Raw genomic sequence first — 72,089 nt, forward strand, 5'->3', positions numbered from 1 at the left:
AACGGAAAGGGGCTGGGCGAGCCCAAGCCAACTGAAAAAGAGAAGATAACAAAAGTTTCACTACTCTGAAGTGGCGAGCCCAACTAAGTACGAGATATAAAAGAAAGGGGGCTAAAGAGCCCGGTTCGCTACACCAGACACGACCAAAAGCCGAATCGTGATGCGCATTTGAAACGCGCCTCGGTGTGATTCGAACCGACGCCGTCCTATACTAACCCGCGGTGACTTAACCGGATGCGCCACAGCGCCACTAACAAATACGGCGCTGGTGAGCAATATGAAGGGCAAACAAAGGATCGCTTCTTTTGTAAATAAAGAGATTAATTCTTTCTATCTCTGACTATTTAAAGGCGATATCAAACAAAGGGGTAATTATGAAAGGAGCAGGCTAAAATATAAACCCGTCTTAACCAAAAGTGGATTTAATGAGAGAATTCTAACGCGTTACGCCCACACCCGAGTGAGAGGCGATACGCTCGTGAACACCACCGATGAGTACGGAAAACCCCGAGCTCATGGGCGGGACGAACTGAGCTTGGTCTGTCTAGCGACCATGCAGAGAAAGCACAGCGAGGAACGTAAAGCGACACAACGAGCACAGGAAAAGAGAAGAGACTTAAAGGGCAAATTCCCAAGTTTAATTAGGGAAATGCATAGTAGTCACACCGGTCCTGACCTGTCCCTGAGTCACTTTGATTACCTCGACCGTAGGTCTACCGCGAACCCTCTATGAGGCCTCGCGTTACCAGTATCCCTAACGAACCGTGCAAGAGAGCACAAAAGAGGGTGTGACGGGGATGCCTGGCTAAGCGTTCCCTTAAGTACCTGCTCAGCCAGGTGTTCCCCGTTGCTGCTGATTGCGCGAGGGCGGCTTGGGCTTTGTAGTTCTGCTCCCCCTAGTAGAACTACCACGAACCCGCCCTCGGGTGGCAATGAGAGGAGTCTCACGCGCTTGGCTCCCCCTGGTGGGCGCAGAGGGAGTCAAACGGCTTCTGTCCGTGCAAGCACCGGAGTCAGCTGAGTGAGACGCGGATCGGCCCCCCCTGGTGTCCACCAAGGGGACGGACCGACTCCTAACACTTTGCTGGTCTTACATCTCTGATAATTGCTCCTAAATCTTGAACCATTTTTAGACATGTCTTAGCTCTGCTGATATTTTCTTAGATTATTACATGTTTAATTAGCTAAGCTGCCTCACCAATGGAATCTGATGTATTGGCTGATCAAGCAACAGTAAGGCAATTACGTTTGTACCCAGATGAAATGGGTGTCGGGTAATTTAGTCTGTAACATAAAGGTAAACATGTTTTACCAATTTAGGTTACTCAGGTTTTATGGAACATCATGTTTTATATAATGATTTAAATTATACTGCTTGTGTGACAAATATACAAGAACAAACAATTCTAAAAAGAATACTTACTTTTGTTACAGCAGTTTCATGTTGAATTTTTTCCTTTCTTCGGGTTTACCTATTGTTGTGTGTAAAAACAACATATGCTTGTTTCACTTTGTATTCTGTTTTCAGTCTGAGAGCTGATGATAGCTCCAGCTTTTTACATAATTTGCCATAGAATTTGCAGGTCGACAAGAAACATCTGCAATAACAAGCGCAGTTGGAGCAGCAGCATGTCATTTTCCTTTATTTTGCTTGCACTCCAATAAACAGACAACACATAATATCATGCATGTTTGAGATCACAGCCAGGTAGCAGCTGAATTGCACATTTGCGGCTCACAAGGACAATGTTGCCAGTCACAGTGGATATAGTCAAATTTAATATACCATATTCAATTGAAATGATTATTTTTTTGTTCTTTTTTTGTTAATTACAGCTTTGATCAATCCGCATGTATGTTACTTTTACTTGGTGCAGATGTGAAAGAAATAAAGCATTTGAGTTTTGAGCAGATTTCTTTAGCAGATTTTTATAACATATATTACAAGTATTGGAGTTTAGTTATTTAATTTAGATGTTTTTTAATTAGGTGAATGAAACAATAAAGAATAAAACATACTTAAATTAATAAATAAATGCATGTCCTCTAAAATAAATAATAATGAAATACTAATCTTATAGACAGTTGAGGATAATTCCAGAAAAAAAATAGCCCAGATGCAATTTAGGGACAGCAAAAACACATATGTAATATGAAATAGAAGCTGCATAAACATGAATAACACTGTACTCAGTCAAGCCAACTTGACATCCCTGTGGACTTAAGGGCTACTGTGGAAAAGAAGCTTTTCCTTCTCCCCTGTTATGACCCCAACTCTCCTTGAAAGAAAATAAAGGGCAATGCTATTTACAGTATTTACAGGAGAAAACTATTTACAAACCACCAATACATATATTCAAGCTTCAGGGTGACCCCGGGCACATGGAAACAAAAGAAAATCCCCTCTACTGACACCTAGGGGCTTACAGCCAGCACATCCCCCGACCCCACTGTTATTACCAACTAAATTCAGTCAGGCTTTGAGGTGACAATTGTGTAACAAATACTTCTTTCTTGCACTACACTAAACCCACAGCAACATCAAATGTGACTGGACTGGGGACAGTGTCTGCCCAAAAGTGTTTTCCACTTTATCATCATGCCTTACAAATGAAAGCATGGGACACTCTGTTCTCAAATAGCTAGCATTCTAAAGTACTGTGGTTATGGGAAAATCTGCTGCTATAGTTGTTTTCTAGTGTATGCTGCTTTATTAGTTTCTGTGTATTTGTACTGTAGTCAGATTGTCTTTTACTTAATACCCAAAGTACTATAAGAAAACAAATGTCAAACACCTCACAGACAGAGACTGAAGGTGAGATTTTAAACCAGGTCCCCAGAACCCTTATGTTATTACAATTCAGTCAGGCTTTAAGTTGCCAATTTTAGAACAAATACTTGTTTCCTGCTCGTTTCTTTAAACCCATAGCAACATAAAACGTAGCTGAACTTGGGAAAGTGTCACCCGCGGATTCCTGTTTTTTTAGTGTCTTTTAGAGTACATCTGGCCATCTGGACACATTCCCTCCCAACCATGGCGAGAGGTTACTGTTCCATGTATTTTGCTGCGGGTGCAGTCAGACTAGGGATATTTTATATGGGCAGAGAGGTCAGCAGCTATAGTAAATCATACTTGCCAACAAGGATATAAAAAATGCCACATCAAGAAGACATCAAAAATAAAGTCTGAAAAGAACTTTTGTTCTGTTTTTCTATATTTCTTTGTGTGTAGAAGTGTATTCGGTGGTAGAAAAGTGGAATTTTATTGTCATTTTAACGATATATTATTATAGCTGTTTATAATTCAAGGCCCCCTTGTTTCCTTCCACTTCATGGTGATTTGCTCGCACCTTACCTTATTATTATCATGTGTATAACTTACCCATGTTTTCCCTGTTTAGTTTAAGGGGTTTTCGTTGTTGATTAAAGTTGATTAAAGATTTCTGGATAGATCCATGTTCCCTGCTCTAGCTTGACTTTAAGATCTATGTTCTTTGTTATAGTTAACCTACGTCCATGTGACTTGTTATAACCTGACCTATATATCCATGTCCCTTGTTGCAGTTTAACCTTAGCCTTAGTCTTATTTTGGACCTAGTTCTGTCCTTATTCTAGTCCTTGTCCTTGTATTCCCCGTCGTGTCTTGCCCTCATGTTCACATTAGTGCTTAGTTTTAGCTTGGGAATCAGCATTTCTTGTTTAATTTAGTTTAGGGTTGATATGAGGGTTCTTCAAAAAGTTCCTGCACTTCTGACATCACTTGTCTATATAGTCACCTTCTGGTGCATTTCTCCCTCAAATGGGAATACCAACTTTTTAATGCCATCAGCAAAAATTGTTTTTGGTTGAGTGAGTAGCCAATGATGCAGTGCTGCTTTCACATCATCATCACATGAAAATTGTCTTCCCCTTAAAGCTTCTTTCAGCGGTTTAAAAAGGTGGAAATCAGAAGGTGCTAAATCTGGAATATGAGCGTCTCTCAGTCACAACAAATTACTACTCCTCTCACCCTCACCATTTCCAACAAAAATATAAAAGTGTGGAAACTACTAGTTTGACTCTAAAAGTTTCCATGTATTAGTTTGCATTAGGGTTAGTATAGCAGTTAGCTTAGCATAAGTCTTTAGCCTAGTCATCCATGTTGATAGTCTAGCTCCCCCTTGTGTTCACAGTGTGTGTTGTCGCGTGTGTTCACCTAATCCTTTGTCGTTGCCTTGTTTTCTATCTTTGTATTTAATTAATTTGCATAGAGTCCTGTTAAATAATCTGTCTTAGATGGGCAGACATAACATATAGGGTACAGTACGTAGTGAAATTAAACATACAGGGGTTACATGCAACAAGAGACAACAGAACTAACTAATACACATGAAGTACACGCATGCAAATGTGTGCAAGATGGAACAGAACAGTGTGATTATTGTGCTTTAGTGACAATGACCAGTACACTGTACTGGTTGTGTTTATGAATGGAGTTTAAGAATATAATACTGTATGTTAATACACTGTGTATTACAGTAATTAAAAAAAAAATGTGAGCATAACCCGATTAGCAGCAATTACAGCAATAATTACAGAAATCAGCAAAAAGAGTCTGCTGTGAAATTTAAAGCCTCCAGATTCAAGAACAGTTTCTTCATCTGGTCTGTAGGGACCTTACAAAACAAATATCCACAAATGGACTTTTGTTACCTGTATGTACCTATGGTTTTTTTTTAATCTATGTTAACTAAATATTGGTCTTATATCTGTTTGCAATGCACCCGGGTTTTAGCTTCTGCAATTTCATTACATGAATCATATTTCTGATTTTACTTTAACTATTAAATACACAAATGGTACAGTTCCTGGTAGAACCGTTTTACTGTAGAACAGTTCATATACTAAGTTCTTGGTAGTGGACTCCCTTTTTTGCACTCCTTACTGCCTCAGTCACCTGGGTGTATTCTGCTACATTATACATACAGAGCCGGTAGTTTCTATACGCCTGAGCCAGAAGCTACTTTCCTGGTTGGAAGTCTACAATTGCACTCTGCATCTGCCATTAGCAAGGTAATTGTTTAGCACTCAAGCCAGACCTATATAGCATTCACAGGCACTGGGGACTTTAATGTGCTGTTTTGCTGCTTTCCATTCAGCATGAAGCAGTAAAACAGTCTGAAGAAACAGGAATCTACAATCCTTCTCAAAGAGAAAGCAGTGGCAGCAGGAAACAAAAATGGCACCAACTCGAATCTGTCTATCATTAATAGTTTATATACTAATATAACAGTTTAAAATGACACAATGTAAATATATAACATAAACATATACCAAAAAGATGTCTACACCCATACCAAATAGAGCTCAGGTGTTGTAACCAAACTTGCTTTTTATTGCTTTTTTTGATAAATTTTTTATCTAATCACCTGATTTATATTTCTGTCTCTTCTGCTGCAACCACAACCATCATACCCTCCCTTCGACACGTGCATACTTCTTTTTACCTACGTAAGGCAGGTTCATATCAGAATCTGTATTGAGTCACACACCGATCCCTGTTATCCCCTGCCTCATTGTGCAGACACCCTTGAACAACTAGCAGAGGTCATGATTCCAGCCGTTATGAGGAATCTCCTCTGAGAATCTACAGACGAGCCAATCATTGTCCATTTAGGCGCATGTCCTCAAGATGTTAGCTCTGGTGTCCTAGCGTGTTTCGCTGCTAATAGTCACACCAACTTTAACCAACTTTAACTGTTATCTGTTAGTCTTCTTCTTATTATTATTACACCCGTTTTTTTGTCCAGCTTTCTTTGTCCGCAGTTTTGTAGATATTGGCGCCGTTCCAGCTCTAAATCGCCAGGCCCGTTGATAACACTGCGACTTGTGTTTAGGTTTTGGATAAATTAAAAGCTGCTGGACACTGTCCACAGTCGAGTGAGCTTTAAATTGCTAGGGCTTGAAGACTGCAGTGCAAGAAAGAAGCCTATATCTAAAATCAGCATCCTACAGCTAAGTAAACAAGTAAAGTTTGTTCCTGATTATTTAAGCCAGCTTAATCAGACAAAAAATCTTTTAGTATTTTTATATGAAACTGAGCAATAGATTTTGAACCCAGTGTCACATTATATGATCAGACTCAGTGGATACACTGTGACATCATGTTATTAATCCCAAAATTCCATTGGCATAATGGTGGCAATGTTATGCCTAAAAAAGCACAATTTAAAGGGCAAAGATGAAAGATTTGGAGACGTTCGTGACTGGTAAAAATAGAACAATATCCATTCAAGGAGAACATTAGAAGGATAATTTCCCATCCATTACCACCCATTCCAGCTGCTACGCCATTGTTAAAAGGGTCAAACGACCCTGAGAATAATAATTCAAATTAATGTGAGTAATAAAGTTGGTATATTAAATCATCACTCATTAAATAGCTCAATTAAACAAAATAACAAATTTACAGTGTTCCATACATGACCCTCCTTTTGCTGTCCTGCTGCCGGTGGTATTATTATTAGATGAGCCTGTAGTTGTGCTCATATTGTGGGAATTTGATCTAAAATTTCTAACACTGCTAGTATTTTTTATTAGCTGTCTGGCTGACGCAGCTCCAAGATCACCAATCCCTACAACCACAGAAAATCTATTTTGCGATGAGCAATTTTGTCTGTGACAGCAAAATTGGGCCACTGATGACACACTTTAGAAAAGCAGGGACTTCATCTTGAATGACATGTTTCAGTGGTACTTTGATTCTGCCTGAACATCTGTATGAATTTCATTTCAGCATAGATTATTATCTTTCTAGTCTTGGCAAAAAGGCTACTGTTCTATGTACTTTGTAATAGTACTTACTCTTCTTATATGGGCAAAAAGAAGTCACAAGCTTTTGTCAGTCATAATCAATGATTCCATTCAGTTGCCCTGACATACAGACTGCTATAGCATGTATATTTTTTATACTTATGGCAAGTTTTTAACATTTAAAAGCCTTGTGTATTTCTGCTTGTGTACATTTGTGTTAAGTGTTACTGGTTTTCTTGTATTTTTGTGTACTTGTGCAAGTGTCTGTGTGCTCCAGTGACGGTGTGATTTGTCTCACCTTGTGGTGTGAGTTCTGCGCTGTAAACAATACCATGCGCCGTGAACTGTGTGCACTCACCCGTAAGCCTCCTATAACCAGGCAACGCAGTCACCTGCAATCCCATGTGGAACATACCCCATCAGCCCAGAGGACTGTGTATTCTGTGGACCAATCACACCTCGTGCTCACACCTCTGCTCACCTCTGAGCATTCATCATAATATAGGTTAGAGGAGCAAGCATTCTTCTTGCCAACGGGGGACTGAAGCTGGATCGCTTAGCTTTAGTCATGTACCATTTCTGCTGGCCATTCGAACGCTTGAAAATAACTTCAAATGGCAAAACGCGGGCATCTATCTTCATCAGGCTGCACTGGGACCTATGTGGGTGTAAGCATCAGGTACGAGGAGAGCAAAATCTAATATTGGAAATATATGACGTTACTGACCTCTGTGAGTGTGTGTATACATACAGGAAGGGGTCAAATAAAAATATCCTATTAAAAAAATACAATTAATAATTCATAGCTACAAACCCAACTGTACTTCTTACTTTAATTGGGTTGATTATAAATTAATAACATGCATAAGCTATTATACATACAAAAAGAGAAGAGACACAGTGGTTGCAAGCTAACTGACCTGGATAAATTAGAATTTATTTTAACCCACAGTGAGCAGAGCTAACATATATGACAACATATATTTCATGATGATGATTTTCCCATACACATTAACAGATTAATAGCATTTTATGATCAATGATCCTACACTAACCATTCAGAACTTCTATGATAGTGTTAAAAAAAGATTTTTAAAAAGAAGAGATAATATTATCCCTGGTGGCAGTATCTGTTTCTACTTCTTTTTATCTTCTTTAAACAATTATAATGTAGCATTTTTCTTATATATCTGATATTAAATGGTTAGTAAAAAAATTCATAAATATGGGCGCCCAGGTGGCGCAGCGGGATATTCCGCTAGAACACCAGTGCCGAGATTATGAACTCCTTGGTTTGAAACTCAGCGTTGCCACCGGTCGGCTGGGCGCCTGCAGCAGACACGTTTCTACTAGGGCGGGATGACCGGACCATGTGGGTGGGGTCCTTAAACACTGTGTAGGGACCCTGATTGGCAGATAGAGAGGCACCTGTGCAAAATGCATGGGTGAAAAAGGGAAAAAGGCTAAAGGGCTGCACGGGGGTCGGAGGAGGTGTGAGCAGCAATATACCCCCTCGACTGCAAACAGGGATCCCCCAGCAGCGGAAGACAAATTGACTACACTAAATTGGGAGAAAATGGGAAAAAAATGCATAAATAAAATAGGATCAAATATAAATTATAATATTATAAATTATATAATCAAATATAATTTCAATAAAAATAAATAAATTACTTTTAAATAACAATGTTAACAATAATTTTATATTATTATTATTAATAATAATAACAACACAATTTGAGTTATTATGCTAACCACAGCTGAGATCTAGGTCCTGATGTCAGCTGTGCTACTGGCCAGCCGGGCGTCTGCACAGACATGATTGGCTATGACATATAAGAATGGCTGAAGGAACGATATTCCTGCCTTGCACCTAGTGCGTCCCAGTTATGACATGCTTTATCCTGCCAGTCCAGTTCCACTGGGAAACACTGGGCAGAAGGCAGGAATCCCCTGGACACCACCCCTTACCCTATAAACAATCATGTCTGTGTAGATATCTTGACGGCCAATAGCACAGCTGACATCAGAACCCAGATCTCAGCAGTGGTGAGCTAGCATAGCAGACCACTGCAGATTTATTATTATTATTTAATTTTTGTCAGAATTTTGTTAAAATTTGTGTTGATGTGATCATTTTGTCTTTTTGTGTTATGTAATTTTGAGTTGTTTTGGGTTTCATTACTTATGCATTGTGGTAATTTTCTACTGTTGTGCAGCCTTCAACCAATTTTGTATCTCCATTACTATAAAAACATAGAGATTGACTGCAAAACAAGGCTAAAGAAACTATTATGATGTGGCTTTAAACTCTCTCAACCTCTCCCAGTGGCCTATTGTTTACCGTTATATCTTTTAGATTTACACTCATGAAGGGTCTTAGGAGAGAAGGTAATAGCTGGGAAGGGTCAGCGTCAGCGTTTTCTGCCTGGCCACCATGCTGTGATGCATGAAGAAACCAGCCTGCACCCTGGGACATGTTTCAACTCCTGGCCTCTGTTACTGTTTGAGCTTTTATTTCATATCTCCTTCTTTTATAAAATACTGCATCATCATATTGCCTTCTCTGGGGAGGACTTATTTTAAATGATCGCGAGTCATTGTTTTAGAGTGAGGTGGAGTACGCAGAACCCTTGAGTGTAATATCACAATCCTTCTATTGACAAGAAAAGCCAGAGTACAGAAGCGGGTCTGCAGTGAGCTATCATAACATAGCAAAGCTCTGTTCAGGAGACTGAGATCGAAGTCATGTTTTATTGTTATTTTATGATGTTTTGTCTAAAAATTTATATCCACCCTGATTGAGGAGAGCCGGGACCAACACACACCCCCTCCGACATGTGTGCAGTAGCTGACTGCATCTTCTCACCTGCACGAGGCAAGTTCATATGCAGCTCAGCTTTGTGTACGGAGAGCCACATTATCCCTCGTCTCTGTGCATGCGTCATCAATCAGCCAGCAGAGGTCGTAATTGCATCAGTTATAAGGTCCTCTCCGGCACCTGTCAGGAATGAACAACAAGCCAATTGAGATGGCAGAGCTGGGTTTCGAACTGATGAGTTCAAAATGTAAGCTCTGGTATGCTAGCGTGTTTTATTAAATTAAAAATAAATAAAAAAGTAAATAACGTGTATATATATATATATATATATATATATATATATATATATATATATACACACACAGACAGTAAAAAAATAATTAATTAAATATATTCACCTTTAATAAATGTTACTTTTTTAAAACAGCTCCCAGTTATTACTGTATAAACCTAAGTAAATGTACACACTGAATCCATACTGAACAATGAGAGATATACAGTATGTTATTAACTACACATTAAACTTTAGCCCTGACTGTGGTTTCAGATCATTTTTAAGATTTTTGGACCCTAAGCCAACAAATCAGCCCTCCACAATTCCCTAGAGATAAGATAAGGTTTTGGTGTCTCTAACCCCAACCCACCCACTCTCCAGTTTCTATGGAGATGAGAAGTAAGTAAGTACTCTTTTCTTTCTTTTTTTGTAGAAATGTTTATTAATTCTTCATTAATACATATTTAATTAATGTTTAGATAATATGTCTATTATTAATATTCTAGAAGCAGATTCTTTTTAGCTGGATTAAAGTTTAATGAAAGCACAATTGTGGATTCTTACAAGCATACCGTAGTAAGAACAACTAAGTAAATTTCTATAGGTCTTTTATACCTCTATTGCCCTCTTCATCGCCAGCCCCTCCTCCTTGGAGTAGGACACTAGAGAATCATCCGGAAGATGATTCTTACATACATGTGTGTTATTAGTCAAAATAAGAAAATACATATTGGCACCATAGAGTCTACTACGTTCTAAATAATCCTTTTCTTGTGATGTGATAGTTTTCCTTTTGTTTTTTCATCCTTGTTATGTTTTCACGTTTAATCTGATTGTTTTGTTATTTTCTGTGACCTTGGTCACAATGTTCTTCTTGCTGGATATGTGAAAACCATCTTACACTTAAAATGTGTGAAATACTTTTATATGATGTATAAGAAGCCCCTTACTCATATAAATTTCTATCACAAACCCCAGATAATGCTTTAGATTACCTTAAAAATGATGTAGGTGTATTGCATTGCACTGTAGGTGTACCACCCACGCAGTATCTGATGTTAATGCAGACTCTGACCAGTAAAACACACGGCCATTTGCTGAACAGCTGAATATGGGAAGGAGGTTCACCTTTCAGTATAACAAAAAGCTGAACACACTTCCAAAATCAATCAATCAATCAATCAATCAACCAACCAACAAATAAATAAAGAAAGAAAGAAAACAAATAAATAAGCTCTGGCTTAAGCATATGAAGGTGATTGTCCATGATAAGGGCCATGTCAAAATTCTGTGAATGTGCTCGAGAAATTTGACTAAACAATAACAATTCTCATTTCCTTATTTCTTGAATGTTGTAAGGCAAAATGTGTAAATAAAGCTAAAGAAAGATTTTTGGGGGGGATTTTGTTTTCAGGCTGTGAGACAAACAAGTGACAATTGGAATTTCCCATAGGCACTGTAGGGTTTAGTTTGATCAAAGCTGGTATTTGGCCCAACAGATCAGGTTGCGTTTTTTGACTAACAAATGCAGACATCTGGGTGATTTCAAAAAGTTTACAAAAATTTTAATGTAATCGTATATGTGTAAGAATTTAACTAAACCATCATTTACCTCCCAGCATGATTCTTGTGATTCTTGAAAAAAAAATATTAGCCACGAGTGTTGACGAGCTTTATCTGTGCTCAGGTTTCACATTCAAAAATTAAAATTGCTCTCTGTTTTGTTAGCACAGACTCGTCTAATCAAAGTCATTGGATTGTCACTGTGACAAATTTAATTAATTTCCTTTTGTTCTCTCTGACTGACACCATTACATTGTTCCCCTCTAGCGAGCTATCTGCAAATTATTGTGTGACCTGGCGTCCTTATTTCTATCTGCGAAGCTACTCTAAATGTTTGGCCATGATATCACTTCTGTTATTCAAGAGAGTAATTGTGAGAGTCACCTCTAAAGCGTTCATGCATTCAAAAAGCCTCCAGTGAAACTATCAAGGGCATGTCTTTAAAGATCAACATTATTTTGTAATGGTATCTCTTTTTAACACCTGCCACTTCAGACATTAAAGCCTTTGTTCTATGTTACAGCAGTAGTGAGCTGTCTCTGACTTTTAAACTTTAGCCTTCTGACTCTTCCTTTTCTTTGTCTTTAAAACCCAGCTTAGTTTACTGTTTTCTATCCTAAACTACTGCAAAAGTTAAGAAACTAGTTCAACCCTAGAAGTGCAGCCAGCAAACAGCACAGATAGCGCTTTTCCACCAAAAGAGCTCTGGTTCTTGTTCAGGTTTCTTTGAACCGACCTGCGTTTCCACCAGTTTTTGGGAACCAAGCCTGTGTCATTAACGGCAGGCGTTACACAATGAAAGTAAAGAGTAGTGATGTGATGGTGGAGTGTGTAGATTATGTGCGAGCATTTGTGCTGTTGTTACAGATGTTTGTTTTTATGCAAAAAACATCTCTCAACTATTGGTAATAAAAAGACGTAGACCTGTTTGTCACAGTTGTTGTTTTCTTTAATAATTTCTTCAAATAGCCGATTTGCTCAGCATTAAAACATAACTAAAGTTCCACGACACGAACATCCATTTGTGTGAAATAACCATCAAATCCATTCTAGAAGCTACCCATGTATCTGTGTTTATCCATATTAACTTCACGTGTGGTGGTCTGTGAACCGGAACAGAGCCGGATCCGCGGTGGTGGAAAAGGGGTAAGAGAGTTATCACCTAAACAAAATAGCTCATTTCTTAAGCTAACTGAAATTTAAATCCTCCTTACAGATAATTGCATCATTACACAAGCTCTGTGTGCACTTCAGAGGAATATGTGTAAAACAGACCCGGGTTTAAAACACATAACAGTCACGCCCTCCTTCTTTCCACACAAAACCACAAATTTTCATAAACAAAACAACAAAATTTCATAATAAACCTTCACATCACGACAGCGCACACACGGCCAAGCAGCCATTAGCAACAGACACATTATTGTCAGAAAAATGACCCCTAATTCTGCATAATGGCTGTTTTTCCAAATAAACCTTCACACTACACAAACAGTGTCAGCGGCGGCCAGAATAAAATCACTGTCACAGCTGGAACTTGTTATAAAGTTAGTGATAACAAAGCTCAAGTGTTTAAGGGGGAAAATAGGATTGGTCAGTTTTACTGTCATTTAAAATCTGTCTCTTATTGAATTATTATTGCTTGGTAAATTTATAGCTTGACAGCCAATCACCAACATTCTTTCTAGCGACAACAAGAGGCGGCAAAATTCTAACAGTTTTTAATTTAACCCTTTGCTTTTTAATACAAATTGAATAGACAGGTATGCAGGATTTATTTGCTAAGATTTGTAATCGTTTAACAGTTAATTGTAAAATAAAAAATAAATAAAAAAATAGAACTGCTCATTTTTAAATAATATTTTTAATAAAGTAAAGGAACTTGTCATTGCATTTTTTTCTTTTTCTCCAACTTTTCCCCCCAATTTTCTCCCCTAATCTAGTCGTATCCAATTACCCTGATTGCGTTACACTTTACCTCAACCGATACAACCCTCTACTGCTTACTGAGGAGCTTCGCAACTGACACACGCCCCCTCCGACACATGTGCAGTCCTGACTTCATCTTTTCACCTGCACGAGGTGAGTTCATAGGGATCAGCCTTGTGCACAGAGAGCCACACCCTGATCAGCATTATTCCTCGACTCTGCGCAGTCGCCATCAATCAGCCAGCAGTGGTCATAATTGCACCAGTTATGAGAAACCCTGGTCCGGCTCATCCTACCCTGTGAACAACAGTCAATCGTTGTTCATCTAGCTGCCTAGCCGGATGGCAGAGCTGAGATTTGATATGATGTATTCAAAATCCCAGCTCTGGTGTGCTAGCGTATTTTACCTCTGTGCCGCATTTGCACAAAATAAATGAGCTATTTCATAAATGTGCTATCTTGTATTTCAGTAGTGTTAAATAAATAAAAATTTTGAAATGTGTGTGCATATCAAATTAATCGCATCAATTAATATGCACATCATGAGTTGCATTTTAAAATGCATTTGGGACTAATGCAGTACAGTAGCTTGTTCACTAGTGGTCTCTGGGTGTATATTTTTAAACCAAAATGATTTTAGCTTATTTTTAGAATACCTACAATAAACTTGTAACAAGATTTCTAAATCTTTGGACAAAATAGTGTTATAGACATATAACATATAATAGATCATTGAAGTTTTCGGACAGCAGTGGCAAGTTCCCTATAAGTGTTAAACTGATCTGTACAAATGAAGCAATACTAGCATTTGGACACAATCTGTAAGACAGTGGTTCTTTATTTTAGGCTTAGTAAAATACTCATTTGTATTTGCCAGCATTGTTGGTGTATTATGGCATATAGTCAGGCAGTTAATTTCTAAACAGTTTTAATTTGGCTCAATGTGGCTACCAGAAAAGGAATCTTCCCTGTAGGACACTGCCCATGTTTCAGGTCAAAAAAAATTGAACTGAATGTATTTGACAATGGCTCTTTACAATATGGTATGCAGGTATATATATTTTTTCTACTAAACTATAAATTGAATATGTCACTCAGCTGGGTAAAACAATTCATGTGTTCAGCTGACAGATAAAGTGACCTTTCTGGCAGAGTCGGGTAGTGAGCAGAGTCTCTGGGACGTCCCAGAAGCACTTTAATCTACTTCATCACTTTCTACATCCCTCTAGAAAAAAACAAAAAACAAAAACAATAATTAAATAAATAAACAAAATATAGAAAAAAAACAATAACTAAGTTTTTTCCCTTCCCTTCTTTGGTAGGAATAAAATTCACATTACAGAACATGACCTGTTATTAATACAAAATAAAAATAAATAAATAAATCTTAAATTTCCACAGACACTTGTGAAAAGCCTTTACAAAAGGAAATAAGTTTTTTGGACCTTAACAAAGGTTGCAGTTAATTATAATAATAATAATAATAATAATAATAATAATTATTATTATTATTATTATTATTATTATTATTATTATTATTATTATTATTATTATTATTATTATTATTATTATTATTATTATTATTATTATTATTTAAGGACGCTGTGATTTCCGTTCTGTCCTTATTGCCTCGTCTCAACATTGTTGTTTGTCTTTGGTTATAATGTCATAATTTCTCTTCGGTTACCTTGTCCCAGAGAGGTGGAGTTGGGGTCAAGCCTGCTACACTGTGACCCTTTTTGTGGATAGGGATTGTCCTGGAGGTTTTTGTTCACATCTATTTCTGTCACATTGGGAATCAGGGGTCCAAAGGAGATAGGACACCAGATGTGTTCAGGCACCCAGAGCAGGGTGTCACACTGAATGAGTATGACATGACCTTGCTTTAGGACCAGACACCAGCGTACCCATACAGTAGCTACACAAAAATAAAACAATCGCTGTGTCTATTTAATGTTTATCCAAAGTGCATAGATTGAAAGCTATTTGTTGATTTATTTGCATCATCATAGTGATTTATTTTCTTTTTTATGGTCTCCTAAGTCTCCCTGAGCATTAATGATTAATTAATTTCAGTACTTGTTCATTTCAGGACTCAGGTAGAACATGTTATACCCTAAATTATTTTACATGTCTGTTTAAAATAATATAGGTTTCCATGTCATTAAAACTTAGATAACTGGACAAGTGTTGCAATTTTACACACACGCACGCACGCACGCACGCACGGCACATCCTAAAATTGCAGAGTGAGATGTGGCCCTGGGTCAACAGGGGAGGTGCTTAAATTGAAATTGTTCAACCAATCACAAACTAGCTTCTATGACATCACCACATTTGCCTGGCGGGCCTTTCAAACTAGCTGCTATGACATCACCACATTTGCCGGGCGGGCCTTTCAAACTAGCTGCTATGACATCACCACATTTGCCGGGCGGGCCTTTCAAACTAGCTGCTATGACATCACCACATTTGCCGGGCCTTTCTATTTTTTTATTTTTAACCTGAACCAGAGAAGCTCCGTGCCACTGAATCCCCTGCAGAAGGTAAGATATTTCTTTTAGAAGTTCCTTGTTATACATGCTTTTATCATGTAGTAGTACTGGTTTTGCTTACACAGAATAATATTTTAGACATTGTAGCCTTGGCTTGGCTAATCTCTCATAGCTTTTGCTATGCTAGCTAGTTAAGCTAGCTGGCTAACCAAATGGTAAATCTGAGAAATTTATTTAATGCTTTCACACTGTTAAAATTTTGCTTGGAACAATGATTTCCAACAGTCTTTCAAATACTGAAAGTAACACAGTTGCTGGATCTTTTAGCTTGCATACCCATTACCTAGCTAGATAGCTAGCATAGATAGCCGACCTATGCAGTTTTAGGAAAATCATGCCTAAAATTTACTTAAAGACATCATATAGGATTGCTGTGTTGACCCAGAAGCAGTCCATTTTATATTAACTTAGCAGCAAAGTTCTGGAACTGACAGTTTAGCTTTAATGACACAGTAAGCTATATTAGCATATTATGCAGTCCCAGGAACATCATCTATGTGGTCCAAGCAACATCATCTATGTGATCCCAGCAACATCATCTATGTGGTCCCAGGAACATCATATCATCATACTGATATAAAATATCAGTTCCAGAACTGGTCCTGGTCCACATACATGATGTTCCTGGGACTACATACATGATGTTCCTGGGACCACATAGATGAGACCACATAGATGATGTTCCTGGGACCACATAGATGATGATCCTGGGACCACATGGATGATGTTCCTGGGACCACATAGATGATGTTCCTGGGACCACATGGATGATGATCCTGGGACCACATGGATGATGATCCTGGGACCACATAGATGATGATCCTGGGACCACATGGATGATGTTCCTGGGACCACATAGATGATGTTCCTGGGACCACATAGATGATGTTCCTGGGACCACATGGATGATGATCCTGGGACCACATGGATGATGATCCTGGGACCACATGGATGATGATCCTGGGACCACATGGATGATGTTCCTGGGACCACATAGATGATGTTCCTGGGACCACATGGATGATGATCCTGGGACCACATGGATGATGTTCCTGGGACCACATGGATGATGTTCCTGGGACGTGCCGCACGCACGCACGCACGCACGCACGCACGCACGCACGCACGCACGCACACACACACACACACACACACACACACACACTTTATTAAAAATACCTGTCTTCAACATTCATTGGCCCTTCAATGGTCTACACCTACCATATACGTAGGTGCACTATGTGGGTATACAATTACTGATTGCAGTCCTACCCTGTCCATCAGTGCAAAAGGACCACCCAGAACTCCCAATTGCCAGATTTTATTTGGGTGAAGAAACACTTTATGTATTGGATAAATGGGTAATAACATGTTAATATGTGTTGTGCTGGTATAATTGAATCAGGTGCTACAGTTTGTTGAGCTGTTTATAACACCTTTATGCTTTTTTTTAAAATTGTGTTTATTAATTCCCTGTCTGTTTTACCACCACTTTATCCTATGAGGGTCGCAATGGTTCTGACTCACTGGGCGAAAGGCAGAAAACACCCCAGACAGGTTGCCAGTCCATCACAGGGCAAACACATACCTGACTGCGTCCAGATAATAAAATGTAGTTATCTGCACCCCATTGAAGACATAAGAGGACTGAGCTGTCTGTAATGCTTGTTGGCAACAGAAATACAAAAACACCTCTTTTTGAAATCACAAGGGGCCAAGGTCGCTTGCTCTCTCTTTATTTATTTTTTACAGGACTGGTTTCTGTATTCCTGGACTCATCAAGGCTGTAGGATCCAATAGTGACTCCCCAATATTAGCTTTCTAAGTGACAGTGTCTAAATATTGTTATTGTACTGTTTAGGTGCTACGTTAGCTGTTGCAGTCCTGAGTTGTTATTTAGAAGGTGGCAAGTTCAAGCCCCACCACCTTTGAATTGCCACTGTTGTAACTGCATTTTCCCATTTCTGTATTTCACTTTTGAATAAAACATCTGCTAGATGAGACTCTTTCCAAAATTGTTGTCAGAAAATCAAAAACAATGTATTTGACATCATTTTGACATAATATGACACCTGAACTTAAGAGGGGTTAAGAGAGGTGTCCAAATAATTTTGACAATTTAGCATACTTTATATTTTACTATAAAATTGTGCAAAGTCTTGATACAATAATTAAAAAGCACTTTATTATGTGACCACTCAGCTTTAAATGATTTTCCTTAAAATAGCACTTTCTTCAGCACTTTGCAACAATATCTGCAAATCAATGCTAATTACAAACTACCCATCCAACAGGGATTTAGCCAAGTTTTGAATTACCTTCATAGTTTATAGTTATGGTTTCAATGGTACAGCTGCTGTTCTAACCAGAGGAGATTTACAATTGGCAAACAAATAAAATGGATTTTTCAGCCCAATGGATATTAAAGTCATAATTTTTACACAGAAATAGATGTGCCTGTTTAACAATTTTTAACCATGTTAAACCATAGAATCATCTAGGGGGTTTTCCTTTACATTTTTACTAACCATCCTGACCCTGGAGCTCAAGTACTTGCTCTGTCAATCCCTGAAGTCCCTCTAGTGCTCTCATTAGTAGCCGTTTGCCCCATCATTGCACCTTTAAACCAGGATAGATGAACCACTCTGTGAAGAGGAGTTGATGCAGCCTGACCCAGCCTAATTGAACCTGGAAGATGTATCTGCTGCATTTTCATTGTGACAGATTTAAAAAATCAAACAATCAGCGGCACCCTATAGGGAGTCCAGAGATAGATAGAGAGAGAACAGGAGGGAGCAAAGAAAAGATGAGGGTGAGATGTGTCCTTTTCATCACCTGGTAGCTGGAGGATGCCTTTGAGGCACTTCATGGGGAATATAAGTCGATCCTTTGCATTAAAATCTCAGTTTAGAATCTTAAATTAGATATATAATATGTCAAATGTAAAACAGTCTTACATATTAAACATTCCAGTATCACACTACACTATTTCATTTGCCAACACATTGTCAGCTCTATAAAATCTGTCCTTTAAAAATAAATGTGCAATTTGCACCATTTCTCATTTACTTTTACTGCATATTTGTCACAGTAAATGACCTCAGATTGTAAATTAAAACATGATTTTACATAATTCTATGGGACATTAAGTACAAACATTTTGTAATAAAAAAAATTTATTATATAAGCCCTACAGGGTTGGCTAAAATCAAGCCTGGCTGTGTTCAAAAAGGTTAATCAGGTTACCATTAATTCAGTAACCAGGAGAGCAATTACTAGTCACAAATGTAAAAAATGTTGAATACCTGTGGTGCTCAAATAAACAAATATACAGTAATTATTATTTTTAATTATGTTGTGTTTAAATGTCATACTGTAATATAGTTTGTTTATTAATCCAAAATAATTCAGGATGACAAATATTCAATACAGATGGCTTTCATTCATTCATTGTCTGCTTTATGCTTTATCCTGGTCAGGGTCGCAAGGGGTCTGACCTGGGATCTATTGCCAGTCCATCAAAGGGGAAAAACACACACACACACACACACACACACACACACACACACACACACAAATACACACAAATTCTAGTAACTTTAATGGGATATATATATATATATATATACACACACACACACACACATACACACCGATGAGGCATAACATTATGACCACCTTCCTATCGGACTGGTCTGCGGCTATGCAGTCCCATACCAACAAACTGCGCTGCACTGTGTATTCTGACACCTTTCTATCAGAACCAGCATTAACTTCTTCAGAAATTTGAGCTACAGTAGCTCGTCTGTTGGATCAGACCACACGGGCCAGCCTTCGCTCCCCACGTCCATCAATGAGCCTTGGCCGCCCATGACCCTGTCGCCGGTTTACCACTGTTCCTTCCTTGAACCCCTTTTGATAGATACTGACCAGTGCAGACCGGGACACCCCTCAGGAGCTGCAGTTTTGGAGATGCTCTGACTCAGTCGTCTAGCCATCACAATTTGGCACTTGTCAAACTTTCTCAAATCCTTACTCCCATTTTTCCTGCTTCTAACACATCAACTCTGAGGATAAAATCTTTACTTGCTTCCTAATATATCCCACCCACTAACAGGTGCTGTGATGAAGAATAATAAGTGTTATTCACTTATTTACTAAATTGTATTCCGTCAAAGGAGAGGTTATTGTTAAGCTGCTTGCTGTGAGAAAACACAGACTTCTATGGAATGCTGTGTTTCTGTGTGACACTGTTGATTTTAGCTCCATGTTTGCATAGGCCAGACATGACATCACAAAGTGTTTTTTTCTTGCCACGTGCCCCTGATCCTTCTCAACAGGAGCAATAGCACAGTTTACAGCTGCTGCCCTGTCTTTGACCTCACCAAGCTTTTTCAGTCACTTAGATGTGGTGGTACATCTCTCTCTCTCTCTCTCTCTCTCTCTCTCTCTCTCTCTCTCTCTCTCTCTCTCTCTCTCTCTCTCTATCTCTCTCTCTCTCATGGCTTTCTTTTTCTACCTTATTCACAAATACATCCCCTGTCTAGCCATCTTTTTTTACAGAGGTAAAAAATTTACGGAATATATTTAATGCATTTTATTATTGAGAATGCAAATTCACAGACGAGCCAAAGAAACCTTGACTGTAAGTGCTTTTAATCCATTCAGTAATATATTTTCTTAATATGGATATGGATAGTGTTTCTTTAGAACATCCTGTCTTCTGTTTGGGTCTTTAGGCTTTGTAATAGCTCTTTCACTGCATTTGTTTAGCGTATGTATATATTACAAAGCCTGAAGACTTTGTAACTTTGTAAACAGAAGACAGGGTATTCTGTTTGGGTCTCCAAATGCAATATATATAGAGAAGTCGACGCTGCTTCTGGACATGGTTAACATAAGGCTTCTTTTTTACACAGTAAAGTTTTAAGTGGCATTTGTGCACGTAACTCTGTATTGTAGTGCTTGACAAAGGTTTGTCAAAGTAATCCCTCACCCATGTGGTTGTATCAGCTATTGTTGAGTGATGGCTCTTGATGCAGTGCCGTCTGAGGGATTAAAGATCACGGGCGTTCAGCTTAAGCTTGCTCCCTTGGCCTTTATGCACTAAAATTCCTCCTGATTCCTTGAATCATTTAATGATATTATGCACTGTAGAAAGAGAAATATGCAAATCACTTCCAATCTTTCTTTGAGGTTTATTGTTTTTAAACATTACAATAATTTTCTCATGCATTTGTTGACAAACTGGAGATCCTCTGATCATCTTTGCTCATCAAAGACTCAGCCTTTCCTAGATGATGCTTTTATACCAAACCATGATTACAATCACCTGTTGACATCACCTGTTTGGAATCACATCATTATTTAGTTTTTTCACCTCATTGCTAGTTTAAATTGCCCCTGTCCCAACTTTTTTGGAATGTGTTGCAGGCCTGAAATCTAGGAATGGAATTAAGTTGATCAGACAAAACATGAAATATCTTGGGTTCAAACTGTTAAAAAAAAATTCAAAGTAAATGTAAGGAACACTGCATTTTATTTTATTTGCATTTTCCATGCTGTCCCAACTCTTTCTGAATTGGGGTTGTATATTTTTTTTCTCTCCAAGGAATCGATTCTTCTCATAATGTGTCCAAAATAAATAAATAAATAAAAAGCTTTAGTTTGGTTATCTTGGCTTTAGGTGAGGATAGGTTCGATTTAAATAGATCGGTCGTTCAAGGCACCAAAATTCAAAGGCATCAATATTCTTTCTGTCCCACTTTTTCATTGTCTAGCTTTTATTTCCATATAGATCCACAGAAAAGATCTGTTTGGTGTTTCTTTGGAGAGATAAATCTTTACATCTAAAGATCTTTTCCAGTTCTTTTATTGTTGTTCTACTGAGTGTCAGTCTGTGTTGTATTCCCTGACTGCTGCATCATTTCTTGTTAATAATTCATCCAAGTAAGCAAACTTGTCCATCACGTCGAAACCCTTCCATCAAATGGTAAAGTTAAAATGGTAAAGTTTTTATTTTCCTTAAAAGGATTCCTGATTTTCTGCTATGAGTGTTGTCATGTGCATATGAAGAGTTACTAACGTTTCTTCTCTTGATCATCTTGTACAGATGTAATCATGTTTTTCCAGTTATGTGTTTAGCTAAAAGGTTGAGCAGGAATGAACTGTGATAGAGTGCAGCCTTGAGTAACTCATTTACCAATCTGGTACCAGTCTGTTTGTCCATTTTCTATCATTACAGTTGATCAGTGTAGAGATTCCACATTAGAACAACGAGATGCTCAACATTCCAACTTTGCTGTAATACATTTTTTACTTCCTTACTTTTTTTCTTCTTCATCAAATCGAATCAGAAATCAAATCAGCTAATATCTGTGATGATATCTCTTGATCCTCTGACTTTTCTGAATCCTGCTTGCATATCTGGCACCTCTCTTTGCGTCAGATATTATTCAGCATAATTTTGCTTGTGTGTGATATGAGGAAGATCATACTGTAGTTTTACAATTACTGACTGTAGTCCATCTGTTTCTCTGCATACATTTTTAGCCTGCGTTCACTCTGTTCTTCAATGGTCAGGACCACCACAGGACCACTACAGAGCAGGTATTATTTAGGTGGTGGATCATTCTCAGCACTGCAGTGACAATGACGTGGTGGTGGTGTTTTAGTGTGTGTTGTGCTGGTATGAGTGGATCAGACACATCAGCGCTGCTGGAGTTTTTAAATACAGTGTCCACTCACTGTCCCCTGTATTAGACACTACTACCGAGTTAGTCCACCTTGTAGATGTAAAGTCAGAGACGATCGCTCATTGCTGCTGTTTGAGTTGGTCATCTTGCAGACCTTCATCATATGTCACAGGACGCTGCCCATGGGGCGCTGTTGGCTGGATATTTTTGATTGGTGGACTATTCTCAGTCCAGCAGTGACAGTGAGGTGTTTAAAAACTCCAGCAGCGCTGCTGTGTCTTATCCACTTATCCACCATGTCAGTGTCACTGCAGTGCTGAGAATGATTCACCACCCAAATAATACCTGCTCTGTAGTGGTCCTGTGAGAGTTCTGACCATTGATGAACAGCATGAAGAGGGGGCTAACAAAGCATGCAGAGGAACAGATGGACTACAGTCAGTAATTGTAAACTACAAAGTGCTTCTATATGGTAAGTGGAGCTGATAAAATGGACAGTGCGTGTAGAAACAAGGAGGTGGTTTTAATGTTATTTTTATTTTTGGTGGGTTTCTAGATTTGTTGGCATATTTTGGTCATCATTTTAAGTTTTCTGCAGAATCTTGAAATATGTCCATGGATTCCTGTGGCTTTTTTGTTAGTAGTAATTTCAGGGCCTAACTTAGTCTTTTGTGTACTTGGTGCAAAGAATGTAGTCAATTTAGTTCCTGTGAACTCCAGCTTGTCCTGGTGTAAAGATGTCCTTTTGGTTACTGGTAATGGAAAAATTTGTCATTCTCCGGCTTCAATCCTGTTTCCAAGGCCATGTTTTCAAGCTTTTTTATTTGATTTATTCTTTGCTGGCATCTGTTGTTGGGTCAAAACATTTTTTTTTCCTCTGCTGTTCATAACCTGAGTAGACAACCAGTGTTTTTCCTGAACCCTGTCCATTGTAGATGATCCCAAGGATGTTGTTGTGCAGTCAATCCATTCCATCTTCCCGACTTGCCAAGATTGCCAAGATTCATACTTCAAAAGATTTTAAATTCAGATTTTTTTCCCAGCACCTAGGCATCCAGAAGATTTTGACCTAGCCATGTCGTACATGCATTATATCCTCAGAAGAATCCTAAGCTCTCTCCAGTAAAAAGTTGATTACCTTCTAATCTGAGGGTCCCATCCTCTGGCACCATAGGAACAGTAATTTTGTTGTTTCTTTTCATGTGGTTTTCTTAATAGAGGACAGAAGTGGTTTACCATTGCATTCCTCTGCACAGTTGAATTGGTGTCACTGCTATAACCACCTTTGTGATCATCTGTCTCTGACATTGTCCTATATAGCTGCTGCACAATATAGGTGGTGAGTTTAGTCTGGCATTTCTGCTTACACCATACTGACACTGGAGACCCTGACAAAAAAATTCCAGGCAGCATAGCTCTTTGCTTCCATGATGCACGAAAGCCTTCTTGAATCAAAGGCACCATACCTTGAAAAGGCTTCAGTCATTTTATATCGTTAAACTGTCACCAATAAGCAAGATACTCTTTATTGCCAGTGTATTATGAATTATTGACCATATTTATCCCCCTCCTTGAGCTTCAGGAGCCACTTAAACCAAAACTGCTCAAAACAAAAACAGGACCCTAAAGCCTAAATAAAATTTAATGGTGATTTGATGACAGTTCTATTCCATTAATATGATCACATGACCTAATCTAAATGAAGATTAAGTCATTCATGTGACAAGAATGAAGTACAGGAAGGGCAGGCAAACTAAAATCTATTTTCCCTCTGCAAACCATTAATCTGAGACTGAAATATCATAAAAGGTTAAAGCCTTAACAAATATATATATATACTGTATATACTGTATATATATATATATATTCTGTTTCAATACAGTTGAGAATCTTTCTTAATCAGTAATTATATTTAGTTATCATAGACAGTACACAGAAAAGCTGGTAGTTTACGAGCATCTATGGTTGTGTCCCAATCCACATCATTCTGTACTAAACACATGACAAATAGGTAGACAACTGTTTTTGTTTTATTTATTTATCTATTTTTTTTACTTACAGTGGTACCTTGAAACTTGACATCAGTTGATTCTGGGAGTGGCGTCGAGTTTTAAAGGCGTTGAGTTTCAAGGTATTTTTTCCTATAAGGATGTATGAGAAATCCGTTAATGTGTTCCATGGTTCTGTGGAACTGCATATATTTTAGGCTAATGTAAAATAATGGGGTTGTTTTTGACACTTAAACACTGAAAATATAATATAATGTAAAAAACACTGAAATACATTTGAAAAACAGTTAAAAATTGACAAAAATACAATAAAACCTGCACTTTACTTCTTTATTGTTTCCTTATGCTTCTTAATTGTGGAGGTGCTTGATCTTGGAATACTGTATTCCGTTCAGTAAAAGCGGATTTACATGAGGAGCCGCAAAATAGTTTTTGCACTGACTGTGGTGTTATTTCCTATGGAGTGTAGCGGTGCACAAAGCTTAACATGACTTATTGAGCGAGGAATTTCATTAGTGAAGAGATTTAGTGTTCCTGTGTCGTTCTTTTAATACATTAAGCTTTTTTTTTTTTAAAAACAATAAGTCTCTGAAAAGCAGATTCTCAATTTCTCAGCACCTCGAGCTATAACACAAGTTTAAAAGTAAAACAGGAGGAAAATCCAGCTAAACACAGATACATGTGGACACTTTCAGACTGGATTTGACGGTTATTCCACACAAATGCAGATTCGTCCCATATTTAAACTTTGATGACGGTTTACCGCACTGCTCAAGCCAAACGCTAAACAAAGCGGCAGTCGCACACACGTTGACTTTGTTTCAAAGATTTTGAGTTTAGGGGACGTTGAGTAACAAGGTACCACTGTATTTTTAGTACATTATGTGGTTGAAGATGCAAGTTTGCTAATGAAAAATAACCACCACTGACAAAACACCAGAAATTCTAATATATGTCTAAAACAAATCACACTTTTTAAAATTCATATGTAGATTTCTGATTCATTATGAGTAAGAATTTCAGCAGGATAATAATTGAGGGATTTTTTTCTGGTTCATATACCCTTCATGCTTCTCAATGACTGCTGATATTGTGTATGACACATCTGTTGTGCTGCCTGAGGCTGCAAAAGAAACATATCTATTCACAAAGGACTTGAGAAGTAAATCCTCCTTCATGCTGTGGAGGATGTGTTATGTTTGTATTGTGTTATGCTGTGTGTATATGAATATGTGCATTGTGCTATATTATGCTTTGCATCTGTTGTGTCAAATTCTGCATAATGTGATTGCGAAGCACCAACGTGGGAACTTGACATTTTTAAAAATAAGTAAACCTAATGTATTTAATTTGTGATGTCGCGTTAGGCTTATATTTAATGTGTGATGGTGCTTTAGGCCTGCTGTGGGTGGATGTAATGCCTATAAATAAATCTCATATATTTATATTTATTTATTTATTTTTTTTCCCACTGCATTCTAAGTGTGAAAATTACATGTCAGCATTGGAAACACCAGCATTTTGTTAATGAGTATTGACAAATTATTTCGGAACGTCATTGATGGATGAAACTAAGTAATTAGATATGTGTTAAATGAAGCGCAACTCTATGGGATGCTGGCACTTGGAAAGAACCATTCTTTTTTTTTTTTTCTTTAGCGATTACAAATCCAGTATGCTGCCAGTTTGATTTATGCAGCAGCAGAGCTGTGTATCCCTCCATATCATGTGCTGAAGACGCCCTTCTTATCTTCTGCAATCATTTCCGTTCCGTGGCGCGGCCCCTAAACGTTCCATCATGCAAAATAAATTTCCTACACCCCAAATGCCCCTGACAGCTGTTGGAATCACTTTGTGTCTCTTGCAGATGGCAAAATGAGATTGTTAAGTGAGGATTAGACTTGAATTTACCTGAAACATGCTGCAAAGTTTTGATAGAATTCTACTATAGAAACAAAAGTATGTGGACACCCCTTGTATCTACATGTCTGGGCTTGATGGACTTTTCAATCCAAAGTCATGGGCATGTTTTATTTAATTTTTGGAACATGGTTGCGGAGATGAATTGAGGTTGGGGTCAAGTCTCTTTTCAAGTCACTTTAGGTTTTTACACACCAAATTCTGCAAATCTTTTCATTGTTCATATATTGTTCAGAGGTCATCCTCATGCTGACATAGGAAAGGGTTTTCACTTAAAAAATGTGTTTTACAGCCCAAGAGTCTAGTAAGAATGTGCTTTAAACAATTTAGGCAGCATTGCACATGCCCCTCAGCCTTTAACTAACAAACTCATGACAATCCTGACATACAGTTCTTGTGCTAAAAGTGCCTCCCGAGGTGATTTGGAAACTAACATTGAATAACAAAACCAGTGAAAGGTGATTTTAATACATTGATTTTGCAGTTCCAGTCTTTAGGCATGTTTGGCCTATTGGTTGGTTGAGGTGTTGTAGCTCCTAAATGTTTCCACTATGTTTGGCCTAGTGCTTTAGTGTTGAGCTGTTGTTGCTCCTAAATGTTTCCACTATGTTTGGCCTAGTGCTTTAGTGTTGAGGTGTTGTAGCTCCTAAATGTTTCCACTATGTTTGGCCTAGTGCTTTAGTGTTGAGCTGTTGTTGCTCCTAAATGTTTCCACTATGTTTGGCCTAGTGCTTTAGTGTTGAGCTGTTGTCACTCCTAAATGTTTCCACTATGTTTGGCCTAGTGCTTTAGTGTTGAGCTGTTGTCGCTCCTAAATGTTTTTACTTTACAAAATCAGGAGCAATAAAAAGAAAGCATATCCGCCCTTCCCTCCCTCAGACACGCCCACTTGTTTAATTTAAAAGCAAATAGTTTCAAGTTAAAATCCATTCATATCTGAAATAATCTCAGCTGCAGAGAATTGTGGGGGAGTATTACAGTCTCCTGCAGTGTGTGTAAATGTGTGTGTGTTTGTTTGTTAGCCCCAAGGTGGCAGCGACAGACAAAACCCTTCTACGCATCCTCAACACGGGCATCACCGCACAGCTTTGTTTCTCCAGGCATCATGGGAGTCACAAAATGGGTTTCCTTTTGTTAGCAAATCCAGCCCCTCTGGCCTTCTCCTCCGCATCGTCCTCCTTCTCTTGTTCTTTGCTTTGTAGGCCTGCAGCTAGAAATGAATGTGTGCTTCTGAGGTGCCTTTTTATTTATTTTTCTTTGAATGTGATGGTGAATGTTCTATCTATTTGATTTGAGGGGAGTTTTAGGTCACTTGTCACTTAAGATGACGGGGGAAATAAAAGAGTGAAGCTGTTTGAGTTCGTTCTAGAAGCACAAATTTTGACAGCTTTGTTCTTCTGCACTTCTCACCATGCAGGCGGGACCATGCTGGATCTTTCTTGACTAAACTAACTGAGTGACTAAGTGATTTGATCATTTCTTTCTTTTTTTTTTTTAATTGGCAGAGGTTAATACTGCCTTGTTTACGTAAGTAGATAGAACAGAAGTTTGGGATGAAGGGAGGCCGGGTTCAACAGCGCCCCATGGGCAGTGTCCTGTGACCACTGATGAAGGTCTAGAAGATGACCAACTCAAACAGCAGCAATAGTTGAGTGATCGTCTCTGACTTTAGATCTACAAGGTGGACCAACTAGGTGGGAGTGTCTAATAGAGTGGACAGTGAGTGGACACAGTATTTAAAAACTCCATCAGCACTGCTGTGTCTGATCCACTCATACCAGCACAACACACATTAACACACCACCACCATGTTAGTGTCAATGCAGTGGTAAGTACGATCCACCACCTAAATAATACCTGCTCTGTAGTGGTCCTGTGAGAGTCCTGACCATTGAAGAACAGCATGAAAGGGGGCTAACAAAGCATGCAGAGAAACAGATGGACTACAGTCAGTAACTGTAGAACTACAAAGTGCTCCTATATGGTAAGTGGAGCTGAAAAAATGGACAGTGAGTGTAGCAACAAGGAGGTGGTTTTAATGTTAAGGCTGATCGGCTGATTGGTGTGTGTGTATATACTGTATATATACAGTATAATGTCTTTATATGGAGAAAACACCATTCTAAAACAATGGTATTATGGCTTCTTCAGCTTGGCGAATCTAGCAGGATGTTTGTAGCACTCTGTTCATTATCCTCCACCCGTTTGTGTGAAAGACTCCAGATTACACACCTTGACTGATTCAAACACAGCAGTTTTTGGTGTCAGCCAGCAGGCAATGGGCGGAGTGACCTTTGAATGTCGGGTTATCAGCGATCAACGTCATTTTGCTGGCTATTTTGGGCGGGAGGCATATGCTTTGTTTACGTAAGTAGATAGAACAGAAGTTTGGGATGAAGGGAGGCCGGGTTCATAGCGGTGGGCTTGTGTGACTCATGCTGACATAGAAGCTATATATATATACATTCCATCCTCATGCACCTGACTCGGGCTGCTGAGAGAACTTGCTGAGACAGATAATGAGATGAGTCAGCCATGACAGAGCAGAGACCAAAGCGAGAGGGTAAAGATACGGGTGTAAGGCAGGGCAGAGATGCGAGGAGTAGAGAGTGTTTGGTAGGGTTAGAAAGAGAGGGGGTAGTTACCCGAAATGAATATAGAGAGGCCGGGACTGAGACAAGAAAAGCTGCCAGAGACTTTTGTTAATAACGTTAGGTGCTCTAGTCACTGTCTGTGTAAACGTGTGGTGAGTCACTGTTTCTTCAGCGTTTTACAATTACAATGTGTTCTACCCCACAGCACACGACCAGCAATTCAGCATGACATGACTATTACAGTGTGTGTGCACTGCCATTATTTTTTATGTTACCCTATTTTTTTATTTTTTTGGCGGGGAGGGGCATTTCAGAATTTATTTATGGCTGTTGCTATAGAAATCAAGTAAACACACTAAACTATATCAAATATACTTATTTTTTTATACTTATCTATATTAAATATACGTACTTATAATATAGTATGTATTATTATATTTATATAATATAAGTAAAACAAATATAAGTAAAATAAATAAATATGTAAGTGGTATACATGCTTCAACATGAAAAATAAACATTTACAATTCAAATTTTTGCAATACTAATCGGAATATTAATTCAGATTTTTGGCATACATAATCACTGTTGAATATATATATATATATACAGTGTATCACAAAAGTGAGTACACCCCTCACATTTCTGCAAATATTTCATTATATCTTTTCATGGGACAACACTATAGACATGAAACTTGGATATAACTTAGAGTAGTCAGTGTACAACTTGTATAGCAGTGTAGATTTACTGTCTTCTGAAAATAACTCAACACACAGCCATTAATGTCTAAATGGCTGGCAACATAAGTGAGTACACCCCACAGTGAACATGTCCAAATTGTGCCCAAAGTGTCAATATTTTGTGTGACCACCATTATTATCCAGCACTGCCTTAACCCTCCTGGGCATGGAATTCACCAGAGCTGCACAGAATGCTACTGGAATCCTCTTCCACTCCTCCATGATGACATCACGGAGCTGGTGGATGTTAGACACCTTGAACTCCTCCACCTTCCACTTGAGGATGCGCCACAGGTGCTCAATTGGGTTTAGTCCATCACCTTTACCTTCAGCTTCCTCAGCAAGGCAGTTGTCATCTTGGAGGTTGTGTTTGGGGTCGTTATCCTGTTGGAAAACTGCCATGAGGCCCAGTTTTCGAAGGGAGGGGATCATGCTCTGTTTCAGAATGTCACAGTACATGTTGGAATTCATGTTTCCCTCAATGAACTGCAGCTCCCCAGTGCCAGCAACACTCATGCAGCCCAAGACCATGATGCTACCACCACCATGCTTGACTGTAGGCAAGATACAGTTGTCTTGGTACTTCTCACCAGGGCGCCGCCACACATGCTAGACACCATCTGAGCCAAACAAGTTTATCTTGGTCTCGTCAGACCACAGGGCATTCCAGTAATCCATGTTCTTGGACTGCTTGTCTTCAGCAAACTGTTTGCTGGCTTTCTTGTGCGTCAGCTTCCTTCTGGGATGACGACCATGCAGACCGAGTTGATGCAGTGTGCGGCGTATGGTCTGAGCACTGACAGGCTGACCTCCCACGTCTTCAACCTCTGCAGCAATGCTGGCAGCACTCATGTGTCTATTTTTTAAAGCCAACCTCTGGATATGACGCCGAACACGTGGACTCAACTTCTTTGGTCGACCCTGGCGAAGCCTGTTCCGAGTGGAACCTGTCCTGGAAAACCACTGTATGACCTTGGCCACCATGCTGTAGCTCAGTTTCAGGGTGTTAGCAATCTTCTTATAGCCCAGGCCATCTTTGTGGAGAGCAACAATTCTATTTCTCACATCCTCAGAGAGTTCTTTGCCATGAGGTGCCATGTTGAATATCCAGTGGCCAGTATGAGAGAATTGTACCCAAAACACCAAATTTAACAGCCCTGCTCCCCATTTACACCTGGGACTTTGACACATGACACCAGGGAGGGACAACGACACATTTGGGCACAATTTGGACATGTTCACTGTGGGGTGTACTCACTTATGTTGCCAGCTATTTAGACATTAATGGCTGTGTGTTGAGTTATTTTCAGAAGACAGTAAATCTACACTGCTATACAAGCTGTACACTGACTACTCTAAGTTATATCCAAGTTTCATGTCTATAGTGTTGTCCCATGAAAAGATATAATGAAATATTTGCAGAAATGTGAGGGGTGTACTCACTTTTGTGATACACTGTATATATCGTCAACAGTGGTGGTGTGTTAGTGTGTGTTGTGCTGGTGTGACTGCTGGTATCACTGATGGACTGAGAATAGTCCACCAACCTAAAATATCCAGCCAACAGCGCTCCAGGTGCAGCGTCCTGTGACCACTGATGAAGGTCTAGAAGATGACCAACTCAAACAGCAGCAATAGATGAGCGATTGTCCCTGACTTTACATCTACAAGGTGGACCAACTAGGTAGGAGTGTCTAATAGAGTGGACAGTGAGTGGACACGGTATTTAAAAATTGCTGCTGTGTCTGATCCACTCATACCAGCACAACACACACTAACACACCACCATGTCATTGTCATTGCAGTGCTGAGAATGATCCACCACCTAAATAATACCTGCTCTGTGGTGATCCTGATCATTGAAGAACAGGGTGAAAGCAGGCTAAAAAGGTATGCAGAGAAACAGATGGACATCATATATGTATATACTTCTTTTATTTAAGTATTTATTTTTTATTATTTTTTAATAAATTGTTTTCAATGTCATACTCTATCATATAATATAAGTTGTGTCACATTTATAGCTAACGGACAAGAGCTGCCAAGAGCTGCAAGATCCTGGTGATACTTATCTTATACTTATCTAATTAAGAACACCCGGAGTATAATTAAGCTTATTATGCATTATGTGCACTAGACATCACATATAATAAGATTCTGGAGAACAAGCTCTTCACCTGGGGCAGGACAAATTTGCACTGTGCAAAGTTGCATGCCTCCACTTAAGTGGAACCATGTCCCTGTGCTGTCCACGTAAAGACAAGGGCAAGAGCTCCTAAAAGGACCCGCTGACACTTTTAGTTCCTTAGCACATTACCGTTACCCTTTCAGCTCGCTCTATCGTGCAAAAAAATAATAATAACAACAAGGGAGTGTGCTGGTCTGAAGTGTCAACACTTCATATTTCCATAAGCTAAATGGCCTTCCTCGTGGTTCTTAAGAGCTTATATTTTAATGTAAGAGGCTTGAACAGCGGTGTCTGAAGCAGCAGCGGCAGCAATAAAACGCAATAATAGAAACTAGCAAACCCTTGACTTTGAAACTGAATCTTACTTAAGATTGTTTATTTCCTTAGTGATGTTTTACAATGACTTTCACACATGTAAATAAAACATCCACCATGTAGCCAAAAGTATGTGGACATCCCTGCTAATTAATGAGTTCAGGTTTGATTATGCATAACATTATGACCATCCATGACCATCCTTGTTTATACACTCACTGTCCATTTTATCAGCTCCACTTATCATATAGAAGCACTTAATAGTTCTACAATTACTAACTGTAGTCCATCTGTTTCTCTACATACTTTTTTAGCCTGCTTTCACCCTGTTCTTCAATGGTCAGGACCCCCACAGGACCACTACAGAGCAGGTATTATTTAGGTGGTGGGTCATTCTCAGCACTGCACTGGACTGAGAATAGTTCACCAACCAAAAATATCCAGCCCACAGCACCCCATGGGCAGCTTCCTGTGACCACTGATGAAGGTCTAGAGGATGACCAACTCAAAAAGCAGCAGTAGACGAGCGATCGTCTCTAACTTTACATCTACAAGGTGGACCAACTAGGTAGGAGTGTCTAATAGAGTGGACAGTGAGTGGACACGGTATTTAAAAAACTCCAGCAGCACTGCTGTGTCTGATCCACTCATACCAGCACAACACACACTAACACACCACCACCATGTTATTGTCACTGCAGTGCTGAGAACAATCCAAATAATACCTGCTCTGTGGTGGTTCTGTGGTGGTCCTGACCATTGTAGAACAGGGTGAAAGCAGGTTAAAAAAGTATGTAGAGAAACAGATGAACAACAGTTAGTAATTGTAGAACTACAAAGTGCTTCTATATGGTAAGTGGAGCTGATAAAATAGACAGTGAGTGTAGAAACAAGGGGGTGTGTCTGCACACAAAACCCTGACCTTAACCCAACTGAATGACTTCGGGATTATTTGAAACAATACATGTATGGATTGGGATGAGCGTATTCCAGGCCTCATCATCAAAGATCAGTGCCTGTTCTATTAAATGCTTTCATTCTCAAAGACACACTCCAAAATGTTAGGAGGCCATTACACATACAAGGGTGGAACCAAATTCATATTTATGCTAAGTACAGTATATTTGTTGTATTTCAGCCCTTTTTTTTGCAGCTTTTCTATAAATAACATAAAATAACATAAAACCAAACTTAAATATGGTTAATCTACAAACATGACCTTTAGTTGCACCCCTCACTTCTGCGGATTCAAGTAAGAATTTGTGTTATAATAACTTCTCTAACCATTTCCTGCTTTAATTAATTAAATTAAATGATGGTTTAAGAATTTGTAGTGAAAGAACATTTGTGAGGTCAGACACTGATGTTAAACAATAAGACCTGACTCACAACCAACAACACAATTCATCCCAAACGTGCACAGTGGAATTGAGGTCAGGGCTCTGTGGAGGTTAGTGGATTTTCTCAACATCACACCCATCAAACCATGTCTTTATGGACCATACAAGGTTGAAATCGTGTTATGTGGTTTATATAGTTAATTATATGATCTAGTACTGTCAAGTTTATGTTCCATTACATCCCAAAGGGGCTCAACTGGATTAAAATCTGGTGGCTGTGGAGGCCTTAAAGTACACTGAATGGATTTTTTTATTTATTTATTTATCTATTTTTTTATTTACTTAAAAAAAAAAGAATTACAGTGTTAGGAAAAAAAGTAGTGAGTACATTCAACACATTGTGTTAAATATATTTAAACACAAGATTTTTTATTTTTTTTCAATAAAATAATTGCAGTGAAGTGTAAAGATGTGCTTTTGTTTGTTGTTTTTGTTTTTAAATACCTAAAAATATAAACTTTGTTTATTAGTCTTATCATTTTTTTATTATATATGTGTATGCCAAGGCACCTACTGCATATTGCATAAATAATGACCTGCCCAGCAGCAATATGAAGGATAACAAAATTTGTTGTTCTGAATTTAGACTGGTAGTAGAGCTGGTGTAGCACCAGAGTTATTGCATGTACAATTTGACCATTAATTCTGACCATTATTATTATTATTATTATTATTATTATTAATAAGAATAAGAATAAGAATAGGATTAAGAATAATAAATTATTATTATTATTTTTTTTTTTCCACTGGTAGTAAAACTTGTCACCTAACAGCACAAGTGTTATTGCATACTATGTACAATTTGACCAGTTCAATAATTCTTACTTACTTACTCACGTTCTAACTCACTTTCTTAACCGCTTATCCAATTGGGGGGGGGGGGGGGGGGGTTCTGGAGCCTATCCTAGCTTTTTCAATGGGCGCAAGGCACACAGTAACACCCTGGACGGGGTGCCAGTCCATCACAGGGCAGACACACTTGCACACACACATACACACACCCATTCACCTATATGGCAATTCAGTGTCTCCAATTAACCTGACTGGATGTTTTTGGACTGTGGTAGGAAACCGGAGGTCCCAGAGGAAACCCACACATACACGGGGAGAACATGCAAACTTTGCACAGAAAGGACCCGGACCTCCCAGCCTGGGGATCGAACCCAGGACCTTCTTGCTGTGAGGCGACAGTGCTACCCACCGAGCCGCACTAGTCCAATAATTATTATTATATTTTATTTATTTATTTATTTATTTTTATTTTTCCATTGGTTGTAAAGCTTAAGTCACCTACTGCATACTATTGCATACTATGTACAACTTTTTTTTTTTGGCAGCATGTTTGGGACAATTTCACTTACTGTCATTAATACTGCAGGGGTCCAGATCTACTAGCTACAGACAGGCAGGATTTATCAAATCTGCAATGAAATGGTACACAAAGGCATTGATCCTAAACCTGAACAGGTTTGCTTATCAATCATGATTAGACTGGATTAATGACAAGTGAATTTGTCACAGAAAGCACACATAAATCTGTTTAGTTTTAGATAACACAGATAAAGCAAATCCATGTTGCTGTATCAAGCACAGATACAAACTGTCCTGTTCTAGAACTTGGCTTTTGTGCATCAGAATTCTTGCGCAGCATAATGTACTGTTATCTCATTACTTATACAATAAGCAAGAAGAAATGGGGAGTAGCCCTTAGCCTATGGTCATGTCCCGGCACACTGTAATGCAATCTGTGCTGTGATCTACATCATTAATCTTCATTCTTCCTCCATCAGCTCATATTAAAGAACACAATACCAATGGGACTGTTTGGAGGAATGCCTGAATTATGGTCATGATGTACCCGCTCCTTTCGTATTGACTAATAAAGCCTCGATATTTCTCACTTTACCAGTAATCATTAACCCAATGAATGAAATTCATTACAGTTTGAGCAGAAAAATGTTTGAGAGGCGAAACGGCATCAGCGCGAGAGAAAAAAATTTAATTCTTTTCGAGCCACCACAATTTGTCAACAGTGACATCGTGTTATATAACAACGTCAGCGTTTGCTTAGTTACATAACAAAAGTGCAAGAACTTCTATACACTCGGGGCTTGTTGGACTTACTGTATGTGAGACGCAGAAATGTAGTACACAATGCTACATGACATGATCACAATATACATATACACAGTGTATTTACTTCTACTGTTTATTACTAAGACTGTTACCAATAATGTCTGGCACTGCCCATTAACTGCATTTTATGTCCAAGGTAAAAAGTGAAAATGGTTAAAAATACTTAAGAATTTTAAGAAAAATGCCAGGTCAGTAGGATTTTTTTTATCTATATAGGAGTTGCCATAGTGGATCCAGTCCGAATACCAGACTTGGTATCCTGACACAACCCACCTATTTCTATCTAGGAAGAATGCTGGTTTGAACGGGGAGTCAAAGAGGCCATCTATGTGAAGAGGGTTGTTATGCAATGGGCCGGTTCCGGTCGTTATGCAGATTGGCTGCATATAAGGTTGGGGTATTCACCACCAGCTAAGACTGAAGAAGTCACTTGGATAAGTGACGAAACATATCTCCACACCAAACTTGTGTCCAGATGAACTGATTCAACTTTGTGGCTCTCAATGACATGTGTGCCTTCCAATGACTAGGCTTCCCCCTCTTTGGGCATTATACTGTACAATCATGTCCATACAGATTCCCGGCCGTCTAGTAGCACTACTGAGATTTTAACCCTGGATTTCCAAGTCTCAGCAATAGCGAGCTGGCAAACTTTGCCATTACACTATCCGAGCGCCCTAGGTCAGTAACAAAGAACTAATAAAAACCATTTTATTATTTGTACATTTGTCAGTCGTATATGACAGGACTAAAACCAATTTGGACATTCCATATTAAAACCATAGACAGAAAATGAAGTCCACATAACCCCCTTCTCCCATTCCCTCCTCCCTTTGCAGCTTTATTTTATAACTTAGAGCCCATTCAGTCAAAAGAGCATTTGTAAGGTCAGCTGCGAATATTGAACAAAAAAAGCAATTCTAATTCATCCCAACAATGTTTGTTTAGTGTGAGGTTCAGGTTATGGTTCTTCCCAGACCTAACACAACAAATGTTTTTTAGACCGTGTTTTGTGCACAGGAAAAGGTAATACTGTGCTGAACATGGACCCTTCCTAACCTGTTGCTACTAAGCTTTTGAAAGCAGAGAATTAATGTTGTACAATTATTTTTATACACATCTGTAACAATGTGTGTGGCTGAAACACCTGAATGACCCTCTTTATGGTCATATAATGTATGTTTAGTAAGTAAAACATACTGTATAAAAGGGAACAGATTGTTCGCCAGTGAATATGTAATGCTTGTTCAAGTGATTAACCTTATAACAGTAAGATGTGCCATTAGAATCAATAGTTTGATGGATTCCAACTGGAATACTGTTCTAACATAACATTATGACCACCTTCCTAATATTGTGTTGGTCCCCCTTTTGCTGCCAAAACAGCCCCGACCCGTCGAGCCCTGGACCCCTGAAGGTGTGCTGTGGTATCTGGCACCAAGAATTTACCAGCATACACTTTAACTCCTGTAAGTTGCGAGATGGGGCCTCAATGGGTCGGATGTTTGTCCAGCACGTCCCACAGATGCTCGATTGGATTGAGATCTGGGGAATTTGAAGGCCAACTCAACACCTCAAACTCATTGTGCTCCTCAAACCATTCCTGAACCATTTTTGCTTTGTTTACCGCAGGTTTACCACTGTTTCTTCCTTGAACCCCTTTTATAGATACTGACCACTGCAGACCAGGAACACCCCACAAGAGCTGTAGTTTTGAAGATGCTCTGACCCAGTCGTCTAGCCATCACAATTTTGTCAAACTCGCTCAAATCCTTACGCTTGCCCAATTTACCTGCTTCGAACACATCAAGTTTGAGGATAAAATGTTTACTTGCTGCCTAATATATCCCACCTACTAACAGGTGCCATGATTAGATAATCAGTTCACCTGTCAGTGGTCTTAATGTTATGCCTGGTCGGTGTATGTACTGCACATAAAAATGGTAACATGAACATATAAACTGTTAGCACAAATGTGACCTGGCTATAAAGAAAATGTTGCTTGGAAATGATTTAGTTTTCTGAATATGAGTCTATAGTGGAAATGCTTTTTGCATTAAACTGAAATTTACATCGTACAGCCAGGTACACCAGAGCAGCCAAAGCTAAGAATGTTATTAAAGCACTATCTGCCTGATTAATTGCATTTCATGTTTACTGATTGTCTAAATAAAATCCACCATACAAGCTGAGTTGTTTTTTACTTCATCATCTAGTGATAAATAACTCATCAATCTCCTGTGACAACATGATCAACCTGCTTCAGATGATAACTGCTATTAGACATTAGTCACAGGCTTCAAACAACACTTTACCCTGGAATTAATAGAGCTTTCTGAGGCAGTGCAGTAGAAATGTGAAAAGTCACTTTGTCTGTTAGTGTTTCTGTTTTTATGAAGCTGTACGTTTTCATTATTTAGGAAGAAGCAACATGATAATGGCAAATCTGCTAAGTCTGATCCACGTCAGAGTTTATTACTTCTCACTTCTTTCAATTTGCTGTCAGAACAGGTAATAGAAATGATACAGAGCTCAGTCTGAAGGTAAAACATCTGGAAAATGAACTTTGCACAGTGGATGGATGGATGGATGGATGGATGGATAGATGGATAGATAGATAGATAGATAGATAGATAGATAGATAGATAGATAGATAGATAGATAGATAGATAGATAGATAGATAGATAGATAGATAGATAGATAGATAGATAGATAGATAGATAGATAGATAGATAGATAGATAATTCAAGTATGTCCATTTTTTGCCATGATTTTTTCACTGGTACACTTGTTGTCTCTTTGAATCATTTTTGGTAGATACTAATCACTGCATCCTGGGAACCAGACAAGACCAGTTGTTTCGGAGATGCGTCGACACAGTTCTCTAGTCATCGCATTTTGTCCCCAGTCAAAGTTGCTCAGATCCTTATTTGTGCCCCCTGACTGGTGAGATTGTAAGGAAATATTGTCATTTACTTCATCTGTCAGTGGTTGAATGTTGTGACTGTACAGTGTATATAGTATGTGAACACCCCTTAGTCATTGATTGGTGTTTCAGCCATACCCAAATCAACATTTATCATCCAGTATAATTCAATTATGTCCATTTTTTGACTGTGTCAAGTGGGACTTCAGAGTAGAAGAGACACACGACCACCTTACTAGAGTGAAAATACTCCACATTGTGAAGAAATGCTAAGATTGCTGGGTTGCAATCTTAACTCGATCCACCACCAAGTAAACCAATTTGTGTAGAGCTGCATAGAGGTGCAATGACAAGGCAACATAAAAGGTTGATCTCACCCTCCAAAACATGCAAAAGGTAATCTGGCTGCTAGAAATTGCCCCCAGATTGAGTGAATAATTAAGTGTAAGTTGAAAATAATAAGTTATCCAACACTAGATGACTCCATGTGAGGCGTATCAACCAATTTCCGATGTTTAATTGATAACTGAATTCTGGTTTAATTATTACCATCTGTGTTGAATTTAAACACTCACTCACTCACTGTCTTAACCGCTTATCCAATTAGGGTCGCGGGGTGGGGTGGGGTGGGGGGGATGCTGGAGCCTATCTCAGCTTTTCAATGGGCGCAAGGCACACAGTAACACCCTGGACTGGGCACCAGTCCATCGCAGGGAAGACACACACACACATACACACACCCATTCACCTATAGGGCAATTCAGAGTCTCCAATTAACTTGACTGCATGTTTTTGGACTGTGGGAGAAAACTGGAGCTCCCGGAGGAAACCCACGCAGACACGGGGAGAACATGCAAACTCCACACAGAAAGGCCCCTGACCACCTTGCCTGAAAATCGAACCCAGGACCTTCTTGCTGTGAGGTGACATTGCTACCCACTGAGCCGCCCTGAATTTAAACATCATCACAAAAAATCAGTTTAAAAAGAGACGTAGCAAAAGTTTTATCCATTGAAGAGCTGCAAGGCAAAAATCGCTGCTACCCATGAGAAATATCAAGACTCATCTCATGATGACTCCAAGCGTTTTGGAAAAAATGTTCTACTGCCTGATGAGTGGAAGGGGAATTTTAAAGAACACATGGGTCCTGGCACATCTGGTGTTAAGCTAACAGAATTCTACAGGAGAAATATCATACAGTATATCATTATACCAGTCAAACGTGGTGGTGGTGGTATTCATGTAATTCGCTTCTTTGTGGCCTGGATGATTCATAATACAATAATTTAGGAAACCATGTAATGTCGTCATTGCAAGGCAATCCTGAGGAATATTGGCCGCTTCACTGTTTAATAGGAAGCTTGGTGATGTTTCTTTGACCATCTAACCATATTTTGTTATATTGTATTTAAAGTTTAATATAATTTCAGACCGATTACGCATAACATTAAAACCACCAGAACACACCTGGGTTTATAAGTACTTACAGTTTATACTGCACTGTCAGAAAAAAACAAAAAAAAAACAAGCTATGATGAACAAGAAGCTGTTCGTGGATCTATAAATTATAGATATTATTCATTTTCATCTTATTCCCTTTTATTATTCTGTTAATATCCAACCCTGTATTAGTGTGTGTGAGTGTGTGTAAGTGTGTGTTTGTGTGTGTGCTCTGTTTTTCATTACACGTCCAGGAAAATAATGATCAACTGTATCAAGAAAAAAAGGGGACAGACTCTATTAGTTTCCAGGCAATGTGCATCATTTCCCATGAAAACAGTAGCCAGCTCCAGCGCGGCTTTGATGTAAATGTCAACATAATTACAGTGGAACGACCTGTGCAGACCGAGCAACAGTGGTGAAGACACACCCCATTTAATACCTATGACCTCTGTCTTTGAACAGTGGATCTGCTTTTTTGCTAGGATGTTCAGTGAATTTTAAATGAGCAGTGAATGTAGAGAAGTACGCATTTGAACATGGACACACATGCTCAGCCAGCCAGACCTTTGCACCCTATTCACTATTAAACACTGGCTTGTTAAAGCGCAAAAGATTCAAAAGCCTTAATAACATTTTTGCTGTTTTTTTCCCTTTTTAACACTCTCTAATCAATAAAATAAATAAAAAATTAATAATTACATGCATACTTTTTTACATATACATCGACCAGACATAACATTATGACCACAGGTGAAGTGAATAACACTGAGTATCTCTTCATCATGGTACCTGTTAGTGGGTGGGATATATTAGGCAGCAAGTGAACATTTCATCCTTAAAGTTGATGTGTTAGAAGCCAAAAAAAATGGGCATTTCCAAAACTGCAGCTCTTGTGGGGTGTTCCCGGTCTGCAGTGGTCAGTATCTGTCAAAAGTGGTCCAAGGACAGGATCATGGGCGGCCAAGGTTTATTGATGCACGTGGGGAGCAAAGGCTGGCCCGTGTGGTCTGATCCAACAGACGAGCTACTGTAGCTCAATCTGCTAAAGAAGTTAATGCTGGTTCTGATAGAAAGATGTCAGAATACACAGTGCATTGCAATTGCAGGGCTGTTTTGGCAGCAAAAGGGGGATGTTATGCCTGGTCGGTATATATATACGTACATCAATGCCCACGGCTATCAAACAGTGCTTCAACAGTGCTTCATACAGAGACACGGAGTGCATGTGCTTGACTGGCCTGCCTGCAGCCCAGATCTGTCTCCTATTGAAAATTATTGGTGCATCATAAAAAGGAGAATCAGTTGATAGAGTGCACTTAAGCAGCTGATGAAGTCTCATATCAAGCAAGACTACAACAATTAGTGTCTTCAGTTCCCAAACTATTCAAAATTCTCATTGGTAGGAAACATGATGAAACACAGAATTGAACACGCCTCTGTCCCAACTTCTTTGTAGTGTGTTGCAGGCATCTAATTCTAAATGTGTTAACGTTTACAAAATACAATTAACTTAATCAGTGAAAACATTGGAAATCTTTTTTCAGTTCAATTAAAGCTGAAGAGAATTACCAAATTACAAATTTTTTCAAATTTTCTTTTTTTTTGTTTGTTTCTTTTATAAAGCATCCAAACATTTTTGGAAATAAAGTTTGTATATTACATTCACTCTAAAAGAATAGTGTAGGATACTAGTGGTTATTATACACTGTATATCACAGTCTCAAAGCTATACAAACAGGGTAAAAAAAAATTCCCAAAATATTGGGACAGGGATTTGTTAACTGCTTTTTAGCTTTAAAAACAACTCAAATGTTTTATTTATCAGTTTGATTTGATCTTTTTATTTATTTATTTATTAGAATTTTAACGTCATGTTTAACGTCATGTTCATGACAGAAACGGTAGTTACACAAGATTCATCAGTTTAAAAGTTTAATGTCAGACACAGTCAAGGACAATTGTTGTACCTTACTTGCACATCTTTGGACTGTGGAAGGAAATCGGATCTCCAAGAGGAACCCACGCAGACATGGGGAGAACATGATAACTCCACACAGAAGGGACCCTTACCGCCGCACCTGGGGATCAAACTTAGGACTTTCTTGCTGTGAGGTGACAGTGCTACACACTAAACCACCATGCCGCCTGATTTTATCTTTTTAAAGAACAAAATAGTAATTATTCAATAATAATAATAATAATTAAAGTTGACTTGTTAATCCACAACATGCGTTATTATTTTGTGTCAGTCCATCTTAGCTAAACCAAGCTTGAACCAAAAAAAAGTCAAGTGTGTCTCTGGATGTTGTTGATAAATGGCTTCAGCTCTGCATTATAGAGTTTTAACTTGCATTTGTAGATGCAGCAGTAACTGTGTTTACTGACAAGGGTTTTCTGAAGTATTACTGTGACCATGTGCCTATATTTATTACAAAAGTGGGTTGGATTTAAAGCAGTGACATCTAAGGGACTGAAAGTCGGGCAGGTCCTGAATATAATGTGAAGTGCTTGTCTATTTGTTTCTCCACAACCTTTTAATTTCCTGCTTAGTTGCCTTGTTCTGCAGTGAAGCATTAGTCTCTTGATAGTCAGCACAAACAAGAGTACAAAGCAAACAACAAAGGACTAAACTGATCTACGGGTATTAGTGGCATATTTAATCAGGCTTGGCCAATCCTCTCCTCAGGCTATGCTGTCCAACATACAGCATCGACACTTCAATTCAAATTATTTCTCGCTCACTTTACAGCCAAAGGAGTTAGTGTTGGGCTTTACGATTGGCAAGATATCACTAGAGTACCCACTAGGGCATCTAATCATCCATTTTTTTTGTTTTGTTTAGCAGGTTTTGTCTGGTTTTGCCAAAGCTGTGGGATTAGCAGAATTAGCTCGAACATTTTGTCGATTTAATGCAGATTTTAGGAAATTTCAGCAAACGAGCAGATGATTCACTTATGAGCACTGACCAGATAGAATTACGGGCTAAAACTATGCAAATTTGGACGAAGATTAATGGGATGAATTTGTTTGCATTAGAAACCTTAACTTGTCCCTCTATGCAGCTTTTAAGAAGCGTAAGCACTTTTTACTCATTTTGGACGACATAACCATCAAAACAATTAAAGCTTTGGTTGCATACAAGCCAGCGCAGCTACATTTCCATTTTTTAGATAGATGTTAATGCAAAGCACATGGAAACAAATGCCTTTCTTATTCTGCTAAACCCTAAAGTCTTTTACAAATGTTTCCATTTCCAGAATCAGTGGTTTAACTTCTCAAAACTTTAAACACAAACTGAAAAGAGTTAACTACTTTGTACAAACTACATACGTCTCTTTTTAAAATAAAACACAGCACAGCTCACTCGCACTCTTATCCAATTAGGGTCGCGCGGGGGTGCTGGAGCCTATCCCAGCTTTTCAATGGGCGCAAGGCACACAGTAACACCCTGGCTGGGGCGCCAGTCCATCGCAGGACAGACACACACACACACACCCATTCACCTATAGGGCAATTCAGTGTCTCCAGTTAACCTGACTGCATGTTTTTGGACTGTGGGAGGAAACCGGAGCTCCCAGAGTAAACCCACACAGACACGGGGAGAACCTGCAAACTCTGCACAGAAAGCAGTGATTTTTCACCTCTTGTCTTCCGATTTACTGATCACTCATCGCTCTGTGTCCAAACCGGAAGCATCATTGTCAAATACTTGTGGGGATTGGCAATGTAGCTTTATTAGCTTTTCTAGCTAGTGTCAACAGATTCCTTTCCACACAGTTTTTACCACAACTCAGACATGTTCCCACTAAAAATATCTATAAGTTTTATCCCTGTGTAGTCCATCACTGTCTGTGCAGTCAACATGTCAAGAAACCTGTGTTTGTGGTTTGCTATTGCTGCAGTCTATTTTTTATTGATATAGTTTGACAACACAACAATGTGATTCCTTTCCATCTCTAGTAGGAACTATTATATTATATTAAAAACAGACCACACCATTTCACAGTGGTGGTCTGCTCAGTCCTTAAGTCCTTTTGGTAATCAACTTTGAACGAGAGGTATATCAGAAGCTTTTCATTGTACTGTACATGCCATTAAAACCATTAAAATCTCCTTGTTTCTCACTGTCCATTTTATCAGCTCCATATAGAAGCACTTTCTACAATTACTGACTGTAGTCCATCTGTTTCTCTACATGCTTTGTTAGCCCACTTTCATGCATTTCTTCAATGGTCAGGACCCCCACAAAACTACCACAGAGTAGGTATTATTTGGCTGATGGATCATTCTCAGCACTGCATTGACACTGACTGTGTTAGTGTGTGTTGTGCTGGTATGAGTGGATAAGACACAGCAGCACTGATGGAGTTTTTAAACACCTCACTGTCCTTGCTGGACTGCGTCTTGTGACCACTGATGAAGGTCTACAAGATGACCAACTCAAACAGCAGCAATAGATGAGCGATCGTCTCTGACTTTACATCTACAAGGTGGACCAACTAGGTAGGAGTGTCTAATAGAGTGGACAGTGAGTGGACATGGTATTTAAAAATTCCAGCAGCGCTGCTGTGTCTGATCCACTCATACCAGCACAACACACACTAACACACCACCACCATGTCAGTGTCACTGCAGTGGTCCTGTGGGGGTCCTGACCATTAAAGACCAGGGTGAAAGCAGGTTAAAAAAGTATGCAGAGAAACAGATGGACCGCAGTCAGTAATTGTAGAACTACAAAGTGCTTCTATATGGTAAGTGGAGCTGATAAAATGGACAGTGAGTGTAGAAACAAGGAGGTGGTTTTAATTTTACGGCTGATCAGTGCATACAGTAGGACAAATAAATGTCTTTAATTCTGAGTGTGTACAAAACTGTGATTTAAGTGAGAACAAATGAAATGTATTTCTATATGAGTTTAGCAGTTCGAAGTCAAGCTGATACATGAGTTTTAAGTTTTTAGAAGTTTTCAGTGTGCATAGTACTATTTATATGTGTAAAATATGAAAACACTAAAATCTTTACTGGGCTGCATAATAATTGGGACTTGCATCTATATTGAAAAGATAGATGCAAATGCAGATGAATTGCCTTAAAGAACCGGTATGAACCGATTCACTTGTGTTTAACATAAAACTGTTTAAAACTTTGTTTTGTGGTGTTAAAGTTCAAAACATTAAGCGTTTGGGAGGTTACCAAAGAAAGAAGAAAATGTAGCAGGCGACTGTCCTGCAAAATCTAATTTTACCAAACATGTCTTTTCAAGTGCTTTAACTAAGAGGACTCTTTTGATTGAGTGTTTTTAGCATTAATTTAGAAGCCTTGTGCTCATTTAATTAGCATCATTTAGGATATTTTCATGCACTGAAACAGCTTTCAAGTGCTGTCTTCTAACTGAGTGAAAAAACACATGGGAAATGATGGTAAAAAAAAAATGTTACACTATCAGCAAAGTGCTGGCATCTCTCGCTCTCTCTCTCTCTCTCTCTCTCTCTCTCTCACACACACACACACACACACACACACACTTTATATTCAACAGCAATTTTCATCCCAATTCTAATGCATTTATTGTGGTGGATGTCAGACCCAATGAAATAAACATTAATATCCAGATCCAAATTCCATCTGTACCATTGGGTCCAAATGCACCATGAACTGTGGAATGTTTGTATTTTAGCACATTACTCTACATATTATTAAACATTACATTATGTATAAGGGCAGTTTTTGCCTGTCGATAAAGGTACTGGACCTGAACCCTCAATTTTTAGACTGTGTACTGTAAGGCAGGCAGTCAGGCTTGTAAACAAATACTTTCACATCCCCAGCTCACCTCATGAACCTTGAACCTCCCCAGTACACTGCACAATTGCACCTTAAAATGACTGCTGCTACATGTAGAAATACATTGCATAATTGCACCTTAGTATGACTGCTGCTACATTTTGCTGCCTTAGTTTATTTTTAGTTTTCTTTGTATATAAAAAGTTTTATAGTTTTTTATATTTAAAATGTTTTTTTATTTAGTTTTATTCTGTTAGTTTAAATTGTGTTTTAAGGTATATAGATGAGCACACAAAGTAAGAATTTCATTGTACAATATAACTGCCGTTTCTTCTGTGCACATGACAATAAAACTCTTTTTTTTTTCTTACCTTTAAGAAATTATAAAGGAATCCAAAAAGATTTAAATAACATATTTCCTTTTCATTTAGTAATTAATTGTTTTTCTTTTTTTTTGTTAAAATGATAATCATTCATTTCATGGGGTCATGGCAGGTTTGGTTCCACTTGGACACACTGGGTACCAACCCCCACCCCCGCCCAAGATATAGCCAATCGTGTCTGTGTACATGCCATGTAGGCCAATAGCACAGCTAAGATTTGAACCCAGGTCTCAGTGGCAATAGTGGCTACTGCACACCTACTACTACTACTAATAATAATAATAATAATATTTATCCTCATAATAATAATAATAATAATATTTATCTACATAATAATAATAATAATAATAACAACAACAAAACAACAACAACAACAACAACAATAATAATAATAATAATAATAATAATAATAAATAATAATAAAATAATAATAAAATTTATTATGGTCATGTGTATAGAAGTTGTATATAAAAAAAACAAGTCTCAGTAAACAGATTTACATACATACAAGCAAGTTTGAAAACTTTTTTTTGTCAAATATTTTAATAATTTGCTTTTTTTTTTTGCCTTACTAACAGTCAGTTCAGATCATCTTTATTGGGCTAGACGATAAAAGGGTCTGCTGGTTATTACTGGCAAAATAAAGGTTTTAAGCATTTCTATCATACTAATTATAGTTTTTCTTGAGACAAACCCAGCTGTGTCTTTCATCCTCAGACCCTGTATCCCATCATAATTCTTCTACACTCTCTCTTTCACTCTCTCTTACGATCTCTCTCTTTCATTTCTTCCCTTTCCTTCACTCTCACTCTCTGTGGCTCCAGGCCTGAGGACACAGGCATGAAATGAGTTATGAGCGCTCTCTGTCTTCTTCACCTTTTTTGTCCCCTGAGTACACCTCAACTTATGAGAAATCTTGGCTTAAATAAATACGCCCTTGGTAGCATAACAAACGATTCAGGAAAGAGGGATGAGGATAAGTAGCCTCACGGAAAAAGTAAACGCAGGACAAAATCAATCTATTAAATGACCGCTGTAATGGCCACAATGACAGAACGCTTTCAGTCAGAAATTTTAAAGTTCTAGTGCCACCTTGATCTAAACATTTCCTAAACATTTGATCTGCACTGCGGCCTGAACCTGGCACTGAATACAATCTTCAGCGCAGTTTGGTCCCTCTTTGGCACACACAATCATAAGAAAACACATTAGAACTTCTGCTAAACAAGATTATTCTTGATCGATCGGGTATGAAGTTTTGCCACTTTTTCTTCATCATCAGTTTTGGATTTAGATCTGAAATGCTGTATTATGTCTTGAGGCCACAGAATATGAATAATGGTCCTGAGCTTCCTCTCCCAAGGCCTTTCACTATTCAGTTTGATGTATGTATTATTTCTTTTCCCTGACATAAAGAAGATAGGATTGAATATGTGAAAATGAAGCAACCTACACATTAGCGCTAAACTAATTCTAATAAAATGGCCCTGGACCAAGCCAATATTGGCAGAGTCAGAATCAGCATGCTTTATTACGCTTGATGTGTTGAATTAATTTTAACACTATTTTAAATTAAAGAAAAAAAGCACACTGTTAGTGCAAATGCAAAATAATGTATGGTTTTGTTTTATAATTTACAAGTTCATTTACTTCTTTGATCATCATGTCCTGATTGTTGTTGCCAATTATTCTTGTTTTTAACAAACTTGTGAAGATTTGACTTGTGAAGAACTACAAATCATTGCTTTAACTGTGGTACATTTAATAACAAGCGTTGAATGGTCAATGTAAAGTTGGTCCCCCTTTTGCTGCCAAAATAGCCCTGACCCGTTGAGGCATGGACTCCACTAGACCCCTAAAGGTGTGCTGTGGTATCTGGCACCAATATGTGTTAGCAGCAGATCTTTTAACTCTTGTAAGTTGCAAGCTCCATGGATTGGACTGTTTGTCCAGCACAGGTGCTCGACTGGATTGAATTTGGAGGCCAAACTCCGCCGGCTTGCCTTCTTCCCCTAGTGCATCCTGGTGCCATGTGTTCCCTCAGTTTGGGTGTTTGAGTGTTTCCAGGACCACAGTATAGGTCCAGGGCCTAAATAATTTTGAAAAACAATAAAGCTTAAACATTCCTACAGTGGGCTGTCCTGCCAAATTGGGAATCTGAGAAAGAAAAAGCCTTGGTCAGGGAGGTAAGAACCCAACTGTCATTATAAAAGATCTCTAAAGTCCTGTGCAGAGATGGGTGACCTTGGATGGACAACCATCTTTGCATCACTCCGTAAACTCTGTGGAAAAGACACATGGATAAAAAAATACAATATTTATAAATGAAAAAGTTCAAGTCTTTGGTTCAATCACATATGAAGCATCAGGGTCCAACCATTACCCATCAATCTTTCGCCTAAACTAAACTAAACTAAACTAAACTAAACTAAACTAAACTAAACTAAACTAAAATGCTTTTCATTTAGCATTATATCTAAGCAGATTATATCCTTGAGCAGGTAGCAAACAAAAGATGTTGTTTCTTCTCCTGAAACAGGACTAGATTACTGAGTACAATTTTTTATAATTACTTTTTTAGGAAAACATCTATGAGATAAAAATAAAATAAGCTTTTGATTAGTTACTCCAGACATTCTTAAAGATAATAACCTTTTGCTTTAATAGACTTGAGCAGCTTTATTGCTTTTCCCAACATCTCAAGATGATTCAGTCAAAAATTATTTCTAAACTCATTACTGGACTCATGAGTTTCTACTGTACCTTTATATAACTATTGATCGGACAGGTGAGTATTTATGTTAAAAAGTTGGAAGCAACCTACACATTAGCGCTAAACTAATTCTAATAAAATGGCCCTGGACCAAGCCAATATTGGCAGAGTCAGAATCAGCATGCTTTATTACGCTTGATGTGTTGAATTAATTTTAACACTATTTTAAATTAAAGAAAAAAAGCACACTGTTAGTGCAAATGCAAAATAATGTATGGTTTTGTTTTATAATTTACAAGTTCATTTACTTCTTTGATCATCATGTCCTGATTGTTGTTGCCAATTATTCTTGTTTTTAACAAACTTGTGAAGATTTGACTTGTGAAGAACTACAAATCATTGCTTTAACTGTGGTACATTTAATAACAAGCGTTGAATGGTCAATGTAAAGTTGGTCCCCCTTTTGCTGCCAAAATAGCCCTGACCCGTTGAGGCATGGACTCCACTAGACCCCTAAAGGTGTGCTGTGGTATCTGGCACCAATATGTGTTAGCAGCAGATCTTTTAACTCTTGTAAGTTGCAAGCTCCATGGATTGGACTGTTTGTCCAGCACAGGTGCTCGACTGGATTGAATTTGGAGGCCAAACTCCGCCGGCTTGCCTTCTTCCCCTAGTGCATCCTGGTGCCATGTGTTCCCTCAGTTTGGGTGTTTGAGTGTTTCCAGGACCACAGTATAGGTCCAGGGCCTAAATAATTTTGAAAAACAATAAAGCTTAAACATTCCTACAGTGGGCTGTCCTGCCAAATTGGGAATCTGAGAAAGAAAAAGCCTTGGTCAGGGAGGTAAGAACCCAACTGTCATTATAAAAGATCTCTAAAGTCCTGTGCAGAGATGGGTGACCTTGGATGGACCACCATCTTTGCATCACTCCGTAAACTCTGTGGAAAAGACACATGGATAAAAAAATACAATATTTATAAATGAAAAAGTTCAAGTCTTTGGTTCAATCACATATGAAGCATCAGGGTCCAACCATTACCCATCAATCTTTCGCCTAAACTAAACTAAACTAAACTAAACTAAACTAAACTAAACTAAACTAAAATGCTTTTCATTTAGCATTATATCTAAGCAGATTATATCCTTGAGCAGGTAGCAAACAAAAGATGTTGTTTCTTCTCCTGAAACAGGACTAGATTACTGAGTACAATTTTTTATAATTACTTTTTTAGGAAAACATCTATGAGATAAAAATAAAATAAGCTTTTGATTAGTTACTCCAGACATTCTTAAAGATAATAACCTTTTGCTTTAATAGACTTGAGCAGCTTTATTGCTTTTCCCAACATCTCAAGATGATTCAGTCAAAAATTATTTCTAAACTCATTACTGGACTCATGAGTTTCTACTGTACCTTTATATAACTATTGATCGGACAGGTGAGTATTTATGTTAAAAAGTTGGTTGGAAGCAGTATTGAACTGTAAATCAATATTGTATACGTGTCTAAATGTCAAGTCGACCACGCTGCATTGCTTTGAGTTTATCAATATTTGTTCTTATGCATATCTCAATTTATTTCTCAGCTCAGCTTATTACTGAAAAACCCTTTGCCAGTTATTTCATCTGTACACTGGCATCTCAAATTTAATGTCCAAAAATATTTTATTTAAACAGGATTGCTTTGACCTTATACGGCCAGTGAGCAAGACTGAACTAATTTGCCCAGATTGATTATTAAAAACTGTAGTACAAGCATGGAAGATTTAGTTCAGTTGAGTGAAATTAAATAGATTTTCCACAGAGGGCTGCAGAGCATCAAAGTTTTAAAGTACAAATTGACATTTGCAAGTCCAAACCATTTGAAATACCAAACGAATAATTCCTGGTATTCGCAAAATAAATAAATACTGAATTCTGCTTAATTAAATTAGGCAACTAGCATAAAAAAATAAATCAGCAAATAGACTGATAGGGAATTTTTTTTTATTTTATTTTTTTTATTTTATAATTACTGTAAAATACTGTTTTATACAGCACATTATAACTGATGCAAATTAAGTAGAGTTGTCCAAGGCACTGGAGCCTATCCCAGCTTTTCAATGGGCACAAGACACACAGTAAAACCCTGGTTGGGGCACCAGTCCATCGCAGGACAGACACACATACACACAAATACACACACCCATTTAACCTGACTGCATGTTTTTGGACTGTGGGAGGAAACCGGAGCTACTGGGGGAAACCCACGCGGACACAGGGAGAACATGCACATTCCACGCAGAAAGGACCCGGACCACCCCACCTGGGGATCGAACCCAGGACCTTCTTGCTGTGAGGTGACAGTGCTACCCACCAAGCCACTGTGCCACCCAATTATTTAATTGATTGGTGTAAAATGAACACTGACAACCAGTAGAACACAATATGTGACCCTCTGGCTAGAATTATTAAATTTTTACATTAACTGGGGTAATTTCTTTTTTATCATTTTGTCTGTGAGTCAGTAAAAAAGAATTCCAAAATCAGACCTAATATAATGCCCTCTTAAATCATATATATATAGCATTTAATAATTATAATATAAATATTGTCTTTTCCTGTGTGCATTCTGCATGAGAGCTTTTTTGTGACTTCAGGCATAAAATAATAGCAGGGCCAGGTAAACAGGATAAACTCCCCGAGGCGCCATCTCGCTCTATCTGCTTTATCTCCTGTACCAACTGTGGCTTTCTGATTTATTTGTTTGCTTTGCTCCTTCATCAGCTACAGTAGTAAACAAGCTTCAGACAGGAGAATCAAAGGACTTGCGGCTACATATCACCAGCATCTGCTTTACTGTCGTAATGCTCTGAGGAAGCCCTAATGCATGTTTATTTGCTCTAATGTTACATACACGCCCAGAAAGTGCAGCCTGTAAGTAATTGGACGGTGATGCAATTTCTGTTAGTTCGGATCTGTACCACAGGATGTTGGATTTGAAACGAAACAATCAATATGAGGTTAAAGTGCAGAATGGCTGTGCAGATTTTATGGTATTTACATCTATATTGGATGTTGTGTATAGGAATCACAGTCCTTTCTATGTAAAGCCTCTATTTTATTGAACAATACAATATCAATATCAATTTCTGCATAATGTTACCTCATAGTCTGTTCCTTTTCAGATGCTATGTGGTGCAGCACAGAGCCAATATAACAAGAAATGTTAGTTACAGACTGTATTGTATAAAAAAGTAAGTATCTCACAGAACAATGCAGGCTTTATGGTGCGTAGAAAAGAGACAATAAAGTGTAGAACATCGTTCATTTTGCGACTTTAGTAAGTCCTAGGGTTGCTGGTTTGGTTTCCCTGGGTGAGAGTGTTTTCTATTCCTGGTTGTGAAAATGAATTTCAAAGCTATGCTGCTATTTATTCTTTTTTTGAGGAAGGAAAAACATACAATATTATTTTTATCATTTTTATTATTATTATTATTAAATATTATAATAATTACAAATGGTATAAAAATACCATTGTACCATTGTGTGATGTTCATGTGATACCTTCAGTCATAACAGCCACTCTTCTAAGTAGGCTTTTCAAAAAACTTTGAAGTATGTGTATGAGAATGTGTGCCCATTCAGTCAAAAGAGCTTTTCTATAGCTGGGCAATATTGTTGGTCATAATTCTACAAGCCTTTGGATTTTTTTTTTCTTTTACAGGGACACAGTCATGCTGGAACAGGGCCTTCCCTAAACTGTTGCTGCAAAGTTAAAAGCATAAAGCATATATTATATAAATTATATATTAAATTGAATAAAAAATAATTTATATATATATATATATATATATATATATATATATATATATATATATATATATATATATATATATATATATATATTTATTTATTTATTATTATTTTTTTTTTCATATATAATATATTTGTAATACTTGGTAGCAATGTAGCACTTTGGCTTAAACATATAAATTCAAAAATTAGAATGGGTGTCCCAATATATATACAGTATATGTATATATGTATATACTGTATATATATATATATATATATATATATATATACATACACACACAGTAACAAACAGTAAGAATTAAGATTGGGCAATCAATTTACAGCATATTTTTAAGAGTACCCCAAGAAAACCTATGAAGACATCGACAGAAAGAAAGAAAGAAACTTCAATGTCAAAAACGGTCAAATCCACTCTAAAAGCATCTATATACATATATGTTTAGTGGTATTATCCTCAGTTTAACTTTTAAACTTGTTTGATAGCTCAGGGTATAAAAGAATGAGAATCAGCTTCTCCGGGAGAATAAAAAATGCTTATTGTAAAAAAAAAGCTTAGCGTGGCTTAACGAACTAAAAGAATGACACAGGAACACTAAATTACACTAAATTCACGTTAAGTCGGGTTAAGCGTTGTTTGTACGGCCTGATTTGCTTTTTTCATTATGTCATATCAATCAGTTCGTCTCATTGGAGGCGCTTTGAAAAGGTCAGCGGCAAACTGGGGCAAAGTTCAATCAGGTAAACTTTGAGCAACGCGGCAAGAGCAACAATTATGAGCGCAAAGTGGCAAAAGAATGCGGTGTGAGCCACACTCTATAGGAAACGATGCTTCTCATGTAAAAGCGCCCCAACTGAGGATCAAACCTTGGTTAACAAAATGCTTGTTGTTGCTCAGGCACTCACACTACAAGAAATTGTCCAATATTTGCCCCTATCACAAATTGGACTTCTTTAACTGGGTCACTTCTCTCTCTCTTTTTTTTTTTTGAGAGTCTGGACCACAACATTTCACAACATTTAACAGTTAAAGGCATTGTTATGCAGCATGGACAGAACCTGTAATAATGAGAGAAGGTGAGCACTGGTATATAAGAAAAAACGAGATCAAAGACTAATAAAGTTTTCAATTTTCCTGTCGGCATTGTGTGCCACCTAGGAACTTTCCACCAATCCAGCCCATCCCATTAGCTGTTCACTATTTATGTGGGCAGATTTGGGATGATTCTTTCCCCCGAACAACTTCAAAGCATGACTGATCTTACATCAAAGTGACCTTTTGTTGGTTGTGTAGCAGCAACAGACCCTTACCTGATAACTCTCCAGTCTAGTCTATTGTATTATTTTTTTCTGTTCATGTGTTTCATTATCCTCTGTTTCTGATTATTGTGTCTCTCTCTCACCCCTCCCATCTCACCTCAATTCAATGAGCTTTGAGCTTTATTGGCATGACCATTTGCCAGAGCTCTGAAAAGAGATTTTATATATACACCGATCAGCCATAACATTAAAACCACCTCCTTGTTTCTACACTCACTGTCCATTTTATCAGCTCCACTTACCATATAGAAGCACTTTGTAGTTCAACAATTACTGACTGTAGTCCATCTGTTTCTCTGCATGCTTTGTTAGCCCACTTTCATGCTGTTCTTCAATGGTCAGGACCCCCACAGGACCACCACAGAGCAGCTATTCTTTGGGTGGTGGATGATTCTCAGCAATGCAGTGACACTGACATGGTGGTGGTGTGTTAGTGTGTGCTGGTATGAGTGGATCAGACACAGCAGCGCCGCTGGAGTTTTTAAACACCTCTCTGTCACTGCTGGACTGAGAATAGTCCACCAACCAAAAATATCCAGCCAACAGCGCCCTGTGGGCAGCGTCCTGTGACCACTGATGAAGGTCTACAAGATGACCAACTCAAACAGCAGCAATAGATGAGAGATTGTCTCTGACTTTACATCTACAAGGTGGACCAACTAAGAAGGAGTGTCTAAAAGACACACCACCACTGTCATTGTCACTGCAGTGCTGAGAATGATCCACCACCTAAATAATACCTACTCTGTGGTGGTCCTGACCATTAAAGAACAAGGTGAAAGCAGGTTAAAAATGTATGTAGAGAAATAGATAGACTACAGTAGATCTACAAAGTGCTTCTATTTAAAACAACAAAATAAAACAAAGTAGAAGGATGCAATAAATGTGACACAGGTAGGACAGAGCAGTGTGTGGGGTGTGTGTATATGGTGTATGTATGTGGGGGGTTATATATATATATATATATATATATATATATATATATATATATATATATATACAGTATATGTGTGTGTGTAGGAAGATCTGTGTTTTGGTTGCATCACTGCTTGTCAATTTGTGGTTTGAAGTGCATTACTTACAGCCCAATAGCACGCTGAGATTGTAACGTTAGAAATGCATGAACAATATGAAGGACACACAAACAAACTCACACATATATGACACCAGACCTCATGATTCCTTCTCTAGTCCTATAGAATAATTGTGCCTCTGTAGACTAAGAGGTCGATCAAATGAATAATGCAGATTCTTCCTGCCAAGTAAATGTTTTATTGAAGTTAGGAGGGCGGCAAGGAGGCGATGCTGGATATTTCTGACTTTCCTCCCCTGTAGTTTTGCAGGAAACCTGCTTGTTTTCATGCCTCTTTAGCACTATCAGATATGAGATGATGCTTGCACTCTCTGACCACATGAAAGATCGGATTCTTTATTATGCTAATCCTGGCCCCAGCGAGCTCGGAGCAAAATCTCATGGTAAATATTAAGCTCTCACCCACAGTTATGCTCTCTGCCTCTGAAGCTCTTCAGCAGGCTCCTAAACTGCCGATCACACACCAAACACACACAAGCAAGGCTGTACTCACTTTGTGTTTGTGTGTTTAATTCACCAAAAAAAAGAATCCAAATGAACATTTTGAACTTTAAACAGTCGAGCACCCACACATGATACATGATACATTTTTTTTTCATTTAAAAATAAATCGCATTCAGTAATGAATATATTTTATATGTAATAATAATAATAAAAACAAAATACTTCATTCAGCCAAAAGTATGTGACCATGAACTTGTTCAAAGTCTTATTCCAAAAACATAAAAACACGACTATTACAGCCTCCACTTTTCTCTAAAGGTTTTTCACAAGATTCTTAGGTCTTGTTGATGGTAAAACCAGACACCATGTTCTTATACTGAATAAAATATAAATCTACTTCACATATTTTAATACAAAAAAAATGTTCTGCTTGTCAGGCATCCAGATAGGGTTGATCTTGTTTGTATGATGAAGGCATTGCACAAGGACACATCAGTGATGTAATAGAAAATGACCAGATGCCAACTAACAGTCAAACCTGGGCATTGCACGGCCCCCGAGCCACATCCGGCCCTTTGGCTGTCCTCAACCGGCCTGCATGAGGTCAGTGGTAATTATAAATCAGATGTACAGTATATAAGTGTACATCATACATGCAATACAATAGCGTTGTTTTTATTTTATTTATTTTGCAGGGACTGTGATTTTATATACTGGATTAAACACTTTCTCTATTTCTCTATTTAAACCTTCTGACTTACTGGAGAAGACTGGTTTGTCTATTAGACTTCAGTATTACACTATATGATGAAATGATTGTGGGCAGTTTAAGCCATACCTATTGCTAACAGCCTAATAACTAACTAACTAACTAACTAACTAACTAAATAAATAAATAAATAAATAAATGAATAAATAAATAAATAAATGTTAGATTCTGGACTATTTGAGCCACAACTATTGCTTAAAAGCCTTAAATAAATAAATAAACAAACAAATAAATAAATGTTTCTGGACTGTTTGAGCCACAACTATTGCTAATATATATTTTTTTAAATAATAAATAAATAAATAATGTTTTGGACTGTTTAAGCCACACCTGTTGCTAATAGTTTTATTTAAATAAATAAATAAATAATAAATTAATTAATACATAAATTAATAAATAAATTTTTCTGGACTGTTTGAGCCACAACTATTGCTAATAGATTAAAAAAGAAATAATAAATAAATAAATGTTTGTTTCTGGATTGTTTGAGATACAATTATTGCTATTTTTTTTTAAGAATAAATAAATAAATAGATAATAAATAAATAAATATAAATAAATACAGACCCTGTATTTATGACAGCTGTTTGGCATTTTCCAAAACAGTTAAGGTTCCTTTATCTGTATTAATGTCTATGGTTTTGCTAGATGTCACCTGCACCTGACACAGTAAGCGCATGGTCAGGTGGCCACATACTTTTTGCCATGTTGTGTATTCGTGTATGATGTTTTACATCAATTTTATCACATTCTAAAAGCGATATCACTTTAAATAATTTTGCTTTGTGTTTTTTGCTTTGTACTTTCTTGTAAAGCGAAAGCTTAGTTGACATTAAGCAGGTGGATTTGATAAACTCATCAGAAAATAATTATGCAGCCATTGTTTATCTGTTTTAAATGATTTCAGGTTGAAACTTGTTTGCCGGTTAATTAAGCTGTAAGTCCCAAGGTTTCAATTTATTATTATTATTATTATTTTTTTTAATGAAAAGCATTGTATTAAATTCAAAAGAAAATGAAAATGTAAAAACAGAAGCAAATTCATTAGTGGTGTCAGACTTTTGGCCCCCACTGTATGTCCTTCTCTAAAAACAATTAACATGAATCCCTGTATTATGGATATTTCTAATTATACTTCTCATACTGTTTAAAACACACTGCATTACTAAAACAGATCGAATGTAAAATGTTTAAAAATGAATGGAAAAATTCTAGCACACTCGATTATAATAATTCATGGTCTGTTGATATTTTTGCAACCCACTAATTATCTGTTTAAAAAGCCTGTACGTCACCTGGAATAGCAGCAGGCAGGAGGTTTGAGTGAATGCTTGAGTGAGTGCACTAATAAGAGCAAGCCAGTGGAATACTTAAATAAGTCCTCGCACCGGGTCCATGCTGTGTGCACCAGGTTTCATCTAATGCATAGATAATACGTTAGTATCGTAATCAATAATTTACATGCCCACTGAGATACATCGCAGGTTCACAGCGGTACATGAAGGTGTGAGCCACTGGTACACTACAGTCAAGGACATTTTTTATTCAACTGTAGGTAATCAATTTCACATTGAGCATGACGATTAAGTAAAACATAGGATAGACTGAGAAATTAAGTATAAATCCACTCCTTGATAAAAAATATTTGTTTGGTAGGGTTAATCTTGTTCCATATGACGAAGGCATTGGATGAGGACACATCAATGATGTTATGAAAAAACGACCAGGTGCCATCAATCAATCCTCCAGCAGCAAGTTCCAATAACCTTGTCCAGGTTGCCATCATCCAAGATAACGGTTGCCTTACTGTCGCCACGGTGACCAATTTCACCCTTTTTGTACTGTGTGCCCAGGAGGACCACAATCCTGCTCCTGTTTGGAAGTAAGACACTAAAGTGGTAGTTGGTGTAAAAGCAAACTTGATTTGGTGATTGTTTTTTTTAGGAACTGCTGGCTGAGCTCATAAGAAGTAAAGAAAGTGTCAGATGAGACATCGTGCCCCACCAGTCAAACTGTCACTCACTAAAAAATATGCCTCTTTGAAATGATCAATTTGTCAAACAGTTGAACAGTATTAATTTTACTAGAATTACAGTAGGTTTAGAGCTTTTTGTATTTAGATTTAATGATTAAATGGTAGTTATTTCAGTTTAATTGTGTAGAGTAGGGTGGTACCATGGGTAGTGTACAGTAAGTTGCGCTGTCACCTTACAGCAAGAAGGGTCTGGGTTCAGTTCCCCAGCCAGGCAGCCAAAGTCCTTTCTGTGCATAGTTTGAATGTTCCTTAGACATTTAGAGTGTGTGTGTGTGCCCTGTGATGTACTGGCAACCTGTCCGTGATGTTTCCTGCCTGGCTGAATGAATGATGGATGGATGGATGGATGATTAGATGGATGGATAAATTCTCTGCATGCTTTGTTAGCCTTCTTTCATGCTGTTCTTCAATTGTCAGGACACTCCCAGGACCACTACAGAGCAGGTATTATTTAGGTGGTGAATCATTCTCAGCACTGCAGTGACACTGACATGGTGGTGGTGTGTTAGTGTGTGTTGTGCTGGTATGAGTTGATAAGACACAGCAGCACTGATGGAGTTTTTAAACACATCACTGTCACTGCTGGACTGAGAAAAGTCGACCAACCAAAAATATATCCAGCTAACAGCAGCACACCGTGGGCAGCGTCCTGTGACCACTGATGAAGGTCTAGAAGATGACCATTCTGCCATTCCTCTTCAGCCTGAAGTACCAGTGGCTAAGCAGAACTGATTATATATATATATATATATACTGTATATACATATATATATATATATATAATCAGTTCTGCTTAGCCACTGGTACTTCAGGCTGAAGAGGAATGGCAGACACTCTATTCACTTTTTCCAGACCTTTCTTAAGGCCAGGTCTTGACTCACAGTTATCAATTCGTAGAATTCTTGAGAAACTTTGAAAGACTTTTATTGGTACTGTTGCACAGAAAATCGACCTTCCACTTTCTGCATCCCAGAGTCTATATGTTGCCTCACCTTGGGACCTTTTCACTCCCACTAACATTAGCAGTACTGTGTAAACTTATTCTTTTTCAGTTCTCTTCATATTAACAGAAATTCTTTCAATTTTTATCTTTAGGTTTGATTTTTTTATTGTCTGGTGTGATAAACATGTGGAACGTAGAGGCAAAATCATAGGCATGACAACTGCATGTCATGTGGGCCTTGGGGTCATACTTATGACATTTTGTGCCTGCCATCCTGCCCTGGCTGTCATATAGTGACTGACAAGGACAATATTATTTTAGAAATTCTCTTTTTCAGCTTGGAGGACTTCTCCTTCATCGCAAGATGATGCATCATGCTCTGGGTTGTATTATTTCTATCTTTTTGTTCAGATACTGCCACCTCTTCTGAATCACTGCCCTCATGTTCCTCCTGGACTATGAAATAATCATTTCTACAACCCACTGGGCATTGAAATGTGCAACTTTAGCAAAGAATGAACTCAAACCTCTTTCAAGAAATGTTTATTTTGTAGTTACGGTTAATACACAAGCAGTCAGAGTATTACAGTGCAAATCCATAATCATTAACAAAAGGTCTGACATTGGGAGGTTCACACAACAGCATGAGAAACAGGGCAACGAAACTAAACACAAGAACAAGAAATTAAGGAAAATGGACACAAGTCTAAGATGCTTTGTGTACATACGTTGATCAGATTTCAGTGTCCTTACAAAGACGAGAATATAGTTTATTCTACAGTTATGTGAAAGTCAAATATTAATTCACAGAAAGTTACATTTATTGCAGGGGGAAGGTAATACAATGCAGCAATGGAAGAAGGTGGCCTGGTCTGATGAATCACGTTTTCTTTTAAATCACATAGATGGCCAGGTGTGTGTGTGTTGCTTACCTGGGGAACACATGACACCAGGATGCACTATGGGGAAAAGGCAAGCCGGCGGAGGCAGTGTGATGCTTTGGGCAATGTTCTGCTGAGAAACCTTGGGTCCTGCCATCTATGTTGCTTTGATGTTGCTTTGACACGTACCACCTACCTAAGCATTGTTGCAGACCATGTACACCCTTTCATGGAAACGGTATTCCCTGATGGCTGTGGCCTCTTTCAGCAGTATAATGCACCCTGCCACAAACCAAAAATGCTTCAGGAATGGTTTGAGGAGCACAACAACGAGTTTGAGGTGTTGACTTGGCCTCCAAATTCCCCAGATCTCAATCCAATTGAGCATCTGTGGGATGTGCTGGACAAACAAGTCAGATCCATGGAGGTCCCACCTCACAACTTACAGGAGTTAAAGGATCTGTGGCTTACACATCTTGGTGCCAGATATCACAGCACACCTTTAGGGGTCTAGTGGAGTCTATGCCTTGACGGGTCAGGGCTGTTTTGGCAGCAAAAAGGGGAACAACACAATATTAAGAAGGAGGTCATAATGTTATTCCTGATCAGTGTATGTATATGTATTCAATATTATTTTTATTATTATTATTCATTTGTAAACAAAGCCATATGTAATTTACTATCATTCTCAGGATTTGCTAGCTCCGACTCTTGCTTCAAGGCTGCCCAATTCACTGTGTTCTCCCTATAGCACAATTAAATCCTCCACTGTTATTGTCTTTCAGGCTAATTTATTGGTGCTATAAACACGTATAATGGAGAGGAAACAGTTCACTTTACGCCTGTCTTATTTGCCTGGATGGAAATAGCATTTTCTTTTCTTTAATGTGCCATCATCAAGATCAGCTAGGAAAGTATTTAGAATATTTATGTTTTCATTACAATCTTAATTAAATTGCACAGACTGCAACAACAATCTTATATATCTTTAGCGCACCAATTAGACTACCATGATAGCTGCGGATTTTGTCAAATGAGCCGCTATATTATTATCCGGAGGTTGAATTGTGGCAACATCTAGTAGTTAAATGTATTTAATTCAAATTAACCCCAGGTTCTATGTTACAGTGTAATCTCGATTTAAAGATTAAAAGCTTACATTTCAAATAAAGTAGCACTGCATTGGCTCATAGATACTGTTGTTTTTTCTGTTATTAAACATATGTATAGGATTTGATGTTTTATTAAATTTACATTTCAAGGTGCTTCCAAGCTATTCTGTCAGGTTTGACATCCAAATATCTGCATATATTATTGTAATTACATGAACATATAGCAAGGGTACACAGGACAGGTGCTGGAAAGTCAGAGACCAGCACTGCTTAAACATGCCACAGTACAACAGATCATTTAAAGCTGGGGTCTCGGTGGTGGTCCTTGGATATGATTTGGAAGCTGTTTGTTCTGAAAGGGAACTGTAATGTGCCTACCTGTCATGCATATGCTGGCTGGCAGAGGGGTAAAGGCACAGACTGATGTACAGTGCAATTCACTGCACTCATGGGCGGATCTTTATAAGTGCACCTTAGCTTCCTTAGCTCAGGGCTGAGCCCTTTGACTGTCTGACTTCCTGCATGTCAGTTTGTTTGTTAGTCCTGTTTGATAGGTGTTTGTTTGTCTGGCTGATATGCCTGGCTATAGGTCAAACTTGACATCCTTGACATATTTTTGCAGGCATTCTTTTAAATAGAAAATGCATAAACAATATATATATAGTTTATGCATTTTCTCTCCCTTTTTTACCGACTTTTAGCACGTCCAATTACCCAATTGCATTATGCTTCCTCTTCACTGATGCCGATCCCGCCCTGATTGAGGAGAACGAGACTGACACACGCCCCCTCCGTCACGGGCGAGTTCATATGCAGATCAGCTTTGTGTACGGACAGCCACACCCTAATCAACGCATTATCCCCCGACTCTTGTGCAGGCGCCATAAGTCAGCCAGCAGAGGTTGTAATTGCATCACTTATGAGGTCCCTATCTGGCTCCCATCCTGTATGAACAACAGCCAATCGTTGTTCATGTAGGCACCCAGCCCAGCCAGATGGCAGAGCTGAGTTTCAAAGTGACGTGGTTGAAATGTGAACTCTGGTGTGCTAGCGTGTTTTACTGCTGCACCATCTGAGCACCTCTTGCTGGCATTCTTTATTTCTGGTTTCTAGACAACCCAGCCAGTAAACAGTGTGTAGCTGTCATGGTTTTCCTCCCTGGTCTTTAGTTTTATTCTTGTTTGGTGTTTTGGTAAGTTGTTTGGTTTGCAACTCAATGGTGGATTGAGTAGCTGACACTTTCTTCTGTTTCTTTAATGCAACCATGTCTAGATCATTTAGTTAAACATAACAATGTTGTAAAATTTTCTCTGAACAATAACAGAAAGACACTCACAGTGGTGCAGTGGTAGCCTTGTTGATAGAGCTTTGGGATACCAAATGAAAGGTGTACATGTGTATATGTATATATGTCAAATAAAGGCATTCAATCAACCCTAGATTATTATTATCATACACACACACTCACACACATGTGAGCCTCCTTCCTGAACCTCCCTCTGAGATCAAAATGGAAGCTTGCAAGGTTGCCTGTGCGTCAGTACTCAAGGTTCAAAAACACGTTCTTTTAAAAATGCTTCTTTCTTCCCCTTGATTCAGCATAACCACACACACATACAGCCAATTATATTCAGGATACAGCCTTTAGGACATCTCACACCTCCTGGCCTGCTCGGATTGAAGTTGAATATCACTTCCTTAGTATAAAGACTGGGTTAATTGGTATTCCAGCACGCCATTAGAGCCAGATAAGAATAATATCAAAGGCCATTAAATCAGCAATGAACCTCCCTTTCTGCTTTTCACCAGTAAACGCTACCCGACAAAGGCAAAGGGAGACAAAAGTTAAAACGAGGAAGGACACGCAATCCTTTTTGCAGTTTATTACCACAATGGATTCTATTCAAACATCAATTTGACATGTCATCTTCAATTTCTCTGTGGCCAGCAGCTGGAGGAGAATTATGTCACCAAAGACAATTGAAAATTTTCAAGGCAAACTGAGAGAATGCAAAATGAGGAAGCATGCTGGGTTCAAACGGCCTTTTAGCTGTGTCAACAGTTAAAGACATTCAATTATCTTCATACTGAACAATTTTATTTTAATGTCGTCAATGTGGTGACCTCATGTTTATCTATCTCCCTCTCTCTCTCCAAATCGTGTTTTTATTTCTTCATGACATGAAATTTGCAAGCAAAACTTGACAGAATATGTCCAATAATATACCAGTCATAATAGGGTGGCCAAAAAATTTGAAACCCTATATGGAAAGGTTAATAAACAAACAATAAAACAAAAACTACAAGGACTGTCTTATTAGGGTAATCTGTTATTAACAACACGTATTAGCAAATATATGGCCGTACAATTTGCATTTTGGTTTATAAGATTTTACAGCAATGTTAGGAACTAACAGAGTAAAACAAGCACAAATAGTGGGTCCTCATAAATAATTAAAATGTTTAAGTAAATACAACTACGTCCCCCACCCATCATGAGCTTTCCTAAAGAATACTGTACTCTGCAGGGCTGTCATTTAATTTGGTGTAAGAGGCACAAAAACTAGATCCCTGAAGAAAAAAAAAAGATATACTGTATAACATGATCTAATGTGTTTACCATATTTTAAAATTTTGGATTGATTTATTTTTGGTGGTGTCAGGTTCAGGTCGAAGAAGACACGTGCAGATGAGGCTAAAAGGTTTATTCACAAAAATCACAATCCAAAGCCGTAGTCAAAAACAAGCAAATGGTCGATAACCAAACAAACATACACCAAAAGGGGAATCCAAAAGACAAAGTCAAAAAAGAAGGCAAAAAGTCAAAAACCAGAAAGTACAACGATCAGTAATAAGGCTTGGTACACACTGTAGATCAGAAACGATACTTTGCAATGAACTGAACAAAGCAAACAGCTTAAATAGACTAGGACAGGTGCAAACAATCAGTAATGGGTGAGGCCGATCTGGGATAGGTTGCCGGCTGCATGCTATAGGTCATGTGATCACCCAAGGTACCCTGGGAAATGGAGTCCCCAAGGGCTAGGCTCAGTACTGAGCCAAAGGGGTGCATGACAGGTGGAAGCCAGATAATACTCTTAACCCATTACTGTGGGGAGTCCATACTAGTGTTTTATAAAAATGATCAAGTTCAAACTTTTAACAAACCACATTTTGTCCATGATTTTTACACGACCCAGGCAATACAATGCACCTTACTCTCACTACACAAGATGTAACATAAAGCCACCACAAGGGGGCGTTCGCGTGCAAGTTTATTTAATTATTATTATTTTTCGACTTGCAACCCATTCAGGGTTTGAAAAAACCTGCATTATGTCTATTGACTGTTTGGAATTGAAGAGGTTTAGAAGAGGCTTAAAGATGTCGTAAAGGTGAAGAGTGGCCCGTCTCCTTAATAGCTATTTGAAATAAATAAATAAATTGTGACGACTTTCCAAAATTATAACCACCCACAGATGTTATAATTTTTAATGCAGTAAAATCGTCCATAAAATAATATTTCACATGATTTTATGTCACATGGTAGGTCTGGTTTATAGGTGCTCTGGTTAGCAAATCATTTTTAATATTAGAATGGGCAAAATACCATAAACATGCCACAGGAATACTCTGGTTATGTCTTAAGACAATTTCATTTGTAGTAACAAGTATTTGTAATAACATTTTCATAAATGTAATGCCAAATATGTTGCAACATAACACTGTTGCATCACTTTAAACTAAACATTATAAATCATTACATTTAATTTCAGTACATATTATGACAGCACATGTTGATACCTGATGCATAATGTGTTTGTGATAGTTATGCCAGTTATGTTATTAAAAATGAATTAAATACCTGCTTTTCTCTATTGTGGGTTCAAAGAACATTAGGAGAGGGTTTTATTGTACTGAAAAATGTATATACATTTGCTCACATAATTCCTTAGTTTCTTCTGTGGAGGTGGAACACAAATCCCATTTCTGCAGAGAAAACTTCTCTACAAGCTGTCAACACGATAGAACCTGAGCTTTCATGTGACAATCACTCCGCTTATAAACTGTTTACCCCTCGGCAGTCAGACGGGAGGTCCAACTGCACTTTTATGTGGTTAAAAGGTTGTTTAAATACTATCATTGAATCTAACAGAGATCTTTCATTATGATGTTGTGATGCTTATTTGTATGTTTTTTTTTTTTTTTATTATTAGACATTGCAGCTTTGTTTTCTAATGCTTAGTTCACACTACACGACTTTCAAGGTGTTCAGATGGCTGTACAGTTCACACTACACAACTTAATTTTTTTGTAATCGGGAGTCTTTTAAATCACTACATGACTGATCGGCGACAGAGGGTCACACACTACATGATCTATCACCAAGAGGAATCGCAGACGAGTCACAAACATACATAAAAAGTGACACGTCCAAAAATGCACGTCAACGAGAAGCAAATGATCAAAGTTGATCAAAATAGATATTTTTTGTAATGCAACGTTGGTATTATGGTTTGGCATGGCCGATAAGTTCACAAATACTGTAAAGCTTGTTGTGTGCCGATGTATTCTGATAGAATTTATATTGTGTCCCTGACCAACACATTATCTCCTCCCCAGGGTTTCTCCTTGCTCCGTATCTTGCATTCTCATTGTCTGGAGCTAGACTCTGCACTCACTGCTAGTCACAACCTGGTCGCAACAGCTTTCACACAACAGGATTTTGAGTCACTGACAGGTCGAGATATTTCCAGTCTGCCAGCGATTGGCAAGTGATTGGCGAGCCACCTGGGTCTAGTTGGTAAACATAGAAATCGAGAGTTGATTTTTGAGCCACGAGCGAACGCTGATTTGTCTTCAAGCTGCCACATCCGGTAGAGACCTGTCAGGGAGCGAAAATCAGGGCAAAAATTGTGAAGTGTCTGCAATTGTTTCTTGACTGGTGAATGATCTGCAAACCACTTGGAATGAGTCATTGAAGATAGCAATCGAGAGCTGATTTTCAAGCCCTGAGCAAAAAAAATCATGTAGTGTAAACTAGACACACTGCAAAATCATGTAAAAAGGGGAAACTTATAGTTACATGAGTGGGGGAATAAATGGTCATATTAATGACCATGGCTTTTTGTCCAACAAGCTCATGGTCCATAAAGATCTCTCTATATAGTGTATCATTAAAATGAAACATTTGTTATCAGTTGGCTCCAATATTTCGTTTTGTTCTTTGGCTCAGTGAAGCCAGTACAGACAATTTAAAATTACACTGAAGCTTCAGATCCAGTTTAACCACTGGAGTAGGTCGTGAGCTCTGCTTTTTCCACCAGTCTGTTCTGATTAATGAGTATTTTCACATGTAGCTTTACAATATCTCCTTTCTACATCAGTTCATTAAGAACCATGTCACGTTTCTCTTTTTCTGATATCGATTTTATACACATGACTTGCTAGTGTTAAAGGTTATATGTTAGAGTTGAATTATGACAAGACCATTTTTCTGCACTTTTAACTTTGATTATTCAAATGTTCCGGCTTTAAAATATCCTCGGTCGTAACAAACCGGGTCATGCTGCAGTTATCTCTTTCTCCTTCTCTGAACAGCATATGAGGAGTTTCAGATTAAACCTGAAATAAGCCTCAGATCAGCACTTTTGCAAAAGAAATGTCAGGAGTCATTCAGCAGAACCAGGACCGACTTTGTTCAGCGCATCAGTCATGTCTTCTCATTTTAAAAATGAATGCATAATTCACGGAGCTTCAATATAAATCTAGACGCGGTCCTCTAATATCCACCCGTGGTCAATTATTTTTCTTTATCAATATCGTCCATCTATATTGCATTCGCTCATTTAAATTTTATAAGCAAACACTAATGTTTGGTCTTTTTTATGGAACCTTTATGAAAATGCAGCAGAGGTTCTCAGGCTATCAATTACTCCTTGTGTGTCTCTAAATGAAGAAGGTGGGGAACTAATTTTGTGCCCCTTAAGGGTACAACACATGCATTCCTTCATATCTGTTACCTTAATGATGTGATGGCTTGTTTCTGGAAGACTGAGAAGAGCCGTTTAATCTCTGCACATCGACTACACAGTTTTTCAGATGTGCATGTAGGGAAATTAGAGACTAGTAACTAATATGACCTACTCTTAGCATTAACCTGGATGTACAACTAGTCACTAGAGAGTTATTTTGAAATGGACATTCTTACTAAATGTTCCTCTTCATCTAACTTTTAATCAAAAAAAGATTCCGAAGTGTATTGTTTAATCCTCGTTTGAAGGTTTTTGCATTTTTAAAGTCTCAGACACCCAAAGTTTGCACATGTTAATATAGCATGGCTGTGTCATCAAACAAAGTAAGTGCTAGACATGCCTGCCTGCAGTTCAGACCATCCTACTGTAAATATATGGTTTATTTTAAAGCACAAAGTTATGCAGATTTGCTAAACAGAGAAACAACAACGACCTTTAACAAAAAATCTATTTAGGAACTAAATGCCCTTTGCACATTTTTGCTTGATACAAGACTCCAGCTTCACAATGTGGTCATTACTGTCTCCATTGTTTCTCATCCTCATGACATGCCACACATTTTTAGTGGTTGACAGATCTGGACTGCAGGCAGGTCAGTCAGGCAAAACACATTGTTTTAGTGCACATATTTTTTGTCTTTGTCATTGAGAATTTGATGTCTGAAACATGGACTCATCTGATTACAGAAGTCTTTTGCTCCATCTCAGATAAGCTTGAGCCCTGATGTAAGGTTTTCTTATATTGTGTAATTAAGTTTTATATTGCATTTGAAGCAGCACCAGAATGTGTTGTTAGTAAGTACCCCTGAACCCATGTGGCTATCACAGTAGTATGACAGTTTCTAATGAAATGCCATCTAGTAGCTCAAATATCACACATATTTATCATTAGTTTTTAGCCTTGCTCTACACGAACTGAAAAATCTCCGGATTCCCTGAATCTTTTCACAATATTATTTATGGTAGATGGTGAAAAACCTAAATTAATAACAGTTTTGCATTGAGAATTATTTGTTTTGAACTGATTTTCTTACAGAGTTACAACCCGTCTTTGTTGAAAAGATGAGCCTTTGGTGGATCCTCCTTTTATACAGTAATCATGAAACCCTCACCTGTAACTACTGCACCTGCTAAGTATCCAATAATAATAAGTCTTTACTCCTATTTTGTCCAGTCATAACTGTTTTGATTATGTTGAAGGCATCCAATATTAAACTTTTTTTGATTTACAAAATGCAATCAAGTTGGTCAACCAAAACTTCAAAGTCATTCATGTTTACCTTTCTAAGTTCCATAAAAGTTCATAAGAATTAAAAATCTATTTATTTAAATGAGTTTTACAAAATGTCAAACTAACATTTCCAGAAATAGGGCTTGAAAATAGGTTGGTCTTATTTACTCTTTCTATGTAGACCTTCATTCCAGTTATTATTGTAATTAATGTAAATATCTGTTCATATCTGCTAATAACACACGTCATTAAATTAAGTGAGATGTTAGCATAACCTAAAGAGGGTTTTTTATGCAAGAAATGCATAAAATTCTAAATAAACTTAAATATAATTGTACACCAGAGCTGACATTTTAAACTCATCGGTTCGAAACTCAGCTCTGCCATTCAACTGGGCTGGGTACCTACATGAACAACAATTGTCTATTGTTCATACAGGATGGGAGCCGGAGCAGGGATCTCATATCTGGTGCAATTACGACCTCTGTTAGCTAATTGATGCCACCTGCACAAAGTCGAGGAATAATGCATTGGTCAGAGTGTGGTTCTCCGTAAACAAAGCTGATCCACATATGAACTCGCCTTGTGCCAGTGAAAAGATGCAGTCGGTACTGCACACATATCGGAGGGGGGCATGTGTCAGTATCACGCTCCTCAATCAGGAGTACAGATCTGCATCAGTAGAGAGGAAGCAAAATGCAATTGGGTAATTGGATATGACTATAATAATTGGGAGGAAAATTGGGAAAAATGGAAAAAAAAAAATAATAGTAATAACTTATTGTATTTACCAGTTACTATCATTTACTGACTGGACTGTGCTGCAAAAAATAAAATAAAATAAAATACAAATAAATAAAATAAAAATAAATAAATAAAATACTAAATAAGTGCTATACGTTTTGACATACATTACTTGTTTTATTAGACGTTGATGAATTACAGCACATTTTATAAATAATTACTTCAGAAACCCATGTAAAAGTTGACAAGCTTTTCAGAAAAGTGTAACGCTTTACAGTGTTTGTAGTTAAAGCTGACTACAGGTTCAGAACAGTGGCGACTGCTGGTCTTTCAAAGAGGGAAGCTCATTGTCGGCTTACATCATAAAATTTGTCAATTTATTTATACATAAATTCTGCCCTCCGTTCCTTTTCAAGAAAATGGCCTGAAATGGCTTGCAGTTTGTCTTTCGACTTCACTCGCAAAATCCGCGATGGGACTGAAGCTCCCAGTGATTAAGTGAAGGAGTAGATCTCAAAATAGCTGTCAATCAAAACGGGATTCAGCCTTTCGACTGATCCTCCAATCATCTTGCAGAAGCTCAGCGTCCAGACCCGCCCACAGCTCCATTCACCCCCAGAGATGCTCAGCGTCCGGGGATGGGACAAAATCGTGGCATTTATCCAATGACCGGCGAGTTTCGAAGCAATGAAAAAAAACCTCCATGCAGTCCCATTGAAGTGAATAGACGCTCAGCTTCTACGGGCAACTGCATTGACGCTACAGGAATGTATGAGAAGTTCGAGTCAGTCGATTTGTAATAAGTAGCTGATTCTGAACGAACTCGTCTTCGAGATGAACGTGTTCTAACGCATTTGTAGTCAATGAAATGTTAACACAACTGTTCATATTTGACATTTTAGGGGAAGCTGAGCTTCCCTTGCAGTCTTAGAGAAATCGCCACTGGTTCAGAGTAAGATGTAGATTTTGTAATTAACTGTTCCAAACAAAAAAGCTGAGAAGAGAAAGTGACTGCTAGTCTCACCGCTGTGAGAAAGATAGAGAAATAGAGTGAGAGAGATAGAAAGAGAAAGAGCGAGAGAGCAAAGAAGGTCATAAATTATGTTGGAGCTAAACAAGCTGTTGAATAATTCAGGATTGTAATGTGGCTAGGAGAAAGGATGAGAGGAGACTTGCTGGCAGATTATTCAGTGTGAGGAAAGTGAATTTGCCTGGAGCGCTGAAGCTTTGACTACACAGACCCGTTCTGAAGAATTAGACCTGTGTAAGTGAACCGCTGGAACCATGCTGTTGGGCAAAATGCTGTTTGCCTCATTTGCCTGTGTTTCAGGGTAAGATCAAAGTGTGGATTTTGAACTACCCGAGTTCGAATCTCAGCTCTGCTACCGGTTGGTTGGACGCCCCCTAGCGGGCACAGTTGGCAGTTCCTACAGCAGACAAAATTGGCCGCTAAAGTCTGCTGGGTGGGAAAAGTCCGGACAAAAAAAAAAAGGGCTTGGGTTTTTCAATGCTGTGTAAAGAGCCCGGTTAGTAGCTCAAGGTGCCAGTACAGAAGTAGAGGAACGGGGAGATTAGTGTGTGACTCTCCATGCGCAAGACTGGCCTCACGCGCAATCCACTGAAGTACAGGCGAATAGGAAGGGGTCGGTGGACTGCACACATAGTGTGTCAGGTGAATATACCCTCCTCAGATGTGATTGGGGTTTCCAGTGGCGGAAAACAAATTGGCTACAATAAATTGGAAGAAAAAGGGGAGAAAATAAAATAGCAAAATAAAAATAAATTAAATAAAATAGCAAAAAAGTGTTTATTCAACACAACAGCCACAATTACATGCAGCCTGATAATCCGTTAATAATCCGACTACTAGCTCAGTCGGAATATTATACCTCCATGAATACACACTTTACGAATAGTCCATTCTGAATACTATTTTTATTTTATTGAACAAGGTGGATAATCCTTTAAAGACACACACACACACACACACACTCACACACACACAGTCAACCTCTGCCTCAAACACAACATCCCTGCTGTCCAAGGTGGACTTCAGTCTAGCACCTGTCCACTCCTTGAGACCATCAGGCCCCTTTTACCTTCCAGTAGTTGATTCCTACATAGAGCCATAACGTAACTCATGGAGGTGTTCTGACTAGACAACAGGGGTCGCTGTCTACAGCACGAATGAGAGGATACACCCTCTCTTTCCTTCTAAAACAGGAAAAGCACTTAAGGTGTGGTATTAAAAGTGTTAAATTAAACAAAAAGTGAACAAGTGAAGGAGTGTGTGGGTGAGTGGTAATTTATTCACCACTCTAAGTATATGTTCTACAGCCTTGGTTGGCTAGGCAGGACAGTCTAGCAAAACACTTTTTGTAGCGCCTGTCTTTTTTGAATAATTTAATATATTTAATGAAATTTAATATTTAATTAATTTAATGAAATAATAATAAAAACAATTCTACAGATGAGTTTAATATTGTTTGATACACCGACGAG

The sequence above is a fragment of the Trichomycterus rosablanca genome, chromosome 17 (assembly GCF_030014385.1).
Source record: "Trichomycterus rosablanca isolate fTriRos1 chromosome 17, fTriRos1.hap1, whole genome shotgun sequence".
NCBI lineage: Eukaryota > Metazoa > Chordata > Actinopteri > Siluriformes > Trichomycteridae > Trichomycterus > Trichomycterus rosablanca.